General features: G+C 36.6%; 1 protein-coding gene across 1 annotated transcript; it reads right to left on the bottom strand.

The window, feature by feature from the left end:
* Positions 1-18,904: 18,904 nt before the first annotated feature.
* On the bottom strand, positions 18,905-40,472 carry LOC122808434 (trypsin-like). The gene is made up of 4 exons (XM_044079397.1): positions 40,433-40,472; positions 36,725-36,881; positions 35,535-35,788; positions 18,905-19,158 (listed from the first exon to the last, which is right to left on the bottom strand). Exons 1-4 carry the CDS (start codon positions 40,470-40,472, stop codon positions 18,905-18,907), a joined length of 705 nt encoding a protein of 234 aa, XP_043935332.1.
* Positions 40,473-72,089: the final 31,617 nt, after the last annotated feature.

The raw sequence follows: 72,089 nt of genomic DNA, 5'->3' as shown, positions 1-72,089 counted from the left end.
CAGATATTAATAAAACTTCCCCCACTCTAGACTCCTGCATTAATAATCTAACAGCACCTTCATTCTCCATCCAACCAATTCCAAACTCACAAATATGCAAACTTCTAAATAAACTCAAACCCTGCTCTCTCTCTGCTGACAACCCCCCCCCCCCCGAATATTTAAAGCTAGCATCAACCGCAATTGCATACCCAGTCAGTATTCTAATAAATCAATCTCTCTCTGAATGCTATGTTCCAAACTTATGGAAAAAACTATCATCACCCCACTTCACAAAGGTGGAACTTCCCATGACCTATCAAACTACCGCCCTATCTCAATACTGTCACCACTATCAAAAATATTAGAAAAATGTGTACACACAATTACTTAAACACCTCCTAGACAATGACCTTCTCTGTCCCACACAACATGGCTTCTGTCCAGGACATAGCATAATTACAGCCCTGCTCTATTTCATTGATACTGTTAACAAAGCCCTTGATATTGGTCTCCAATCTCAGTAATCCTACTAGATCTGTCAAAGGCTTTTGACACAGTATCACATAACAAACTACTACACCAAATATCAAAACTAGGATGTTCCCCAAATTCTGTCATATGGTTTACTGCCTACCTCAATAACAGAGAGCAATCAGTAAAATGGCAAAATGCACAATCTACCTATCAAAAAAACAACATAGGAGTCCCTCAGGGCTCCATTCTAGGACCACTACTATTCAATATATTTATCAAAGACCTTCACAAAGTCTCTCAAATAGGAAACTTGATCCAATACGCTGATGATTCAACAATTATATCTTCTGCCGACAATTTCTCTGACCTTCTTAAAATAACCCAAAAAGCTTTACTTCTATAGAAACCTGGCTAAATAATTCTCAACTGCTGCTAAACGCCAAAAAAATAAAACTACTCCTATTCACCTCAAAACCACCAAGCATAAACTTTAAGATTTTTTTCTAAAGATGGAATTGAAATAAAACTAGCTAAAATGGATAAACTTCTAGGTATGACAATAGACGACAAACTTACCTTTGAGACACATATTCATAACATAATAAAAACAGTACACTTTAAATTAGGCAAACTATATAGGTACAAATTATACCTCAACAAGCAATCCAAAGCTAAACTACCAAGTCCTCTACTTCTCCCTTCCCTCCTATATGGAAGTGCTGTCTTTACCAATCTACTCTCATCCCTCAGTAATAAACTGCAATCTTGCTATTATAAAATAGCTACATTTGCCTCAGGAAAACCAAACCGCACACACCACTGTGAAGCAATTGCAGAACTCAACTGGCTCGAATTCTCAAGCCATATTTCTTATACCCAACTAGCACTAGCACATAAACTAATTTTCAGACCCCACCTCTGCCCAGCACTTCACTCAGTCCTGCAAACTTACACTCCTACCCGGTCGCTTAGATCATCTCAGAAGCAACTAATAAAGGTTACAAAACCAAGCAAAAGAGGTGGGCAAAGTCTGTACTCCTGTAATATAGCCAAACTTTGGAACACATTACCCTCCCATATAACTCTAATGGAATCTTCCAAACTCTTTAAATCATCACTTAAGCAACATTACCAAAATAACTTATCCTGTCACTTCACAACCAATCAGACCCCCTTAGCCTCCCTACCCCATGCTAAACTATCTATTCTGACACTCATCATATTCTTCTTCCCTTTACTGCCTGACGCTAAACTATCCTAAGTGACACTCACTTATCACCAGATTACATACCTCTGCCCATTACTGCTTGATTCTATACTCTCTTTCTTTCTTTCAAACCTACTGAAAATTTTTTTTCTGAATAAGGAACTATAAATATGTTTCATTTTAAATGTTCAATGTTGAATGTGCTACCACAAAGCTACAGAATGTGCAAATGTTTATTTAAGTGTTCAATGTTGAATGCACTACCACAATGGTATATAATGTACAAATGTTTTTTTTTTTCTTTTTTTTGAATGTACTACCATGGAGCTTTTCTCCCCAGGCGTCCACTGAAAATGGGTCAATGGCCCAGTGGACTTTCCCAGTCAACAAATGTCAATAAATAAATACATAAATAAATAATGCTGTGACATGCATATTGCATTTCTTAGTGGGAAAAGCTCAGTTAAAACAGGCATCCTTTTATAGAAGTAATCGAGGATTACTCTCTGGTTAAACCACATTTAAATCACAAAGTAGGCAGATGGAGACTGAGGGAACCAAACCCTGCACTATAGGAAGCATAAGAAAACATAGGCAGAGAACATACAAGATAAAACACAAGTTCGTTCAGCCAAACGTATAGACAGGATAATTGAAAATTAAGAAGATACCAACATGTTCCATGAAAATTTTGATTTTTAAGGCACCTCCTAAAACTGAACATGACTGTGAACTCACAAAGCTGCAGTAGGAATAAATACCACAGGTATGGTGTTTGCACATCTCTAGTCTAAATCTGGGGAGAGCCAGCTGCCCTATAACCATTAACTAGAAGTTTCAAGAATACTGGAAAGGCATCAAGAGCTCCATTAAATAGCAGTGACCCAGGACATGTAGGGCTTTAAACACCATAATTAATAAGTTGACTGTACTTCTATGTTTGATTGCAAACCAGAGCAAAAAAATGATAATAGGTATAATGTGAATAAACCTGCATGGTCTGCCACTGTCAAACTGACTGTTAGAAAGTATCACATAAATAGCATTGCAGTAGTCTGATGAAGATGTGTCCAAGCTGATGTAAGCACTAATAAGTCCTCTGATGTTATAACTTGGCTAATATAGGAGATATTCCTCAAGCAGTGACAGTAAAACAGATTACTGGCAAATAGCAGATCATGAAATATAAGCCAGTTATTGTGGACCACAAAGAGAATAAGCATCTTACACACACACAAACTCTGGCAAATGACCCCTACAGATAAATATAAATAGCCAGAATAGGACCTCTGAAGGTCTTTGTTCAGTATTGAATCTCAGGCCAACAGCCTTGGATGGGTTCTTTTTGAGCTGATTAACATTTAATAAAGATAAAATGTTGTGCAAACAGATGTCAGTGGGGAAGCAGGTGGACCACATGGTCCTGCATAGGAGAAAGTTGTAAGAGAGTATCTTCTGCACAGTACGTTTACTGTAAGACTCTTCATTGACTCAAACTTTCAAATGGTAGCACATGAAGTGTGAACAATAGGTAACCCAGAATACAGCCCTGTGGCACCCAGCAGCTCATGGTGTAAGCAAAGAAGTAATCAGTCCTCACTGTTACCATATTAGCACTCCATGAGAACAAGGAGACCCAAACAAGTAATATGCAGGAAACCTCATAGTAGGTCCTCAAAGATGCCAGAAAGGACTGTTTCAAAAGCAAGAGAACATCAAAGAGATCATTTCAGAAAAAATCTATGATACCTTGCCATTAAATGATAATTCATGTGAGCGAATACATTCATAATTTCATTGAGGTTTTATCAACTGGACTTGTGCACTGAAATGATGAGTTAGGAATGCAATCAAGCTGATTACATACCACTTTCTCTTCATAGCTAAAAGAGAGACACGTTGCTGTTATCTGTGTTTACTTAAGTGAAAGTAAGAGAGGGAAAGTGCGAAACAGATACCTTTCTCTCTCTCATTTTTTTTCTGTGAGCTATTAAACTTAGCCAACAATGGAAAATATCATAGATCCAATGCTGCAGACCAAACAAATGTGAGGAAATGCGTGTTGAAATGTATTGGCTCTTCATGAGAACAGTAAGACTACGTTAGTCTCCAGCAACAGATGGCTGTAATAGTGACTGTACTAAAAGTGATTCAGAGTAATGAAATCAAAGCTTGTTGCCTTTCAAAGATATGCCACCCAGCTTTTAGGGGAAGACTAAGATATACCCATTAATTGGCTAAACCTAACAACCAACTCTCCAGTCAACAGCATAAATATAGACAGCTTCACACAGCTTATTACGACTCCTACCCATAGCCTATCCACTAGATCAGAATCCATCCTAGACTGGATATTAGTATCTCAACCACAAAATTATTCCAGCCCAGGTACCTTACCTAACATACTAAGTGACCAGATATAGAATATGGTGACTGTGTGGACTATCAAAAACTAAAATAAGAACTGCTAGCTATATCTGTTGTGTATTCAGAAACACAAGGAATGAAATTTCATAATTCAGCATTTAAATCAAATTAAAGGTAAGAGCACATGGCATAGTTCAAGCATATTTTAAACCTGTGATTTGAAATTGAAGTAAGCATTAAAATCAAAATGAAAGATGCTTTAGTAGTTGATAAATTGAAATGAGCACTCCCAAGTAAGATATGTAAATGGACTTTTCAGAATGATCCTAGGAGCACTGTTACATTGCTTTTAATAAACGTTTAACAAATGAAAAGTTAACATTCAATAAAACATTGCTGAAAACTGAGGAACCTCAGACTATATCAGAGAATCTGCATGCAAATGTAGCCTTGCTGTGTGGCACACAGCCATAAAGCCCTGACTAAAACTCAGATGACCTAAATTAGTGTTTTAGAAAGCTGGAAATGACAGGGACTGGTGGGAAAGAGATGCATGAATCACATTAGCTCCCTTGCCTAATTTGCATGGTTGTGGTGGTTCTTCAACTGTGGAAACCTGGTGCTGCAGTATAGTGGTGATGGACAATTAACCAGAGAACAGGCCGCGAGGAAGGAAGAATGTGAGTAGGTCTGTCTATGTCAGTGCAGTAGCCCTTGCACCAGCATATCAAGGAGTAGGCATGCTTCCATATTAGGACATAGGCAGTCCCTCTGCTGTGATGCAGACCCAAGTGGCTACAAGTGAATGGGGTTTGGCAGCATCAATAAATGCTGTAATGACTGCCAGAATGATGGATCTGTAATAATCTATCACTTCACAGGGAATACATTGGCTAATAATATCTTTTGCCTTGGGAGGAATAAATGGGACGGTTGATCAGTGGGAGCTTATGGCCAGCAGGAAGTGGGGAGCAAAAAAATGAAAAAGAAAAAAAATGTGGAGATGTCACTGAACAGACAATAGCTGTCATACTATAAAGCAGTACATTTTACATGTAGAAATGGTGGGCACATTGCTAAACATAGTTTAATGGGTCTATATTATACCCTCGAAGAGGCATTCCATCAAACGCTTCTTCATTGACCCTTAAAGCAGAAAACACCGAGCGTTCACATTGGTGATTTCTTTCACAAGGAAAGAAATTGCTTGCCCTCAAAACAAAAACACATCACTACAAACATAACAAACTGTGGGCCTGTGCCCTCCACACCCCCCAACTAAATATACCAACTCTGAGATCGCACTACAGTGGGGAAAATGGCAAACTAACAGGGATGGCCATGCAATTTCTTTCCCTGCGATTTCTTTCTCAGGGAAAGAAATCGCTGATGTAAACATTCCGTGTTTTCTGCTTTCGCTGTTTAAGGATCGATGAAGAGGCATTTGAAGGAACGCCTCTTCAAGGATATAATATAGACCCAGTTTGACTTATAATATAAATGTGGTATCTAATAAAGCTGTCATTTGTAACCAACATACTGGTAATGAAAATGCAAATTCTGTCTATCAAAAATGTGTTTTCTGTACAACATGCTAATAATTAAAAATTTATCAGTGTAATGCAATAAAGTGACTGTTAAAATAGTAGAATCAGCATAATGTCTCTCTGTCACTACCAAGCCAAATATATGATATTGCTGAACTGAAGAGAATTTAAGGGGCTTCCAGATTATGGGATTATGGTGACACTAATTAAGAAATCGTATGTCTGTAAGCCTAAAAAAAATTGGCATGACTGGAGAAAGGTGGAAGTAATGTATGCCCTTGAGACAAGAAGGAATATCACATAATATATGTTGAAATGTATATTCTGTCAAATAAAGTACTACACCGTGGAGCTTTGTTATCGAATTTAAAACATGATTTCATAACTGACCAAGAATTTGTTCAGCTTAAGGTACTGCAGCAATTAGGGGGGATGAGGAAGCACAGTCAGATACTCTGAGACCTGAATATATTCCTAGTAAACATGTAGGGGGGGATAACAAAATCCTGACATACTAATAAAATACACAATCTTATAAAAAAGGTATAGAAACTTCATGAGAAACTAGAATCTGTCTGTAGCTAGAAGGGGTATAAGAAACTGAATATTACCAGAAACCTGGTGAAAAAAAACATAGCTGTTGATAAAAGAATTTGGTTCAGAAGTGGAAAGGGAACCTTTAGTATATTATATGGAACTATGTCTGAAGATTCAAACTAGTATAGTAATGAGATATGTCTGTGTAGAGACAAAGGGAGAAGCCTGGATCAATTAACTCACTAAAGGAAAAAGGAGGGTCCACAGTCCTCAGTTTCTATCTGTAATGGGAAGCAGAAAGTTAACCCGGGGATCACTTCAGTGGCTCTGCTGGACAGAGGCACAGGGAACTAATCTAAGGGGGCAGCAAAAGCCAACACTTTCTGGCTAGGCTTATAAATGCCTTTGGGCAGATAGCCTAGTACCTACCTATGAACCTATGAACCTATAATGTCAGAGAGCTAGCCAGAAATAGAACTCTCAGAAGCAAGTATTTAAAGAGACAGAAATAACCACGATAAAAGTAAAGAAAATGCTAAAACCAAAAGCAGAACAATGTTATTGGCATGAAATGTATTTTGTAGAGCAAGGAGTAAGTGAAGACAGAAAGCTATATCTGCATTCATAGTTGAAAACGATATGTGCTGTACTTCATGCCAGTATTCTGACAAAAGTGTTCCTGATGTGGCAGATTTTCAAATAAGAAAATTTAACTTTTAGCAAAGCATAGTAGGAGTATAATAGATTAAGCAGGACCAGAAAAGGTACAGATAGTTTAAAAATAGATGAGCAGATTGGCCCATTTCCATACTCATGATCTGAGTGGAGGAATGACTTGCTTACAGGAAAAACAAAGAAAAAGTACTGTCACAACATTTAGTTCCAAAACATTTTAAAACAAAAATATATTTTGGGACAAAATCAAAGCTATAATTTTAGTTAGATTTTAGAGAAAGGCATTGAGAAATTATATACAATTTGCCCAGAATTTCAAAAGCAAGGAGCAGATCCTGGGTTTAGAAGTCTACTGAATTCTATGCTTTTTAGTATTAAAGTTCTTTTTAAATGGATAGTCATGGAACTTATAGGTCTGTTATTACAGCTTAATAACAGCTACTAGTACATTCTAGTGATTACTGGCTACGTCGTGAAGTTTCTTGAAGCCAGTACTATGTGAATATCCAGAGATCTAGTATTATTTTCCTCAGGAATAGGAATTCTCAAAGAAATACTAATAGATTCTTATTTCTCTGCAGAGCAATGTACCAGCTTTGTCAGGGATTTAAAGTAAAACATTTAAGAACATGATACACCAGCTTTAACAAAGGTAAAACAGTTAATAATTTCAATATACTACCCTCACAGAGATGAGTTAGTGGAACACTAATAAAAACATGATGCCTATGATAAAGAAGGCTATAGGGCAGGATTGAAAGCCCTGGGATCAATTACTCCCATACAACCTTATTTGCTATATAGGTTGTGCCAGAAGCCTCAACAAGATTCATCCCATTTGAGTTACTGTATGTTAAACATTCCTGAAGCTTATGGGAACAGAAAATACATTTAAACAGTATGATATTGTATTTAATGTCATAAGATAGGCTAATTGTTATTAAACCAGCAGTTACAGGAAATATTCAAAAGGTGAAAGTGATGCAGCAAAATCTACACAACAGAAGTAGCAGACTTAAAGAGCTTAAAACCATGGGAGATTTCTTTAGTAATACTGTATTCTAATGAAAATACGTTACTAGTAACATAGCAAGAACCATATGAGGTGATAGAAAAATTATTGTGTTAAATTATAAAACAATACAAACTGGAAGGACAAAACTGAAAAAGACATATTATATAACCTTTTTAAACCAATTGGGAGAAGCTGAAGCTTCTGTAGCGAGACTGGGAGTTGAAATAAATACCCAAAGTGGGTTTTTAGAGAATTGTATTCTTGCAGAACAAGTAGGTAAAATTGTGTCCAAAGCCCAGACATATGAGATTTTTTTTCCTACTAAGAAATAAGGAATTTGTTTTATTGAGAAATAAAGAACTTTTCTTTCTGAGACACCTGATAGGACTAATTGAATACAGTTTCACACAGAAACTGTGCATGAAAGAAGTTACCTAAAACTGTACTGGTTACAGGAGTTATAAAAAAAGCAATAAGTGAAAAAAAAAGCCTAAACGAGGTGTTATGGGACAGTCAAAAAGGATATTGGGCAGTCCAGTTGCACTGGTCCCTTAGCCAGAAGATTTCATAAGATTTTATAATAATTTCCCCAAAACTTCATGATATATTCAAATTTGGCACTTATCCAATTTCCATTATAAATGAGCGCATAGAATTGTTAGCCAAAGCAAGGTTTTATCCACAAAGATTTAACTAAGGGGTATTGTGACACTCTCCTTTCCCACAAAACCAAAGGGAAAGCAACATTTTCCATCACTTAAGGTCATTTTGACTATGCTGTCTTACCCTTTTGACTTCATATGACCCCTGTCACTAAAAATGATATCAAACACCATATATATAAAACCTAAAATATACACTGATGAAAATTTAAAAATGGAATTCTTATGCTTATTTTCTTATTTGTAATAGGATATATTTCTTCATATATTATGAATTTTAACTTCTCATTGTTCTTTCCCATATAAAAAGCATTAACAACATTGGTTTACATATTGATTGTAGAGTGCAAGCTGCCTGATGGTAAAAGCAGACTATCAGATAGATGAAAGGTGAAGATATAAAACAAGAAAGTGAAAAATCAACACAAGAATCCAGAATGCAAATGAATTTGCATAAATTATGTCTGGTGTTACTATGCAATGGAATTGGTATATGTATACTCTAGATGTAAATACCTTGGTTGCAGTGACCAGACCCTGCCTTATCTATTGTCATATAGGTTCATAGATTAGTATTAGGCTAATTGCCCTTGTGAGCCATTTTAAGTATAGCCAATTATCCCTTGTGAGACTCAAACCCTTTACCTTGTGTTTGTAAGGCAAACACCTTAACCATTAGGCCACTCTTCCAACCAAGTCCATTCCTCAGTAAGTGTTGAACAACTTCTCCAATAACCTGCTCACTTCACCTCTCCATGATGCAGGATGACAGGTTGATGTAGGTTGCCTTCTTATTAATGACCGCCATGAGCTTGGGGGTTGCCACCTCATCACAGAAAGGTGTATAGTAATGGGCAGTGGGCATTACTAGCTCATCTCTCGTACTGGTCATCCCCTTGCATTTTTCCATTCTGGATACATGCCATGTTATTAAAACCATTGTTCTACCTCTTTCTATGGAACTGAGTGCATTTTGTGACAAGACTAAACTTCTCTAAAAACAGGTTCATGGTACTACAAGCACTAACAAAATTCCTAGTTAAACTTTTCTCATACTCAGACTCTGTGGACAATGTTTTGCTTTATGATAACCCTTCTGATCAACATTTATCTGCTAGTGTGAAGGGGGAGTATGGTACATTTCCTCCATGGTTAGTTGCACAGGTGGGTGATAATTTCCTGGAACAACTTATCAGTTAGTGAATATTTGGTATGAGTGCATACAGGCAAGCTTCATCCTTGTCATCTTGTAAATGGAGTTTTTTGCCAGCAGTAAATTGTAACTTTGAGGATATTTAGTGGAAGCTGTTACCTACAGCAAGATAGATTACATAAGCTAGCTATAGATGAATAATATAATCATAACAGTGTGTGTGTGTGTGTGTGTGTGTGTGTGTGTGTGTGTGTGTGTGTGTGTGTGGGCGTGCACGTGTGTGTGTGCATGTGTATGTGTGTGTGTGTGTGTGTGTGTGTGTGTGTGTGTGTGTGTGTGTGTATACATAGCAAATAATTCATACAGATAATGCTTTGAGAAATCACACTTCCTTGTAAAAAAAGACCTTTTAAATGTGTTGTTCCTTTGTAACCAAAGCCAAATTTGCCTGTATTTCTGGATTATTAAAGACAATGTTCCAGTTGTTCTAGTAATCTTCTTAATAGTGTGGTGTATTATCTGTGCAATATATATGATTAAATGCAATTTTAGGTGGATTATTAGCAATCATCTCTCTGTCTAAAATATTTCTTCCTTGAGCCTAGACAAGTGACAGAGGAATAAAGTTCTGAGTACAGCCCAGTTGACAGGAGTTCTTCTAGTGGGCCAAACTCTTGTCACTGTCATAAAGGATGGGGATGTCCATCTTGGGAGAGAGGGACAGGGTTCTCACCCAGTTTGTGCCACACCTCCCATGATAGAGCCTCGCCGGAGATTGGAAGATCATCATGCAGTGCGGGGGGGGGAGGGGGTGTTGGGAAGATGTAGACAAGGTCACTCAGGTTAGTGATGGTACTCCTTGTTGGTGAATGTTGAGAAGCAAGGATGCTTGGACTGAAGAGGAGTAGGAGGCCCTCATGCTGATGCGATTGGTAATGTCACCACTGGGGTAGATTCAGAGTTACATTCATGAGTGAAAAATAAAGCATGCTCATGGCTGCCTAGATGATGGTCTCCTTAGAAGCTTGATGGTCAGCAGACATGGGGAAGAAAATCACTGCAATAAAAATATAGTCCTCCCTTCATGGATATGTGGTGCACACTTCATATCCTTATCATGTGCAACTTTAACTTCAAATGCATTGTGGGTACTTGCAGGTAAAGGTACACACCTTTAAATACTCTGACTTCAGTATTAAGAATGCATGTGCAAACTTTTATACATTATTTTGTTTTACAGACTTTCAGTATAGAGTGTCACTACCAAAATGCATTTTATTAAAGTGTTTGTATTTATTTTTTATGTATTCTTTGTTAAAAGGGTAAGAATGCTGATTCACATTCACCATTTTTTCAGGACGGCTCGAGAACTTTCTTTATGGACATAATGTAGATATTTAGAGTATGAGTCTGTAATATACATATTAATTGTATGTAAGACTTTTTGGGCCATATTCAATAAAGCCTACACTAAGTGTACACGATATGTAGTCAATAAAATTCTTATCAGATTTTTTGTGTTTTCTAGTCACTCAGAAAGATTACACTAAATGTACATGCAGTCTACACTTTGTGGTAACCGTTATGAATCCCTGTCAATATTTAAAGCTGCAAGAGTATCAGTAGGAAAACTAAAATTAGGAGGGAGAAGCTGTGAGCTATATCTGTGTTGTCTGTTCATTCAGAACAGTGTAGACTTAGTGTAGGCTTTATTGATTCTAGCCCTTAGTCTTTTTTGTATTAGAAAAACATTATTAGTTACTAACAACTTTCTTAAACCTTTTTGTCTTTATTTTATTAGATAAAATACTAAACATCTAGAATGCAGTGCCCCAATTATCTTGTTTACACTTCAAACACATACATAAGTAAAATATAATGTTCAGATTCATTTAGCACATCTATGCTTCCTTTACATAAACTGGATATATCACCAGTAAGACAACAGTAATAACCCATGCCTTTATAAAAAATCTATAAAAATATATATTCTTTTACCCTTAGGCCTCAAAATAATTTACATAATTGAATAAAAGCTACACCATATTAAAAATAATATAAATATAATATTATACAGAAATATATATTATTTTACATCTTAAGTCATAATAGCATTATATATTGACATTTTTTAATATAGTTACGCTACCTACTCTGAAGAAAACTGAAGCCTACACTTTTGTATACAACTATTTTGCAAATGCTTCAGTTTGCCAATTTCAAATGATCGTTCTGGTCTGAATTTCACCCTAACATCACATGACTTCATTTCTCATGACTGACTTGAAACAGTAATGAGATGTTCAGTATAAGCCAAGGTGATCATTAGCCTTGAATTGTGTTTTATATGACCTACTTGTCAGTTAGAAAAAAAAGCAGATAGAATCTCAAAATGTGTACATGCCTTCCAGAATACGTAAAACATGCATATTTTGCTAAAGCATATAAAAGAACAGAAAATATCACTGTTTATGAGAAAACACTTACTGTTATTATTATTATTATTATTATTATTATTATTATTATTATCATTATTAATTGTTCTCATTTCTTTAAAGCAAAGTAAGCATATCCCAATTACATACTGAGGTAGTTAGCTAGAAATGTGACTCACAACTTCACAGCCAACAGTGGCAAAAATTTTTATTAGTAGCCAGTTTTCCCTGCACAAACATGTTTTTTCCAGCTTGGAGCAATATGAACTACATACATTTCCTGTTATCCATGATGCAAAAGCCAGAATATCTTAATGGTGTCATATTACTGGTATAAAGCTATATAGGATCATATCTCTGAAGCCATTTGAAATATAAAAACATTTTTTCAGGTCCCCGTTGATAATTTGTAATAAAACCATCATGGAATTATAATATCATATTTAGAAACTAGGCTGACTTAAGACCACGATTCTGCTGTCATGGTTTTTATTGCATGTCAGCCCTGAGTTTCACAACAGCATATTGTTTTTCTTTTTTTTTAATAATATTTCTTTATTGTTTGTTTTCAATATACATCATTTCACAAGAGTAAACACAGGTGATATAAAACTGATACAACAACAATATTTTTAGAACATATTTACACTATTTACATGAATGCTTTCATATTTTGATAGTATGAAAAGAGATAAGCGTTGTTTTCTCCAGGGTTAAAACATCAGGTTAGTATAGTGCTATATAATGTTATGATTTTATTGTGTATGTTGTAAATGTTTTCCAAAATCAATTTTTATGCAAGTATTATATTGAAGATTTGTTCCCAACATTTCAAAATATTGTGGTTTTTGTTTTGTCTGTTTATTATGTATTTGTGGGCTAATATATGTTTTATCGCTAGGTTCCTGAAGTTATTCCATGAGATTTTAGATGGGGTCAGCCAGTTTGCAGCTATGTACAGTTTCATTAATAAGAAGATATTAATGAGGATGATTGTTTGAGTTTTAGATAGGTTAATTGGGGGAATATGTAGTATCGTGAATTCCCAAGTGAGCGTTAATAATTAGTATCACATCTTTTGTAGCTGTATTTTCAGGGAGTTCCAAAGTTTGTATACACATTTATAGCTCCAGAAGATATGTAAAAGGTCAGCAATCTCATCTTTACAATGTGGGAAAAATTGGGAGTTCCTAGGGTTAAATGTATGTAGTCTAAGGCGTGTATAATAATCATTATTATATATCATGAGTTGAGTAAATCCTAACTTTTGAAGAGGTATGGATTTTATTGTTAGGTTGATTGCTTGTAATATTTTATGGTTTTCTACCGATGGTATTTTTTCTTTCCAAAAATTTGATAAGAGTATGTGTTCTTGAAATTTGAGGTCCTTGATCATTTTATATGAACTTGTTATAAATTTACTGTGTTGTAGAATGGCTTGGCATAATGAGTTACATTTCATCAAGTCATCTTTATTGATGTTTAAATCCTGTAGGTAGCTTATACACAATTCTTTAATCTGTCTTAAGATCGACAAATATGTCTTGGGAAGACCCAGTTGGTTTCTTATTTCGTGAGTGGGACAGTTCAAATATGGGTAAAGATCTTGTAGTGTTATATTAAATACAAGTGGGAATTTTTTCAGGTCTAGTAACTGGTTATTAAATTTTAGGTTAGGATTTTTGTGAATAGGTTGTAGTATCATCATGGGTTGAAGGAGATTTACTGACTTAAAAAGATTTTGTGTTACTATTATACAATTTGTAAGGCATTCCAATAGGTGATATGCTTTGATGTTTTTAATACTTAAGAAAGGTATTGATTTGGGATTTATATTCAGGCTTTCAATATGTTTAAAACCTATTTTTACCCAATGTGGGGTCCAGCTGGTTCCTAGCTAATTGTAATTTGCAATTCTTAAAATTCTATTGGCATTTATGATTGAATAATAGTTTTCGAAATTTGGTAGGTCTAATCCACCTTTGTTTTTCGGAGTCATCAGTTTATCATATGAGATTCTGCTTTTTTTTGATTCCCATATAAATTTAGCAAATTCAGTGTGAATTTGCTTGAAAAAATTCTTAGGTATTGATAACTGGGAGGACATGAAGATATATAAAAATCTGGGCAAGATATTCATTTTTATAATTGCGACTTTGGCTAATGGTGGTAATTTCAGATTTTTCCATCTTTTTAGATCAAGTAGAATGTGATCCCACTTTTGTTTGATATTATTGAGATAGAAGTTTTTATTATCTGTAGAGAATGTAATTCCTAAATATTTAATCTTTTCTTCAGATTTTATTTGACCTATCAATGGGAGCAGTGAGAAAGGTTTCGGAGTTTTTAAAGGGAAAATGTTTGGTTTTTTTTTAGGTTTATTTTATAGTTTGAAATTAGTGTGAAGTCTTCGATAGCAGATAGTATTTTTTTGGTGTCTGTGGTTGGCGCTGTGCAATATATGTTAAGGTCATTGGCAAAGGCTGACAGAGAAATTTTTCTGTTGTATATTACTGGGGCATTATGAAATAATTTTGTTTGATGTTTAAAAATAGGGGTTCTAGATATAGGTTAAACAATAATGGAGATAAAGGACACCCTTGACGTGTGCCATTTCTAATTTGTATTCTATTAGACCACCTTTTATTTATATATAATGTTGTATAAGGGTTGTTGTATATTGTTTGTAGGGTTAAAATACATTCTTGGGGTATATTAAAGTAAGGTAGGATTTGGAATAGAAATTTTATGTTGACTCTATCAAAGGCCTTATGAGCATCTATAATTAGTGCATATATATTTTGGTTATTCTGGTTAGCATATGAAATCAGTGTGGGCAGTGTTAGTCTATTGTCACTGGTTTGTCTAGATGTTAAAAAAACAGATTGTTCACTTGAAATAATTATATCCGTTATTTTTTTCAGTCTATCAGCCAAAATAGATGTTAGAATTTTAGTATCAATAGTGAGTAATGATATGGGTCTGTAACTGTCTGGGTTTTGAGGATCTGCCTTTTCTTTGGGCATAAAGATCATTTTGGATGCATTAAAGTGTATATCATTAATTTTATTGTTTATTATATAGTTTAATACATGATACAATATTTGTGCACCGATGAGATAGAATGTTTTGTGAAACTCCGCAGTAAGGCCATCTGGGCCAGGAGATTTATGTGATTTCAATTTTTTGATTGTTGTTATTATTTCTTCCATGGTTATTGGCTCTATTAATTCTTTTCATTATTTCGCATCAATTTTCAGAAAGTTTAGTTTTTGTAGGAAGTCATTACTGTTTTGATTTGTAAGTAGGTGTTTTTGTTCTCCATAAATTTGTGAGTATAAAATTTCAAAAGTTTTGATAATGTCTTCAGTTTTTGTGTAGATCTTATTCTTATAAGATAATTCCAAAATTTGAGAGGGTGATTTAGACTGATTAATAATCCTTGCCAGTGCTTGTGACGGTGTTTGTATATGGTTAGCATATTTTGCAAGCATTTTACTTTTATGAAATGATAAATTATTGTTGTGAACCAAGAATAGGTCTTTCTGGCATTTCAATATTTCTGTTTCAGTTTGTGTGTTGTAGTTTTTAATCAGATCCTGTTCCAATGATTTAATTTTAACCTCTAGTTGTTGTTCTTCTTTGAGTTGTATTCTTTTATAGTGAGACACTTTCTGTAGAACGATACCTCTTATCTGGGCTTTAGTTGCCTCCCATTCAATATCAGGAGGGTGATTTTGTTTTATTAAATTGTCTAAGGACCTTTTAAGCATATCCTGTACTTCCTGAATTATTTCCTTTTTGTTTAAGAGATTGGGGTTTAAAGACCAGTTATATCCCCGATGCAGTAAGTTGGTTTTGGTGGTCTTGTTAATGTATAAGGTAATTTTAGAGTGGTCCAATAGGTAACGAGTATGTATGGATACTGCGGGGTCAAGATTAATTAGTGCTTCTGAAATTAGAAAAAAGTCAATTCTCGACCGCATTTTATGACAGCTGGAGTAAAATGTGAAATTATTTGAGTTATTTGTGTTGTTACCATATTTGAAGGGATCAAATAAGTTAAAGTCATATTTAAGTTCGCTTAATGTTAAAACTGCTTGCTTGTTGCATGATGTCTGTGGACTTGATTTATCATTTTTTGGGTTCTGATATGCATTCCAGTCCCCTCCTATGATCATGTAATGGTTATTGTATTGATTTAAGATAGGGTACAATGATGCGAAAAAGAAGTGCAGGTTGTTACAGGGTGCATATACATTGAGAAGTAATATGGGTTTATCATAAAGGGGAGTTGAAAGGATTATATAACACCATCTTCCTTCTTTATCTATTTTGGATTCTAAGATTTTATCTTTGAATGATTCTTAATGATTATAGCTACTCCTGCACTGTTTGTTTTGCCTTCAGATGCTAAAATTTCTCTTATCCACTTTTTTCTTTGATATCCAACCATTATTCATTAGTTAAGTGTGTTTCTTGAATTAGTAAAAAGATTGCCTTAGACTGCAGAGCTAGATGTAAAAACAGTTTCCTCTTATTAATGTTCTGGAGCCCTTTAATGTTCCATGAGTCCATTTCCCACATTTATAAAGCTTTTTGTTTTGTGAAAGATGTCTTGAATATTTGTGTAAGTATGTTGGGAAGTTTTTAACTCTTATCAAAAACATGTTATGAAAGCATTCTTTTATTTCCGTCTCTTCCCTGTGCCTACCCACTAATCTCCTGGACTAGGAATTTAACAGGACCTTACAAGATTTCGTTTTTGTATTTGTTTGTGTTATTGGTATATGAATACCTTGTGTATTAGTATACCATGGGTGAAAGAGTCTTAATGGTCCTGTGTGACCTAACACTATTTGTACAAAGCCTATCCCACTCATTCCCTCACAAACACTACTTCTGCAATCCACGTCTCTTCTTGTGAGATTTGAAATAAGGTATTAAAGTTGAAAGAAGATTATTTTAACCCATTTTGATCATGTCAAAAGGCAGGTAGCAATCATTATTTTATTTTTATTTTTATTTTACATTTGTTGACCGGGCTAGTCTGGCTGGATATATGTCCATTTTCAGCAGAGGCCCGAGGAGAAAAGCTCCACTAATATATACTAGTAACTGGCATAAAACAACAAATTATAAGAAGCTACAGAACTATTTACAAGTAGCATAGCAACAGTATGGAATCAATTTAACAGAAAAAAAATACCACGAGGATCCCTAACCCTACAATCTGAGTGATGCAGGAATTTGGATGCAGAAATAAAAAAATAAACAAACACTAGAGTCTATACAATATTTACAGTATTAACAAATATGGTGAGCATTTTGTGCATGAGCAAATAGTTATAAGACCCAGAAATACACAGTAAGAAGTAACAAACAAGGTTTAGATAGTAGATGAGATGACAGGTTGGAGTAATATATCAAGTATAGAGAGAAAGAGACAGATATAGGAATAGTAATGTCCAAGTAGATGCCAGGTGAGCTACAGATGAGAAGTAGTATTGAGAGAGACAAGTAGAAGAGATGGGTGTATCAGTCATTTAAGCAACTTACCCAGAATCATTACTCCCACCATTTTTATTACCCCTGCCCTGTGCTGTTTCAATCTTGGATGTCCTTATATTTAAAGAAGATCTTAACCATACTTTTATTTTGCAACAGATTCACTATATGTCTTCTGCCTTACTTTACCCATTCTTATTCTGATGAGTCCTGGAGAAAACAATATAACTATATAACTATCTACACATATGCATATACATGAATATAGACACACTTATGGAATCATTAGAGATCAATTCAAGTAGGTGCAAACCTTTTTATTATTATAGCATTGTGGAATATAGGATATGGACAAAAAGAAAGTAAGTACTCTATTACCCTTACTGCATTGTCCAGTAAATAATACAAGAGAACACCTAGTTCCAATCTAAACGTTGTAGTAGACTCAATACATTAACCTATGTATTCCTTTAACATCAACGTTAAGCAAGCTCATGTTATGTTAGTTTCAGCATCAGATGTAATGAGTACTATATGCATTCACATAAACTGTGTTTAGGTATATTGTGCCAACATAAAAATTCCTTGGTAGCATGTCTTATGTTGGGCACATCAGCCAGGATTGTTCCTTTATACTATTATTGGATAGTAGAATGTGCGGACTTCATTTACAGTTCTATGAGGTTAAATTTACCTAGGTCAATAATATACTTTCCAAGGTAGGATGCTTTAAGGCTGAGTTCTCAGGTATTATTAATATGTTTCTGTATGTGGTACAGTATTAACTTTACTTGTATTATAATTTGTATTAATTTACTTCATTTACTGTTTTTCGTGTAATGTTTAACCAGAAAATTTCAAGTCCTGGCATATTAATGTCAAAAAGGTGATTTTATATAGGACAGGTATTTCAGCTCCAATGTGTGTGTTAATGGTAGCACAAGGATTTTCATATTATGCAGATTATAACATGTTTGATTTTGTATAAGGTACCAAACCTGTCATATAGTCTTCTATTAAGTATAACTGAAGGTTTAAAGAGGGCATACTAATCTATGTTAAGTTTACCATAGTTGAAAATAAGCCCTGTGTTTAAAACCTCAGAAGTGTGTTCCTTTAAGAATGTGTAATTTATTGTATTACCATTTTGTGTTTTCATGTCTATTAGCAGTGTATTATACTTTGGTAACTCTATTAATATTATATGAAGCTAGAAACATTAGTTATAAATGGTGACCTTTAAAAATAACTTTTAGTATCTGTGTGTAGAAAGACTATGTGCTTAAACTGTAACATTTTCATTTTTAAAGATTTCTCATCAGTACATTACTTTATTTTTTTTTTATTTACAGTTCCATTGAGCTTCTTTCTGAGCTTCTGGACAGCTAAGCCAATTACTTAGCTTCTCGAAGGGGGACTGAGTATGCAGACGGAATCCCAGAAGTGTCACCTCTAAAAACGGCTTCTGTAGCAGTAAAAGGACTTTCAGTTCCTCCCATGGGAAAGCAAGCGTATTGCGGATGTTGTGCACTTCCTGTTGGGGCCCTCGTGGCTTGGAAAACGAGCAGTAGGGTCGTGCCAATCCAAAAAAGCAGCCTGGAGTAAAATAAGAGCAAACTAAAGGAAAAGTAAGTCCACAGCTGTTCTTTTGAGTTCTATCTGATCTCAGAGGCTCGGTAATCGCATCGGAAGGTGCAGTTAGATATCCAAGGCGGGAATTCTTTTAAAAACAGACATAAAGGTAGATTTTGCTTCTGTGATGTTGGTAACTGAGTACTTAACCCCATCCACAGAAAATAGCAAAGTATTAGGATACTTAATTTGAAATTTTATGTTTTTATCAATTAGAAATTTACAATAAGGAGACATAAGCTGCCTGACTTGCCTAATTTGAAGGGGCAAGTCCTGGGCTAGAGAGATTTTGTTGTTGTTCCATATTAGGGGACCCCCATTTTTCTTTGCAGATAATAGTACTTTATTAACATCTTGAAAGTTAAGTAATTTGACATAGACTGGTCTTGGAATTTTTGAAGTTTGGGATTCTCTCAAGGCTATGTGGGATCTCTCAATTATTATTTGCTGTGATTTTTTTGGTCTTTGAGTAGTGTTGCAAATATATGTATGATGGAAGGAATCAGGTCATTGTGCTGAATATTTTCTTGTATGACTCTAATGATTATATTATTCCTTCTGGATCTTGCCTCCAGGTCAATAATTTTAGCTCGCATGGTTTGTATATCTGCTTCATGTGAGTCAGCTTTTTTAGATAGCAGGGCTATTTTTTTCTCATTCTCCACTGTTTTGGCTTCATATTTGTCCATTCTTTCCAAGATTTGGTTGAAGGAAGTTGCAAATGATTGCAGTTGAGCACACATTTCTTTTATTGCCTCCTGGATAGGCAGTAAAGCAGTTTTTACATCATCCAAGTTTGCTAGTTGATCTGTTTTATTTTTATTCCCTGATTTAGCAGTGTCTTGTAGTTTTGTTACTTTCTGCCTTTTAGAGTTCAAATCTTTCTCCAGAGGTAATAATTCTGAGATTTTGGTTTTTGTTGTTATATTATCCATATTTTTATCTTCTTTTGACATTTTGTGGAAGTAAGGCGTCTTAATTTATAGGTAGAGGTGGACGTGTAAAGTACCCTGAGCACACGGCTTCTTTTCCCTGTTTCTTCTGTCAGCTCCAGATAATCTGATGTAATCTTGATAGATTTGTTAATTCTTAGGTTTATTTTCCCCTTTTTGGTTTTTCTGGATATAGATTAGAGTTGTTATTTCTGTATATTTTGCTTAAATAGGTCCTGGTATTTCCTCTGGGTTGATTTTATTCCAAGAGTATTGAAGAGCTGTAGATTAGCAGTGCTTACAGAATGGCAGCCATCTTTGAATCGGGGAGCATATTGTTTTTCTTAGTACACAGGATTTAGGCCTTACCTGGCATACAGCAAAAGCATATTACCTTGTCTGGGAAAAATGTATGATTTTTTTTTTTTTGCATATTATAAAATGACAAATTAGTACACATATATTCTGCCCATACAATTCTCCTTGTTTCAAGATCTAACGTTATATGCCCTCATATAGAAATTTATATGACACATAATGTCAGAACATTATAGACAACACCTATAAACCTCTGCATTTGATGCCTATAAATAAAACATCATTTGCCAATTCATCCTTGAATTTTCATAACACAATCAACAGAAAGTTACAACAGGATAGCTTGGCACAGAATGCGCCTAACAGTACAATCCTGCTTCTTGTATTTAAATGCATGTCAGAAATGAATCTGACCTCAATATATTAGTTGTTTCAGACAGTGAAGACTGGGCATATTATAACTGAACAAAGATAAGCTTTCTGTTGAAATATATATGACTTTTTTAATTCTGTTGTAATCAAAGTACCACAAATGTATTCTGGACATGAGTTGCATTCTGCTATTCTGAGCAGTTTTACACCTCACACCTTAGAAACCAAATGTCATACAGTTTGGTAACAATTGCTCAACAGATAGTACATTTAATTTTGATCCTGGAAGAACAGAAAATAGTAGGTTGTATTCTTGCACCATGTGTTTGGATGAATTTTCCAATACTGACAATGCAGTTCATTTTAAATGGGGGCACTGCACATCTCCTTCAGCTGAGAAATGAATGGTGGTCCCATCTGTCTGAGCTGGCGGTAGCTCTAGTAAAATTTAAAGACCCATGGCAGATACTGGAGAATAAGTAAGGGAACTTTAAATTCCAGCTCCCAACTGGTATTTGTTTCTTAGAAAACCATGGGCCAGGGGGGTTATCTAGAAGGTCTAAGTTTGCAGCTGACTATAAATTGTATACTGTTATTCCTTAATCCATCCATTTATCTAGAATTGTTTCAACATGGGTGTTAAAAACTGGTTTAAGGATAAAGGTATCAAACTTGAACTTAAAAAATGCAGTACATTGTATTTTGGGGAATAAAGCATTTCTATATCATTCCATACAGATGACAAACACCTGCAATCAGTCACTGCTGCTATGGAGCAGCATAGTCTTGTAAATAATTCTTTATCCTTCAGCAACCATCTCTCTGTAGTAGTTTACTACTCCATTCTTCTATCTGAAACTAATGTCCAAAGGTATTTTTTAGATCCGGTGAAGTTATGATTTCCTTTTACTTATCTCTTATGAGACACAGTAACGAGTATAACACTCCTTTAGGTATACATTTGTCAAAACATCACTCTAAGCTAACTTAGACATTCCTAGCTAGAAAGGGCAAAGGCTTCAGGACCCTCAGTTATCCAGACAGACTGCTTCGTAGTGATCAGAGCCTAATCTTTTCAGCTGTGCAAATCCATGCCCTCCCTTCAGAAAACAAGAGATTCCAGCTAAGGCACACATTTTTCATTAACTGATAAATAAAATATATTGGCATGATATATTCATATTCCAGTGTACCCCCAACTTCTAGAACAAATTTCCATTGCTTATTAAGCAAAGCAGTGTTTTTACCACCATCAAGGTAAACCTAGATAACTGGATGAGCATCCTCAAATTCTCCTCTGGGGTGTTCTGTGTTGCTCTCCTCAAATCCAGAAAGAACTTATGAATTTCTTTGTTTAGGCCTGAAATAGTCTGTAGACAGATTCTGTAGTACTCATCAGTGAACTTATGAATCTATGGCAGCTAGACACATTTCTCTAATGACCTAACAGGCATATCTGTGAAGACCCTATTGTTAAGAAGCAGTCTAACATTCAATAGTAATTTCTTTTAAAAACAGATTTGGACATTCATGTATAAACTGCTGTTACGTTGTGCTTTTCATTGTGAATGTAACAGAGCAGAAGACTGTATCAGAAAGTGTAATCAAATAGTCACAAAACTGGACAGTGACCAAGAAGGTGAATGGTTGACAGAGTGCAAGTACTACTCCCTTGTGGGGATGCTTGAGCCACTGTCTAGAAAAGAGTTGTAAATATCTGACCATTTTAATGTAATATATAGCCGAGCTAACCATGTTACACTTACTCACACACAGCTAGGCTTTCCATGTTACACTTACTCCCATCAATACAGTAACACATTATCTCAATTGGCTGCTGCTCACAGGTACAGCTTTTGCATCATCATCATCTTTTGGCTTTTCCCGTTAGGGGTTGCCACAGTGGATCATCTCTTTCCATTTCTTCCTATCCTCTGCATCTTGCTCTGTCACACCAACCACCTGCATGTCCTCTCTCACCACGTCCATAAACCTTATCTTAGGCCTTCCTCTTTTCCTCTTATCTGGGAGCTCCATCCTTAGCATCTCTTTCCCAATATACCCATCATCCCTCCTCAGCACATGTCCAAACCAACGCAATCTCATCTCTCTTGCTTTGTCTCCAAACTGTCCAACATGAGCTGACCCTCTAATATACTGATTCCTAATCCTATCCATCCTAGTCACACCGAGTGCAAATCTTAACATCTTTAACTCTGCCACATCCAGCTCTGACTCCTGCCTTTATGTCAATGCCAATGTCTCCAACCCATATAACATAGCTGGTCTCACTACCCTCTTGTAGACCTTCCCTTTCACTCTTACTGGTACCCGTCTGTCACAAATCACTACTGACACTCTTCTCCATCCATTCCACCCTGCCTGTACTCTCTTCTTCACCTCTCTTCCACATTTACCATTACTCTGAACTGTTGATCCCAAGTACTTAAACTCATCCACCTTTACCAACTCTACTCCCTGCATCCTCACCATTCCTCTACCCTCCCTCTCATTTACACACTTATATTCTGTCTTAGCCCTGCTGACTTTCATTCCTCTGCTCTCTAGAGCATATCTCCACCTCTCCAGTCTCTCCTCAACCTGATTTCTACTCTCACAACAGATCACAATGTCATCTGCAAACATCATAGCCCACGGGGCCTCCTGTCTGATCTCATCTGTCAACCTGTCCATCACCACTGCAAATAAAAAAGGACTCAGAGCTGATCCTTGATGTAATCCCACCTCCACCTTGAATGGATCTGTCACTCCCACTGCAGTCCTCACCACTGTCACACTACCCTCGTACATATCCTGTACCACTCTTACATACTTCTCTGCCACTCCCGACTTCCTCATACAATACCACAACTCTTCTCTAGGCACCCTGTCATATGCTTTCTCCAAGTCTACAAAGACACAATGCAGCTCCTTCTGACCTTCTCTGTATTTCTCCAATAACACTCTCAGAGCAAACATTGCATCTGTAGTGCTCTTTCCTGGCATGAAACCATACTGCTGATCACTAATCATCACCTCCCTTCTTAACCTAGCTTCTACTACTCTTTCCCATAACTTCAAGCTGTGACTGATCAATTTTATCCCTCTGTAGTTACCGCAGCTCTGCACATCACCCTTATTCTCAAAGATTGGTACCAAAACACTTTTTCCCCACTCCTCAGGCATCCTCTGACTTTCCAAAATTTCATTAAACAATTTAGTTAAAAATTCCACTGCCATTTCTCCTAAGCACCTCCATGCTTCTATTGGGATGTCATCTGGGCCAACAGCCTTTCCATTCTTCATCCTCTTCATAGCTGTCCTTACTTCCTCCTTGCTAATCTGTTTCACTTCCTGATTCACTATCCCCATATCATCCAACCTTCTCTCTCTCATTCTCTTCATTCATCAGCCTGTCAAAATACTCTTTCCATCTACTCAACACACTTTCCTCTCTTGTGCGTGCCTTTCCCTCACTATCCCTTATCTTTCTTACTTGCTGCACATCTTTCCCAGCTCTGTCCCTCTGTCTAGCCAATCGGTACAGGTCCTTTTCTCCCTCTTTAGTGTCCATTCTCTTATACAACTCTTCATATGCCTTATCCTTAGCTACGTTTAACAAGCAGAGTTGTTAATACAGATGTTGTGTGCAGAACTCCAGCTGTTTAACTGATGGAGGACACAGTTTGATACCATGGGCTCTGAAAGGAAAGAAAAGGGAGAAAATGAGTACTGAATTTTATAAGGAGGCAAAAAAGTTAAAATGTAGGAAGCTAACTTATTCCTAGAGATGGAGGAAGAAACACAGTGACACAAAGTTAGAGACTTCTTGCTGTTCTAAGAGTGTATGGAAGTTTGCAAATTGTCTGAATGTATGGAAAAATATGTACAGAAGGAGGTGTACTGATGTAGGCATGCAGTGAAGTTGTGGAGGGCTGTATATAGCTAATCATTAGATCAGAGCAGTATATGACTATGTAAGTTATGAAAACATCACTGAGAAAGCTTACATTAAATTGATTAGAATCTTCACAGAGAGTTGTAAATATCACGGCATCAGCACATGGAACTACATATGTGAATCACATAAGTGTTCAAGGGCACAGTCTCAACATACCTAATGCTTCTCCAACTACAATACAAAATACAGATTCAGCACACTAACAATGCAGTCTCACTGTTTCACACACTCATGCAATATAACATTTCAGTTATTGTTTTATAATACATACCTGTGCCACGAAGAAAGATGATGAGCACATGGATGGGGAGACCTAACTGAGGAGGAGATTTAGGGGGTTACATTCTAATTCAGTGGTCCAAGCTTAACCAGGGGACTGAGGTTTAAATTTGCCCTTACCGCAGCATGGACTTCAAGCCTTGGCTGCTTTGTAACCTAACCTGGAAGGCCCTTTACTTCAGAAAACAAACAATTTATAACTGTTGCTGCACTATTAGCATGGAAACAAAGCCAAACATACATTTTTTTTCAGTTACTGAAAGGAGAAAACAAGGAGCTAGGGGATGGACATAACTGCTTTAGACAGTGTAAGCTGATGGTTACAGGAATGGACAGTGACCAAGTAGGTTAGCAGGCCATAGAGTATAAGAGCTATTCCCTTGTTGAGATATCACAGCCACTGTCCAGTGCAGATTACTAAATATCTGACCACTTCACTTTAACATTTAGCTAGGCTCTTCATGTTAAGCATGTTTACATTACAAAATAACAAATAATCCCAGTAGGGTGCTGCTTTGCATAGTGTCACTCCTCAGTGGGTTGATGTGCAATCAATGTTTGAGTGACAGAGGGTACAATTTGATGTCCTCAGGCTATTGTCCAAAAGCAAATAATCCTAGCAGTTGTTGCTTACAGGTACAGCTTTGCAGATGGCCAGTTCTCAGTGGAGTGAAGAGAGCTCCTGCTGTTTGAGTGAGAGAGTGCACATTTTAGGATGACCAACATGAATCTGGCTCTAAGTCTATAATAATGGATCCCTCATGCATCTATGCTATAATGCATAAACAAAACCACCTACAAACAGGTGGGTATGACAGGCACATCCTAGTTAATAAAAATAGTCTAGTGATATTATATACCACATAAGTAATAGTACCCCTTACTAATATATAAAAGCATTGGTTGATTATTTTTGAATCATGTACAAGTTTGGAATTTAGTTGAAATAGTGCTTTAATTATATTATATTATATTGCTCTGAAGTTTTTGGCATTAATTAAAATCATTACCTTAATTTTATTCAAAATGTTACTATCCCCATTCGAATAATTGACTGTCCCTTTTCCTATTACAAACTTCACACCTGACCATGAAGGAAATGAAACATAGTGATAAGAAAACATGTTAATGTGGTGGGACACAACCATATGAGCAAGGTGATAAATAAAATATAACCTTTTTTGTGCTTTTCAACTGTTACCTGGAGAAAAAGATATGCAGAAAACCTTAATTTCTACATTTGTCAGTTTATAGATAATGCCATCTCTGACTTTTAACGCAAAGAAATGCATGGCACCTAAATATGAATATCACTTATTTTACATGCATAGTTTCACTGATAGAAGTTAAAAATAAGTCTGTAGTAACTAGAACAACAGTATTACACTTTTAAAAAACTATTTAATGCAGCTCAAGAAAAAAGGATGTATAGATAAGGTATACAAAACACTTCCACATAGCTGTTGCATGAAAAACGAATCATATTCTATAGATATATGCTCATACCACCATCATCATTTGAGTGACTACCACAGCAGCCTGCATTAAATGTATAAATTAAACATGCTTATTATCTTACTACATGCTATCAAACAAGGATGCATTCAAGATACTTATGCCGGCAATCACAGGCAAGAAGCAAGCATCTACAACATCTTATCCTATATAATCTTCAAAGTAAAAGAGTACTATCTAACAAAAACAATCTCGGAAGTTAAATATAAGTGCTGTTTCTGAAAGAAGGCTTGACATTTGATTAATATATTTACTGCCATATTTCCAAATTAGAGTGTTTAGGTCTGCTGTACAGTGCTGACGTTTGAGACAGAGAGGTGTAGGGGTTAAAATGGCATATGAGGTACAAGGGTTATCATTTCTGCCTCATACCCTTCTTCAGAAGCAAGAAGGAAGAAGCAGAAGGGTGCTGTTCACACCTTGACTAACTTTCTCTATCTCCCTCACATCTCTAGATTATCACCAACCCCTAAATTTCCATCTCTCCTACCTAATCCTGTAAATAATGTAAATAAATCCTGTCTACATTCATAGCTATAATAGTGCTTTTCATCATTCCTATGTAAATGAAAATTGTACATTGCTGTATATGTAAATGCAACCTGTTTATTATTGCATAACGTTACTATAGAAATAATTTTGTATTAACCTATGTCTTAATCGTATTACCCATTACATGATTCTAAAACTACTTTCTACTGTTAGGAAACTGAAATTCTTTTTTCCTTTGTAATTTCTTAATATTTTTTTGTAACTTTAATGGAACTTTTCTTCTTACGTGTGCGCGTGTGCGTGTATGCGCTTGTGGGCGTGCATGTGTTTGCGCGTGCGTGCATGCATGTGTGCGTATGTATGTGAGATCACATCTTTAGTTAGACTAATGTCCTATCCTGGATTGACTTGCTTCTTTAATTGTATTGCTTGCTTGCATAGACCCGCCTCCTCCTCCATTCATTTCAATTAAACTGTTTAATCTGAACAGTGAAAATGAATGAAGGGCAGTTTTATAAGTTCACTTGATCTAAAAACTTTCTTGAACTTAATTTCAGTCTAAATCGGTAAAGTTGTGGATCGTAATCTTTTTATAGCATCTTTCCTGTAGCCAATCAATTTGAAGCTACAGAAAAATGAGCACTCACAAATCTTATTAATATGACCTGCTGTGAAAAACGACCTTCAACAAGTAGAATAATATTTATAGAAATTATAATTAAAAATCAATCAGCTTCGTTTGAATATGGATGCTGTGTAAGAAAATTGCAACAAACAAATTTTAAAGAACACGATTCAGCAGCAAGAAATTCATGTTAAGGCCATTGGAATTGGTCTTGCTGATATTTATGGGAGGATAAAAGAGAAGAAATACAATGGCTTCCCATCAGTTGCTTGAAGAGAAAGGGGTGAGTGCCAGTAACACATTAAAAAAATATGAAAGGCATAATGCAGAATGCTGTTTCCATAGGGAATTGTTGCCTACGCAGTTCCTAATTGTGCACTGGCAATGATCCATTCATTTTGGGAGATCTTTCTCTTCGAGTTGATGTAATCATTGAGTTCTTATATGTAAGTTCAGAGAGTATGCATAAGGAGCTTCCCCCTACAAAAAAAAAATAAATAAAATTGATCTTTTCTCCCGGCTGTATTTCAGGCAATTATTTTGTCCTTTTTGGTGGTGCTGCGGTAGCGTTGTCGCTTCACAGTAAGACGCTGTCCGGTTCGATTCTCAGCTAGAGCATCTTCTGTGTGGAGACATGCGTAAATGGGCATTCCTTCATTGAAGGTTGTGCATCAGGGCTGGTAACTTGGCACGTAAAAATCAACTACCAATCATTAGCGGACCGGAGTTCCGCTGTGGCGACCCCTAACCAGGAAAAGCCGAAAGACGCACCATTTTGTCCTTTTTGCTTATTGACTTTAAGAAAGTTGGTGCTTTATAGTAGAACCAAGTACAACATGATATTCTTTAAAAGGAAAATATTAATTTTTAGGACACATTAGATAATTTAGGAAAAGGGAAAGGAAAAACACCACAAGAGTGTATGCTGCATCAAAAAAGGAAATCAATAACACAGTCAATTCTCCAACCATCTGGCTTGCAAAAATCCTGAATTTACAGAATAGACTTTCTTCTGTGATTAAAAGAGCACACAGACTACTTGTACAATCTACCAAACCAGCATCTCCTCTAATATCTTTAATTGTGAAATGTATTTCTTATGTTGGCAACAAGTTAATTTTTAAAACAGTTTGATCAGAAACTCCTATCAAATTTGAGCATTATATTTTCAATTTTGTCATTAACTTTTCATTTGAATATGCAAAAAAGAAAAGCATGTTGGTCCTCAGTAAATATACTTAAAAAAGCCAATATCCCTTTTCCTGCACATCTTAATTTTTTTTTAGTTTATCGAAACAAAGGTTTTCAGCACTCTGGAAGATATTGCTTTTTATGTTCAAAACAATAATATAATTACTAATGGTGGAAATACTCAGCCCGCTTTCTATGAGAGTAAAAGTCCTGAAGGTTTCTGATGCCAAACTGAAAAAAAATATGTAACTTCATACATTAATAACTGTTATAAAGTCTATGTGCTACAAATAAACCTCAAGAACATCAAAAAACAGAATGACATGTAAAGGCCAGCATTAAATAAATAAATACATTACTCTCATTTATGTGTGTTTGAGTATATAAGCAGTCATCAAGTATGCATTCAGTAGAAAGGCAAATACTTACAAAAAAAATCAAAAGTGTCACCTAACAAAAACAAAAATTAAAGTCATGCATCTCAGAACATATTAACTCAGACTGCGTAACTTTACAGAAAAGGAGAAACTTCCTTAACCTCACTGTCTGCTAATCTTAATCATCCTAAAAAATGAACACAACTTTTAATCTATTAATACAGATACATTGGATCTTGCTTCTTTACTGGTATATACTCCCAGATGTAGGTTGTTGTTTTTCACATCGTTACTAGTAAATTGGAAACCTGCTGTGGCTGTGTTCATTTTATTTTGAATTGAAATTTTCATCTCAGACATCTGCTAAAAAGGGTATTTTTGCTCAGTTGGATTTCCCCACAGAATAAATGAAACTAAATAAATGAATGAATCTTCTAAAACACACACTTTCTCTCTCTCTGTGTCTCACTCACACACACACACACACACATATATATATATATATATATATATATATATATATATATATATATATATATATATATATGTATATGTATATATATATATATATATATATATATATATCTATATATATATATATATATATGGGTCTACTTCATTTACCTTAACTTCTGATTGACTGACACCCATTTGCTCCAACCCATTTGACCGAAATTTCATTTGATCAACACTTCATTTGACCGACAAGTATTATTGGCAAGTAAATGAAATATGCCCCCTTCCTCACTGTATTGCGACCTGGAGTTAGAATATATAGTTAGGGGGGTGTGGGGGGCACAGCCCCCCCACAATGGGGGGGTGTGGGGGGTGAAGCCCCCCATTTACCTTTGTCTTACTAAGAAATATTAAAGCAAAACTAAACAATATAATATGAAATTAAGTGGGGGGTTTCACCCCCCACACCCACCATTGTGGGGGCTGTGCCCCCCACACTCCCCTAACTATATATTCTAACTCCAGGGTCGCACTACAATGAGGAAGGGGGCTATCCCTTTTTCTTGCCAATAGTACTTGTCGGTCAAATGGAATTTTGGTCATTTGGTCTCGGGCAAATGGGTGCCGGTCAATCAAAAGTTAGGGCAAATGAATTAGACCCATATATATATATATATATATATATATATATATATATATATATATATATATATATATGATTACTTCATCAAAAATCAAATGCTGATGTGAGCAAACAAGAGATGCTCTACAAAGACTGAATCACAAAGTAATGTAATATATCTATATCTATATAGAATCTATCTATATATACATATATATATATATATATATATATATATATATATATATATATATATATATATATATAGAGAGAGAGAGAGAGAGAGACACAGACACACACGCGCGCGCGCACACGCACACACACACACACACACACACACACACACACACACACACACACACACACAAACACACCATATTATACTGATGAATAGAGCATTGGATTAAAATGTCATTCTAGTATAATAGGTACTTGTGTCAGGAGCAAAATCGAGCAGTATCCAAAATTGATTGTGTTTTTATGTATATATTCACTTACTTATTTGAAATCACATTATTTACTGAATTGGTGGGTGGAATTACTTACATTTTTAGTGGCATGCATGGTAGTAAGATTTACAGAAAATTTAAAATATATCACATTATCGTGGTGAAATGTTTGTGCAGCAACACTGGTTGGGTAATAGATTTACTTACTGGATCTTACCCAGACTACTGGACTTTATGTCCAGTTAATTTCAGCCTGCCCTAAGCTAGACTCTCTTTCAGCACTGTATAAATGTGATTTTCCCTGTTATAGAAAGTATAGCTTGGTGTAGCTTATTCCCAAGGTTGTTCATTTGGACTTCAGATTTACTGGACTGCTCTTTCTAGTTTCTGTTCATCTCAGGAAGTTTAGGTACTGTGTGGTTGGATTCATCATGGATACTTCAAGGGTATGATGCCCATCATTACATGGCCTCTGTATCATGCCTTCATTGTCACTTTCAGTTGCTTGACTTCTCTCTAGCCTTGGGTTAGCTGACACTACCTGACTCTATGCTGGCATTAATTCACACTCAGAGTGTCCACTGTCTACTCTGCCTGACAGAGTGCCCTTCTATATTGTGCAGCTTATAAACAAAGGGACTGTGTCAAGCTCTAGGGATGTCACTGCCCCCCCCTTTACTCAGTTCTCATTAGGTCCATCATTGAGTATAATGCCCCTTTCAGCATATATCTGCCCAGACACATACAACAACCAGAACACCCACATAGATGCTTTACTAAAAGGACATAAGGCCTAAATAATACATCCTACGTGGACCAGTTCAAAGCCCTCTCACTATATTTCGTATCCTACAGACTGCTAAGAGTTGACCTGTGTCTAACATGCAAGGCATCCTCTGAACTAATACTGATGGATTTACTGCACATCAGTAAATTGAATGGCATCAGAAATATTCAGTCAAAGGATATAAGCCTCTCCTGCATCAACAGAATGGTTTGGAGGGACAGGTATTTCTCACAGAGGATACCACTGTTTGGAAAAGACTCCCCATCCATATAAAACAAAGCACATCCTTGTCCATATTCAAAAGCATCTTGGATCTATGGATGGGAAACAGAAAATTTACCCCAGGACTGTCTCCTGTACTACTAATGGACAGAGGCAGCTCATAAATGCCTTATAATGATCTATGGTATGATTCCAGTTATTCTCATTATGGGTAATATATAATTATTGATGCAAGGGATGGGTTAGGTCAATCTAATATCAAATGGGATAGGATAATCTGATCATCAAAAGGCAAATGGGCTAGGCTTAAAATGGCCTCCACGGGCAGCTAGCCTAGTACTTACTTATGAACCTATAGGTATTATATCTCCGCAGGGATATAACAGACAGCCACTCTTCCAAAGACTTTGCCTCCTCCACATATGCACTCAGACTGCCCTCAAATCGAACTTCTATATGGAGAAGACAGCAGCCAGGGCTCTAAAACCCTTCAGTACCTTTTACAGCCCATGACAGTACTCCTCCTGAGGAGCAACAGTTGGCTCCTGTCTTTCAGTGCTGAGACTTTTAAGTTCCCTTTTTGGACTTCCTTCTAAATATTTTATTTTTTGTGAGAAATAAATGCCCGGTCTCTTTAAGAATGCTGTCATCATTATGTTTGCTATTTTGACAGGATTAGCATTGTCTGGTAGCTTATTTTTTGCAGGGACTGTTTAACTAATTGGGACACTATTTTGTGGTGATTATGAACTAATTTGTATTGTTTACTATGTCTCCTGTGCTTTAAAGACATTGTAAATGTTTTACAGGGTGCTTGGTACACTTTTGTGATGACTGACTTACTCCTTCCAGCACTGCTTGCCAGGGATTAGGCTTCATTTTCAGCAGGGACATGGAACAATTTACCAGTATCTCACCCCCCCAGAAGAAGAAAACTACCAATGAGCCCTTGCATACACAGTGAGCTCAGACAGTGTCTCAGTCACTAGTGGGTGACTCTGTTGGGGCCAATGGCCATTCCTCAGACCACTCATCTTTTTCTCCAGAGCTCTCTGGTGTAGCCACTTCAGGAACCACAGACTAGGTGTTAGCCACATCTTCTACAGGTGATTAGATATCCCTTGCAGGTATGAGAGAGCCACTTTCTTTTGACATGGGAGTTTCAGCAGGGAGTGCGTTCTTGTCTAGATAGGAGAAGGGACCCTTATCCTGGGAGGAGGTACCATTCTTGAGTTGGCCTCCCTCTAGGGATATCTCTAAAAAAGAAACATACAGTAAAACATTTATCTTCCTTTATTAGTCTGGCTTAAGTTTTACTGCAGGCTTTATAACCTCTAGAGAATGAATGGGATTTTTGTGGAAAAAAGAAATCAGTTTCCTGAGTTTCTGAGGATTTCTTGTCAGATGAACGAAAGGGATATGATAGTGCTTTTTTTGGTATTTTTCCCAGATCCCACATTGTGATTCACAGGAAAATGTTTCCTATAGAGGGATTTTCTTTTTCTGTAACTGTGTTCAGAATGAATAATTTATTTTAATGGCTACAAGTTGAAGTTCTTACATCCTTCAGGAAAGAGTATGACATGTTACAAGTGGATGCACCACTGCCAACTCCATTTCCTCCTTTCTTGGAGGATGTTTTCAACATTGCCAACGATATACCTGACAGTCAAACTTAAACCCCTAAAAAAGGCAGACAGACTTTATAAGGTTCCTCAGCCTTACAGATATTTGTCTTTGAATCTCAGGTCAGACCCGACAGCTATTTATATTTCTAGTTCAGCTGCTAATAAAAATCTGTTGAATGATAATCCTTTACCTTCAGACAAGGATGAAAAAACTTTACCAGTTTACAAAGTCATTTTATTCCTATACAACTTCAGCCTTCAGAATAATTGTATCTGATGTTTACTTTAATTAATGTATTGCCTCCAGTTTAATTATACATTTCATTCTACCCTGTTGTGAACAACATATCAATCTATCGTTCAAATATTTAAGTACTATACAGCTTTTCTCCCAGGCCTTCACTGAAAATGAGTAACTCACCCAGCTAGGCCATCCTGATAAACAAATGCCAATAAATAAATACATTCTGAATTTCAGGTTCTTATACTGAAATATTTGTCGGAGTGTTTTGAAAACTTGAGGAATATTTCTGATATCCTGTCATCTTCAAAGGGTGGGTATTGTCTGAATTCTGTTCTTGCTTCTCTTTTACAGGTTGTTAAACATTCTTTGAGAAGTTTATATGATTATGATGACTATTTGCAGGCAACAGATTATTATCTCAGGATATTAGGAGCTGTGATTTCTATGGTTCTTATGATTCTTGTTTCCAGGTAGCAAATGAGAAAAAGTCAATGTTTTTAAAGGCAGTTTGCACCCATTGGACTTTCAGGATCCCACTGTTGGGCTTTTTAAGAGAGAACTGTTTTGGTGAAGAGAACAGATTTCTTTGAATCCAGGTCTCCCATTCTCTCTCAGTCAGTCTGTAACAATAGATACATATGATTTTACATGATGTGCTGTTTCAATGATGGTAAAAGTGAAGATGCTTTGGAACAACTGACAGCTCAAAGCATGAAGGTGAAGGGGATGTTAGCTGTAAAATCTCTTTGCCACCTGTGAGCTTCAGGGCCTTCGCAGGTGGTTGCAGACAATATCCCATTGATGTGGTACATGAACAAATTAGGGGGCAAGGTATTATCCCATGTGTAGGCTGGCCATTGTAGGTTGGGAGTTCACTCTACAACATTCTTTAAACTTCCAAGCATCCTATATTTTTTCTCATCAAAATGTAGTGGTGGAGATTTAGGAGGAGTAGAATACTTAATGGCCTGATGTTAATTTGGGTTAGATTGGGAAGATATTGTGGTTTAGCCAGAGGATTTATATCATAAGGTCCTGGGTTTAGGTGGATATCTCCAGCATTTAGGAGTTGTTGTTGATTGTTTTGCAATAGTTTAACTGTTTTTTGTAGTATTGTTAGGTATTTATGGGCTGCTGTTGATTTGGGGTAGGTGGTCATGGGCTTGAGATGGGTATATCTTATGGTAGTAGTGTTGAATGGGGTGGGGATTATTGTTAGGGAGTAATTGGCTGGGATGGGAGTAATAATGGCAGTGGAACTATGGGTAAGGGGGAAGTTATTTTGTGCAGGGTAGTTGTATGAAGTGATGTGGTAGGTACATGCTAAGAAGAGTAGTAGAGTCATGTGCAGGAAGAAAGTCTTCATAGTTAAGGAGTATTGTTAATTGTATGGAGTTTGTAGGAGTGAGTTTATAAGATGTATCAGGGTTGGAAGGGATGGAAATCAAAAGTTGATAAAAAATTCTGATGGATTTCTAATAGTATGCTATGTATCAGAGAAGGGTTTGTGAGCAGCCAAAGAGAAAAGGTTGACTTTCTATCTCTCACTGTTTCCATCAATGGTTAATCTTTGTTCTAAGTGCCACATACTTTCTTGAAAGCAAAACATTCTCACTTATTCTCCTCTGTCAGTTTTCTATTTATTGCTTTATAAACATTATTTAGTAGCATAACTCAGTGGTATTTTACAAGAAGAGACCATGAAGAGAAATTCAGAAATGTCACTGAAGACGGCCTCTAGCCGCTTAAAACTAAAGGTAGGTTGAATTCTAATTTATTTCCAGTTAAACAACTCATAATCCAAAAATGATCAACATAACACTAACAATAGCAGCTGAATTAAATGCATGTGCAAGTTATTTTCACTTACATCCAGTGCCAGAGGTATTCCCCCATCCAGAAATGAGACAGCTTGTCCCAGCAGAAGCACAGGAACTGGGAAGGGGAACAACATTTGCGTTGCTGTTGAGGTTTGCAGGACTGCTGAGCTTGATCAACATAATGTCGTTATCCAAGGTGTACGAGCTGTAGCTCTCATGTCTGATAACCCTAGATGAACTGATGAACTGTTCAGTGCCCTCATTCACTTCAATATTATGTTCTCCAAGTCTGACCTGAATGGATCTGTAATGCAAGTTTATGAAAAGAGTCAGAATCTGTTTCCATACAGATAGGCAATGCCCTGGTAAATTCTTCACTTTAATGACACTCTCATTATGTTCATGCTTGGTATTTCTAACAGATAAGCTACCCTCTCCATTATACTCAACACAAAGCTGGCTGCTAAATACATTCAGAATTTATTTAAAACTATTACTTGTTTCCATCTGATGTTTTTAACTGTAATGTTACTATTCTGCATTCCAGTATGGTTTTATCTAAACAGCTAACAAGCTACACATCAGAATATAATCTGCCAATATGACAACTCTTTAATGACGCTTTATTATGTTATATACAATATATATTGAGTTAATAATGTGATTTTTCTTTGCCAATTTTAAATCAAGACAGAATAGTACTTAGTTTTATTTAAGCACTTAATATACTTTTATTTCCTTTCACTTAGTTCTTGCAATTTGTAAATGTTCAGTAGAAGACAGTATGTTCAGGAAGGAAAGGAGCTTAAAATATGAACATCAAGGTATTAAATCTCCAGGTTTACAGCACTTCAGAAACTTTTGTTATCGATATATTATCATGACGATGCTTGATGTACAGTGGGTCAGTCAACTGAAATGCAATACGTCTAAATGGATGTACATGAAGGCAAGTTCAAATAAATAAAATATAAGTTGAAAACATTTTAAACATGCACTGTGAAACAACTGAAATAATACACCACCTTAAAAATACCGTTAACGTTATTGTGCCTCATTGGCACAATATTTGAGTTTCAAATAAAAGTATACTTCTATATACAATTTCCACATACTTTTTATGTGAAGTCCTACACATAATTTCTGCTTATTCTGCAATTTTTTCATATATAATAACCAGGGGAATACAGTCCTTAGTCAGTACACTAGCAATAATAAGTTTTAGAAAAAATATTCTTACGATTTATAACAGTGAGCAGCAGACACGACCCATTGACTGGCGATCAAAGACCCTCCACAGAAGTGGTATCCAGCATTTAATGAGACTTGCCAGGGAACTGAGTGCTTTGGGCATTCATAGCCACCAACAATTTTGTCTTCCTCAATCGGAAAAGCAACTAAAATAAAAAAAAATGTTATTGTCTTTACAGTATAAAATTGCCATTTCTTTTTATGGGCAGTCAACAATTCTTAAAAATTGTACTATTTCAGTTGCATAGCTGTTGTGACAGTAGTCATACCTCTCAACTGTCCAGATTTTTGCATAATGTCCTGATTTTTACTGTATATTTTGGTCTGTCCCTCATACAGTTTGTGGTTTTCTGATAATTCAGTGAGGATTGAATTCACTATATAATGACAGACATTTGAGTTTCAGACTTCATATGTTCCTGTTTTTGGGCCTCTGCCCCCCCCCCTGTTATTTTTTGCATTTGTACAGATTCCTTATGCTATGAGGTTGAGAAGTATGAAGTAGTACAAGGCGTGATCATGCTAAAGTAAAACCTGATGACACGTTTTGAACTACAAGAGGTGTATCATACTAGAAATCAAACATAAAATGGCATCCTGAGCTCTCTCTAAGCTATCTGAACCCAGATCCACAGTCATTCCAAGCAAGACAGATACTTAGATTCAAGGACTCCTGCAATTATGAGCAATTGTTTTGTTACCACATGAAAGTTTTGGATAGAATTCAACCATTGGCAATTAGTTGTTATAAAAAAAATGTATATCTCATCAGCTAGAGAGTTAACCCTGGTCTGAATGTTCATTGCATAGGCTCTGAAAAGTTTACTGCTATCAAGCATAGTTCTTAGCAATTGTGACTCACACATTTTGTTTACCTGAGTAAACAATAGTACATTTTTCTCAAATTAAATATGAAAAAAAATTAGTAGTTAATTTTGGTAAACAAAATATTTTCAAATACTATATAGGTGATACCCACCAAAATCAGTCACTGTTGAAATGGATCCAGGCACTGCTTTTAATTATTTATTGTTTGGCCATAAAGTCCCCACTATCCACTATCTCACTTACCTAATTTCCAAAGATAAGTCCTCCAGATACAAAATGTCTTAATTTCCCTTTATTAATTTCTTATTAGACCCATTATTTAATGCAATTCACCTTTTGTAATGTATTAGTCTAAACATAGCACTCAGCCTGAGAGACCTCTGATATTCATGACTACAAAGATCAGTCGCCTCAAAAATCTTAGTTATCCAGACAGATTAGCACCCTCTCAGTCCTCAGTCTCTTATAGACTCCTCCATGGAGATCTGTGCCTAGCCTTTCAAGCTGTGAAAGATGCAATCCGTTATGACCTCCTTATTCTTTTGCTAAACAAATAAATCTCAAATAAATTATTAAAAGGACTAAACCATCATGAACAGATAAATAAGACATGCTGGTATTCTAGATTCATATCACCCCATATTCCCTATCTCTGGATCAGACTTGCACTACATGTCAAGAAGTGTAGCATCCTTGAAAGCTTGAAGGTAAGCCTGGATACTTTGATAGGCAGCCTCATATTTCCCCTGTGGTCCATTTTGTCTTGCCCTCCTTGAGGCTGGAGGTAACTTTTGATTATGGACTTTTGTCTAGTATTATAATGGTTGCCTCGTACCTATGTATGAATCTATGAACATAATATCAAACAGAACTGCTGTGACTGCTAGATATTGTTATCTATTATTTAACCTCTGTTAAGTAATTCAAATAGCAGTAAATCAAACTGAGGTAAGAACAACGTGATATGACACCTGTCAATTATTTTCAAATTTGGGAAAATAAGTGAGTTCATAGACTAATTGACTAAGAATAAATCAGTTATGGCATATTCTGTATTCAGGCTGAACAACAGAGTCAAAAATTCTATACGGTCTTCTACTGCATTATGGAATCCAGAATGCTACATAAAATATCAAGATCTGCAGGCAGAAATGAGAGTGATGTGGAAGAAAGATACACAGACAGTTCCAATAGTAATAATATCAACAGGTCTTGTAAAAAAGAATTTACAGTCGTATTTAGATATGTTACCAATACATGTATCTTATAAACTGCAGAAGGAGTCATTACTGGGCACATTGCGGGTGCTGCGAAGAGCATTTTTGGCTGACATCAAACATTGAAACAATACTAATTTCATGAAGTTTAATAGTACTTTGACTTTGGAATGGGGTCCATTCCCGTCATGGTATTAGAAACCCAAAATACTTGGAGAAATTAAAAAACTACAAACTGAATTATAGAATCAGAATGACACACAGTATGGTGAAAGTTACATTATAAAAGGAAATGTGATCACCAGTACATTAGAGAGGTATTAATGGCTAGAATAAACTGCAGTCTCCATCATAAAACCAAGAATGGTATATAGTATGGTGCTAATGTTTACATAGGATGAGGTCATTGTTGAGATATAATACATGCTGCATTAGGGGACCAGGAGGGCTATAATGTATGCAACTGTCTTTGTCCTCTAACAAAAGGTAGCATAACATATGTGGCCAGTTAGGTAAGATCTCATTACAGAAGTATGCACTGAAAACAATATAATGTATGATGACTCAGCATGAAATTAAAGCTGTGGGAGGTTGTCAGTTGCAACTGCAAGAGATGCCATAAACCAACCCAGAGCTGACAGCGGTCATGAAATAATACATCCAAGCCTCACTTCTACATTATACCTGAACTGTATTGGACTGCAAGAAGTAATAAATCACACAGTTAACCAAGGTTATGTTTAGGCAATTCAGTTTATATGAGAAAATGGTGCATAAAACTCCTGGGATTTTGATGTAAGATGGGTTAATGGAAAGCCAAACTCATCCTGCTTTTTAAAAACCGTGTTGTTACTAGATGTGACTAGATATATAAATAAAGTAGTTTAAATGTTCTGAACAGTGGGAACACTGCCTACAATTGCATCGTCATCCTGGATAGATAATTGAAAAATCAGACTTTCATTGCTGCACAGCTGGTAAAATGGCAGTGATAATATGATAAAAATATATTTTTTTCTTAATCCTTTTTTCCCCTCTGCTTGAAAACTATCAGGCCTTCCCAATGGTATGTGACCTGAGTCATTCCCTAGCAGTGAGGATCATCATCTGATCCCCAGGGGGGCCATCATCCTGACATCAGGAAAGTCTGTGCTCTTTCAGCATCCTGATAACACCAGCAGTTTGTAATTAAGCTCCTAACACCTCCCCCGTTGGTTGCATAAACACTTGTATTACCACAGGGACCACCCAACCCCCACCTCTTCCATGCATGTGTACTCATTCACATGCAGGATCAGATCTACCATCATGGCCTCAGAAATCACAGTGTGCATGCCGCCCTTCACTGGATCCTTCCTTCCATGACCTAAGACTTCTGTTACTTATCAGCAGTATGGTAGGCATGACTGGTTGGGAGGCAACCTTCCCTACCAGGAGAGACACCATCCATCCTCTCTTCCAACACTGTCAATCACTCATGCTGCTAATCCAGGTCAACCAGGTAGATGTCAAGGCTTTATCCATCTACATATGGTTTGGTTAGTCGCACATTTCCCTTTACTTGTTACTTGTCAAATGAAAATGCCTTACACTGTCATGTTCTAGGGCTGATTAAGACCTGCAAATGAAATTAAAGAAAAGAAAATCTTTACCTGCTGCCCCCAACAAAGCAAAAAGTATAATGCTCTTCATTTTGAGTTTCTTCCCAGTGCCAGTAAGCAGAGTCCTGAATATTATATAGTCCTACAATGGCCTTATCTTCCACTGCTCAAGGACTTTCATGACAATGTTGAAAGTAAATACTTTTAATCATGAATTTATACATAGGTCACTGATAAACTTATTAAACATTAACTGCATTTGATGGTGATCATGAAACAACTGTAGTTCAAAAATGATCTGCAACTGAAAATCCAGTGTTATAATTTATGAGCAAATACTAGAACTAGAAACCCTTTAATCTTCATTGCTAGTAAAATGTAAAATGATTAAATCCCCTCTGATTTTTTAAATGGCATTACTTGTCTGCCATTAAAGCAACACATGCAGTGTGCTATTGCCTCGCAAAAATGGTAGCAGTGAATATTTCCAATCTGCAGAATACAAACAGTATTTTTTTATCTTGCTTCCTGTGCCGTTACAGGTATATAATTAAGTACATTCCAAGGAGGGCAGCTGACAGCCCTATAAAGATTTTGTGCAGTTCATTCAATGTGTATACATTCCCTGTCTAAATTCTTCTGACGATTTTTTTTTCCTTCTGTTCCTTGCCCCATATGTACCATGTATAGTTTCTCAATAAATGTTTGTGTATCTGAATACCAACTATCTGATGACCCGCATCCTGACACGAATTAGCAGATGTCTGAAGCAAAAACAGAAAATGGACACAGCTGAATCAATACTTTGTCCAAGTTTCTGTAGTAGGGGTGATAAGGCTATACCCTGCACTCATACTCCTACCTATGAACATGAGAGCGTTTTCATTATACACTCATTAGGATGCAGTATGCAATATTATCATCAAAATATTTTCACAGCCATTCAACATGCATACAAACATACATACATACATACATGCATATATACACACATACATACATAGATTTCTGCAGTATCTGCTGTATGTAATTAAATTAATGAAACATAGGCTGTGCTTACTTTTCCTTGCTTGATTAAAGCAGAATCCTCTCCTGGGTTTTCAATTCTACTTCCCTAATGATATTTCTTTAAATGTTTTGATTAAGGAATTTTGTTTTGCTGCCTATCAAATAGTCACTTAGCCTCCTATTTTGGGCTGACTCTTGCCTGATTGTATATTGACTTGGGTAAAAGAAAGACAGTGGTGTACTACATGGAGGCTAGTCCCAAGGTTTGATACCCCCTCGTAGTCAATCATCAGTTGTAAACTTCAGTGATACCACTCAGCTGCTAGCGACTTCCACTATGGAGATGATATAACGTAGCCCAGACCAAGGTGCTGATGATAAATGCATATACCCTCAACTTTTGGCTTTATGTAATCCTTCAGTTTGCTGGAGTTTACACAGTTTATAAGCATGTATGCACTGAATTACTTATTTAGATTATTTCTATGAATCTAAAGCTGTTCACTATCAGGGATTAACAGACATACAAAAAAGTAATTGGACAAAATGAAAATAATACATGGCAATGTGTTTATATAATGGTGACCATAAGGTTTCCTTCATTAATAAACTAAACAGATAAACAACATGGAAGGGATTCCTAGCAGTCATAAGCTATAGCATCAGTGAAGTATCATTGGTGGCCTGGCCTGGATATTAAGTAATTTCATGTATGTTGTGATTCTGAGTGAATAAGAACACATAGAAAAGAACGGCACGTCCTTTTTATAAAAGCACAATGGTTAGTAATAAGGAAGTAGTAATAGCTAAGAAGCACTTATTCTGTGAGGGAGGATAAGAAGTGGTGAAAACAAGCACTTCTGTGATTTTAGTGCTTTCATTTGATGCAAAAATAAAAAGACTGCTATTAACTTATAGAGGAATAAACTTAAATGATAGTCTGCAACATGCATAATGGAAAAAAAATCAGGTTTTACACTTTTTAAGTGAATAATGGACTAATGCAATTACTAAATATTTGTATGTTACAACACCTATACTTGTGTGCTACAGCAGATATCGACTGAAACTAACATCATTCATTCTTACATTGAACAACTTGTACCCCCAGTATTAAAACTATAAATGAAAAATGTTGGCAACAGTATGGTGATTAAATGTTATGCACATTCGGTATTACAGTCGAAGATGTTCTGGACTTCATTTAGCCTACCTCCGATAACATTTAATTGCCTTTTCTCTCAGTAATGACCCATAACATTTACAATCCAGACATGTATGCATGACGAATGATGTATTTTAATATATTACCAACAATACAGAACTGTATCATTTATATAAAGTAAAACATCAGTAGATGGTGGTGAGAGTCTGATGTTAGGTACACTGAGTGGTTATGGCGCAATGAACGATATAGTATATAAATGCATATGCCTACTCAAATGATAATGGGAACTGCATTATAGACAGCAAGAATTGAGGCAGAGAACTGGATGGGTTAGGATTACAAACAACAAAACTGGGCTTCATAGGTTTGACAGATTAAGTTACTGCAATACCAAAATGAATACAAGATATGGGCATAATTGTTGCAAAAGTCATGCCTGTAAGTCTGTATTAATTGTCCATCAGTGGGTTGTTCAACTCTGTTTCAAATGGACATTTTTCTTTTGTTAAGCCACTTTCTTAGAACTCATTCAGAATACAATATAATTGACCATTAGTAGCAAAGTACATCAAAGATAATGTACTTGTCAACCTAAATTGAATTAATTTTAGAAGAGCAACAAACAAATGCATCTTTACCTTTTAAAAGGTGAAATAAATGAAAGAAAAATGAGGGGATAAACATAAAGATACCATTATTAAAATTTCACTATTACAATTTTGACTAAAGTTATTACACTTACTATTTCACACTTGCATACATGTCAGAATAAGACACAGATAATTTGAAAGCCTGACTATACAGCTAACTGAATATAACATATAAATTAATTCTTTAAAAATGTATATAGTACTCATGGACGTTAAAAGCAAATCATGACTCAGTCTCTGTAGGCAAAGTGGAGTTCTAGCAATACAGAAATGTATTACAACAATCATTAAAATGTTTGCTTTATTTCAACACTTTATATCTTCCCAAGTTTATGCTAAATGACAGCACCTTGCAATGTCTTGGGTAATGTTCACTAACAACACCTTGCACTGTCTTGGGTAAAGTTTCTTAACAGTACCTTGCACTGCCTTGAGTAAAGTTCGTTAATAACACCTTGCACTGTCTTGGGTAATGTTCATTAACAACACCTACCACTGCCTTAGGTAACATCTGTTAACACCTTCCATTGCCTTGGGTAATGTTCATTAACAACACCTTGTACTGCCTTGGGTAATTTTCGTTAAGAACACCTTGTACTGCCTTGGATAATGTTTGTTAACAACACCTTGTACTGCCTTGGGTAATGTTTGTTAACAAGACCTTGCGCTGCCTTGGGTAATGTTTGTTAACAAGACCTTGCACTGCCTTGGGTAATGTTCACTAACAACACCTTGCATTGCCTTGGGTAATATCCTTTAAGACTAAGTATAATCAGCAGTGTCCAATAATAGCTTGCGAAGGCCATTTAACAACTAAGCCAGGGTACTTGTGGCTTCTGTTGTATTGGAAAAAGCCTGAAGTCCTTATTTGTCAATGAAGGAAGTCTACGTCAACAGCCCAGGAAACTAATGAAATACCTTATCCGAGATGCACTTAACAATGAGGATTTCTCATATAGTGCATGAGCAATCTACCCCCCAAACTGAAACCTGCAACCAGTTTCTACTCCATACATTAAACAATGAATTATTCAAATGCACAGTTAAAGAAATCCCTCTAACAAAATGTATTACCTGGATGATTAATCTGCCCTTTTTGTCCACTATGTAAATATATCAATGTACCTTGGGGCAAGTGGTATGCTGGTTTTGGAGTATGTGGTTTTATTGGTTTTACCTCTCACCAAAATTTTCATTTTGATGTTCAAATAATTTTTGTTACAAAAACATGTGCTACATACATTTAGCATTGCATCAGCTATATGAGAATTATATTTCATTTACCTAATAAAGTCAAACATGTATGCAATATATATATATATATATATATATATATATATATATATATATATATATATATATATATATATGTATGTATTTGGATGTACACACACACACACACACACACACATACACACATACATATATATTTTTAACTTCCACTTCAAAACAGCTGAGCTGATACTGTAGAGTAAAACAAATTGTTAATTAATGAGCACCATGTTGTATAACCTGTGTCCCTCCATGTAGTTAGCACTTAGCGATTTAACTGTTTATATTATTCTACTAATCACTCCCTCTGTTGGCCTACCATAAGTCCAACAAGGGTATCTAACACAATTGATTTATTATTTATTAAAAGGGATTTACTGTTTACTTACAGGGAATCTCTAATTTAAAGACTTGCATATCTTACAATCCCTGGAAACATCAGATCATGCTAATATGTCTTTCCTGATGGACACTAATGAGACAAAAATGGTAATTCAGCATGTTATTGTGTCCTATCTACCAATTATAATACAAGTTCAAGAACTCCTAATACTTTATGTAGGCCTAATATACAGATTACCAAATGCACTTCTGATTATGTAGACCTAATATAGGGATTAACAAATGTACTTGCAGAACCTAGAATGGATCTAACAAGATCCCTTCATTATCATTTCTGCCATGAATGAACCACCAAATGAAAACCAGCAATACTCATTGCAACACAATTCCCACCTAGAAGTTATAAAATAACCATGAAATAACTTCAATGTTTTGGTAAAATTATTTACACAGTATTTAGATCTTCAGTGATTAAAGTATTGCAGTAGTTCTGGGCATAGCCGGCCTTAGGCATAGGCCAACTAGGCGGCCGCCTAGGGCGCCGCTCTAGCAGGGGCGCTTTTCCAGTATTTATTGGGTGTAAGTAGACCATGATGGGGCACCGAGTGGTGTGGGTGGGGGCGCTGTGGAACCCTTTCGCCTAGGGCACCAGTTAACCTAAGGCCACAACTTCGGGGGAGCAGCCCACTTTTATTAATAGCCTTTTCTAGGTAAACAAAATGGTTCTTCTTCCTAAGGCAGTCACAAGGGAACTCTTTATCTGTCTGCACCATCCTTAACAGAAGAGATGCCTATAAAACTGCCAGAAAGCTCAACTGATGCCTTTCTCAATGTCAACCAAAAGATAATAAGTCACTGACAGACAATACAAAAGTTCACTTTGACAGTCTGCTCTTCCATTTTTGGTCTACAAAATGTCCAGACTTTCCCATGGTCAAACAATCCCATTCTTCAATAGTTCTATCACTTTTTGGATGGTATCTAACTCTATATTGCTTGGTTACCATGAAATGAAACAGTCTCTTAAAACTTGGAAATGATACCACTATAACAAAGGATAAGCCTACGTCTGTATTTGGTTAGTTGCATTTCAACACACCACCCCAGCTTGTCCTTAATATCCCCATTGCAAATTTTGCAGGACTGCAGTACTACTAACTAATGGGCTGTACCCCTACTTAAGCCTCCCATTCCACCAGGGGAAGCAAGTACTCATAGAACACTGCCATCAACACATGCATTAACCGCAGCACTGACTGACCCATGGGGACAGAACATGCATGCCTTATCTAGCTCAGGGATGTGCAGAGGTTTTATACAGAGTGAAGTCATGTTTGAGAAAGTCCTGGATATAATGCATGCACTAGAGCATAAACTGTCTCAATGGTGCAGATTTAAGGAGCCCTTACCATAACCTAAAAGACAAAGGATTGAGTAGCAGGCCTAGACATGCAAAAGTCAGATTGGATGGGGGAGTAGTGGTATTTAGGCTAAGGAGTGTTTTAAATAACGCCTGACCTTGATATAGAGATTGAGAAAGGGATCTGGGCATTTCATATGGTCAGTCAGTCATTGGTAGGTGTTAATCAAAAAGATAATTTTAAAAATACATTAAACCAGAAATTTCAAGGCCATTAGCTTAGTGCATAGTCTCACATGAGAATGGATTTCTAGACCCTTCTTGACTTAAACTGAGATACCCTTCTTCACTGAGGCTGCATCTATGTGCTAAACCTCTGCAGCTGCAAACTTTCAATGCTTTTAAATACCTCTACCAGCTTTGGGTTTGATTCTTAGAGTCGCATCTCTTGTCTGGTCAAGTAAATAAATCATCAGAGAAAGCTTGCTATCAGTCATCAGCTTCAAGGCAGTATATACAATAAATCTCATAAGCAGCTATACAAAATATTAAAGGATAAAGCCCTGTACTTCTTGAGTACAGAAACCACTTAGGCAAGTCACATACCAAAGTCCCAGGATAGAAGTGAGGATCTACCCCACTGTATGAACAGTGAATTCAGAGGTCTTATTTCCAGGTTATTTATATATTTGCCTCTTTAATCTATGAAAATGCATGTCCCCTCCCCCTTCCGTTAAAAAAAAAAAAAGCATTCACATGAAAACAATGCCAATGGACAGGTCATCTGCAACAAAATAACTCTGATCTGGAGAGTCACAGGAAAACATGTTCAGACTCTTCATATAGACATCTGTGACATTTCTTATACTGGGAAGATCTTAATGGCAGAGCATGATATGAAGGTGCAGGCATGGGCTCACTACCATAAAATAAGCAATTCAAGTTAGATCCATTTTATCATCATAAATGATGACTGTCCCTTGGGTTACGGGGGAAGCATGCCTTTTCTTTTCCTCTACTCTTTGCTAGTGATACAGGTATCAGTTCAGAATGGGTCTATATTATAATATCGAATTCTACAAAGATCAAATGTTATAATATCGACCCCGTAATGTCGAACACTGAAAACAGCGAAGGTGCAGGACACCAAATTCTTTCCCAGGGAAAGAATTCGGTGGGCCGTTGCTGTGGCTTTGCTGTTTCCAGCATTCAATATGTTGAAACATTACGGGTTGGGTTCAGGTAAGTGTGCGATTGTGTGTAGGTTAGTGTTATGGGGCGGGTTAGCTGAGTTAGGGTTAGGGAGCGGGCCAGGTAAGTGTGTGGTTGTGTGGACGTTAGGGCGCGGGTCAGGTAAGTGTGTGATTGTGTGTAGGTTAGGGTTGGGGTGGGTTAGGTGAGTTAGGGTTAGGTCGCGGGTCAGGTAAGTGTGCGTTTGTGTGCAGGTTAGGGTTAGGCGGCGGGTTAGGTGAGTTAGGGTTTGGGCACGGGTGATGTGAATGTACGATAGTGAAGGACCTTACGGTTAGGGTTGGGTTAAGGTAAGTGGATAGCTAGTAGTGTATGTAAAGTTTAGTTTAGGTTTAGGTTTAGGATTTTAAGAGTATGTGTGTGGATTGCTGTTTTTTGTGTGTGTTTGTGTTGTGCGTATGTTTCCCGGAATAGCAAATTTTTTCCCTGGGAAAAAATTTGCTATTCTAACTGTTCGATGTTTTCGGGGTGTTTAGGGTTCGATATTATAACATTCGATCTTTGTAGAATTCAATGTTATAATATAAACCCGTTCAGAAAAACCCTGCCATTTGATGGACCAGGACCACCTTCTTCAGGATAACCTTCTTTCTTCATATTCAATAGAAATGTGGTTGCTTAGGAAGGAGATGGAAAGAGCTGCAGCTGTCCTTCTCAGGTCGAAGGAAGAAAAGTGAAAAGTTTAAAGAGGCTGAAGAAGCTCTGAGACCGGACATGATAATTTCAAGGCCAAACTTCTTCTCTCTGATGCATATTGTAGCTGAATAATGAGTAACCCCTTTGAGCTGTTGCTCACCTGAACAAACAGAAAGCCTGAATTCAGTCTGCCCTACCTCAAGATTATTTACTTACTGAGAAAGTTTAGCCAACTTACATTTATGACAGGGAAGATTAGATTGCCATGGATTTTGTGCTGCACCATTCCCATGTGAGTGCTTTTCAACCCATAAACACCACAAAAACGTAGACATTCACCTATGCCTTGTTAATTTATAAGATCAACATAGGTTTCTTTACAATCTGTTCCTAACTAGTATGTTCCCCAGATCATGACATTTACTAGCAAAGAGTCGTTATGGGACACAGTGTCATAAATCTGATCTGAATATTACATTTTCCCTTTATTTTGCCTCATTTTAGCCACATTTCCACAGAGATCTTAAACAATGATTCCATCTGGATTTAATGGCAAATTAATATTTTCATATTTGTAGTATTTGACAGGAGAGCTTGAAATATTTAAGATATTTTAACCAACAACTCCTTCACATTTGAAATATTAGTGGCCTGTGGTAATGCCAGTACTTGTACCTACAGACACTCCAAGCAAAAGTCATCCAAACATAATATAACACAAACTGAAAGACTAGTTATTACAGGTAAAACTGTTTTGTAAACTATGCCAAACTAAGTAATTTGCAAATTAACTTATGTATGAAAACAACTTATTAGGATATACACTAATCCCAGAGAACCAAATAAATGAATGTCACATCACTTTGCTGGCCTACTAGTCCATCCATCTTAAATTACTTACACATTTCTGCATGGGTCAGTCTAGTACCCTGAGAGCTGTGCAGAGTACACAAGACTAGTGTAGCTACCAGTTTTGCTATTTTGTAATTCTATTATTCTAATTTAGAGGAACAGATTACATTGTTAAGGAGTAGGTACCATATATTACCTTACGGAGGAGTATAGCAGTAGCAGATATGACCCAATGTTACTTATTTTGTTAAATGATGTTTTACTAGTGTTACATTAAGACTTATTTATGCATAAACCCATTCAAGCGTCTCTCAGTATCTTACATTATTGACTACTTCTATAGTGTCTTATTTCTTAATGCTTAAAAGCTGAGTAATTTCAGGGTTATTTGCTCAAGGAACTAAAACAAATCATTTAATGTTGCAAGATATCGAATGGAGTCTGATCTTTATATTGTGCAGGTGCCAACAAAACTGATTTGCAGAATATTCAGTCATCCACCATACTGGCAGACGGTGTCTCCTTTGCTGATAATTCTCATTATATTATATTATATTATATTATATTATATTATATTATATTATATTATAGTTAATTATTTTACATTTGTTTACTGGGAAAGTCCAACTGGACAAAATGTCCTTTTTCAGTGGAGGCCCTTGGAGAAAAGCTCCACATTTCTAAATAACCATAAGACACATATGCAATATACAGATACAAATATTTATATGTGTGTGTGTGTGTGTGTGTGTGTGTGTGTGTGTGTGTGTGTGTGTGTGTGTGTGTGTGTATATATATATATATATATATATATATATATATATATATATGTATATAAATAGATATATGATTAAAAGATATAGATGTTGATTAAACATGTCTGAGTAGAACAGGGACCATCCCACGTGAGATGCAACATGTAACATTTTGGAGTAAGATATGACTTTTTGTTAATTATCACTTTGCAATCTATTTTGATTTTAGATGAAAATGTGCCTATATTTTTGGTGATGTTGGAGATCATTTAGCTTATGTAGGAGGTGCAGTGGTTGACAGTTCTTAACACTTTTGTGAAATCAAAAAATAAAGTGGAACCAGCCTGTCCTTGTTGACAAACATTTGAATAAAGATATTTAACGTTTACTCTGTGAATAGGTCAGAAGTAGTGCTGACACTTACCTGAAAGACTGTAAAAAACACATGTAAATACTGTGACAAAGAAGGAAAATGGCTTCTATAAGAAATGTTATGAATGTCCATAGATTGACAGTGAGTTGGCGGGTTGCTAAAGATTTTGATGTACTACATTTGTGTAGTGAATGGAATGCGTTTTTTTCTTTATAATGTGTATAAACCTGTCTTGAATGTCCTGGGTGACAGCAGTTTCTTCTGCTAATATGCATTATCCAAATTCAGGTGAACCTTGCTAAGCGCTAGGTGAGAAATTCAGTTTTACTTTTTGAAGTTACTTGCAGGCTTGTGATATTTTGAGAGGTTTGATTTTGAAAGTGTGGTGATGCTGTTTCTAGTAAAAGACGTTTTAAGTAAAGAACTTATCTTGTTCTTTAGCTTTTGTATAAAAATTGCTAAAGTTTTTTTTTTGACAAGTTGTTAAAAGCGTTCTTGTTTTTTATTTTCCTTTTTTAATTAGCAATTCACACATTTGCAGCAGATCAAAACAACAAGACTTGTTGGGAGTTTATTTAGTTATGATAGTCCATTAAATTTCCTTAGCACATCTCCATTATAGACTTCCTAATAACTGTGTTTGCCCTTCAGTATCAGTTATATCTTGCTTCATGATTATCTTAATGGGGCAGTGGGCTTGATTATACTTAGATATAAAAACACAAAATAGGTTATGTTGCCATTTAAATGGTGGGATGGATTCAAGGGATGACTTGTTAGTAACAAATATTATTTGGCTGTAGATTTCAAGTATCAGCATTTTGTAATAGCAAGTGTAGCAGATAGGGACTAGTAGCCATCATTTCTAATTTCCAAAGTGTATATTTTTTGCAAATGGTTGGCAAATGAATCAGTGAAGGTGCCTATAGTTGTTTGACAGTTTGTGGAGCATCTTAAAGCATATAATCAAGAGTTAACTTTTCAGCTTAGGGTTTTTGCATTCTTTTTGAAAAGTTAATAAACTGATTTGGGCTAAGGTTCAGAATTCAAATGGCCATAAGGTCTGTGTAAGGTCTAACACATTCAGCCAAGGACCACATTCTGTAATGCAAAATAGTTTTAGTCAGTTCAACTACAACTGTCACGTAGTACCATCCCTAATCAAAATTATGCTGGTTTTGAGGGCTGCTTGAGGCCTGAGTGTTATGGGTTTAATAGCCCTGATCTGGGCTGGTCAGATTTGCTTTGGAATATGACTAGAAGTCTTTGCTCAATTTGAATTTAATGTTAGTGTCTCCTAAGAAGAATATTTATGTAGGTGAAATGTCTCTTCGGCTACCTCTGGACTGTGATACAGGAAGCACCTTAAGGTGTCTTTTGTAAAACAGCACTACACACCTGACCTATGCTTTTCCTGTGTGTGATGTCCCTCGTCTGGGCCAGAAATCAAGGAGCCCCAATCCTTACCACTGACACTGGTGTGGAACATTCAGTTAGAACAAAAATGGATAGACAGAGTATTTTCAGATGCAGCTCTCTGCACCAAGCACAATTTCCCTTAAGAGCACACAGGGAGCACACTCAAATCTAGGGACTGGGTTTTCCTATCCAGGCCCCAAATAAGACTCAACCTTTTTCTCTGCAGAAATCAGTGTTCTGTGACCCTGTTCCAAGTAGCTGACACACACACACACACACACACACACACACACACACACACACACACACACACACACACACACACACACACACACTTTGTGAGGTTTGATTTTCACATACACACACACACACACACACACACACACACACACACACACACACACACACACACACACACACACACACACACACACACACACACACACACACACACACCTGGGAAAGGCTGGCACACATTTACCTGCTGTCACTCATCCCTCTCTATCATAGATGAAAAGCAGGTGGGGTATTTTGTTTAGATGCTTTAATACATAAAAACACATCAGGATGGATAGCAACATCATAAAATATAGACAAACTGCTTAAAAGACAGACCTTATATACATGCATGCTTACATCTCACCAGCTAACTACAAAATGGCAGTCAGTCTTGCATGTGCTCAGTATTTATACACTTGTGCAAGCCCTTGGATAGCTTTTTAAAGGCACATACACATACTGATGCACATTCTCCCTCTTAAAAAGATTGCCTTTTGTAAAAACTATGTTAGAGTTAGACAGGCATTGCTACAGACATTAGAAACAAAACACAATATTTATGTCCAAGTTGCCTTGTATCTATTAAATGGTTCAGCGATATGACCAAATCTTGTAACATAACAATTTGGACTAAATTTAGCAACACAGATAGTCTGCAGTGAACAACTCATATCAGCAACTTCTGGTCATCACGGGAACTTCCTCTGGAACTGGATCACCGGACAACTCACTCTGAGATAAAGATTTGTTTTTCTCACAGGCTTTGTGATGTGGTATGGGCTCAGAAACAGGTATCAAATGTTTTCAATTCCAGCTAAAGTCTGCTACTTGTGATTCCACAATGTATGATCTCGGCTCTGCGCAAATACTTTTCAAGACACCAATCCGATCATAACCTCTGGACGTTTGCATCCTTTCTACTTCTCCTTCTCGTAATAGATTGAGCAGTTTGCTGGTGTTATCATAGTAGGACGTCTGGGTTAAATGTTTCTTCAACAGATTGGCTTTCACTGACCTGTTGTTCTTGTCACATGGAACCAACAATTGACTACTAATAGGTAATGTGATTCTGGTTTGTCTTGACAGAAGTCTCTGAGCTGGTGAACCAAGATGTTTATCATGAGGAACATTTCTCAGAGAAAAGAGATTCAGGAAAACATCACTATTATCTCTTTTTGACTTCTCTAGTAACTGTTTTTCACTTTGAACTGAATGTTCTGCCAAATCATTTGACTGCAGGTACTCAGGGCTACTCTTGACATAAGTAAAGTTCCATTCTTTGAAAAATCTTTTGAACTATTGGCTTGCAAACTGTGTGCCATTGTCAGAAACAACTTTGTGTGGACTTCCATGTACTGCAAAATTATGCTTCGTCTTTGTAATGACAGTACTGGATGCTAGGTTGGGAAGTAGGTCATTCTCAAACCAATTAGAGTAAGAGTCTATTAACACCATGTGATGTTGACCATTCCACTAGAAGATGTCTGTGGCGACTGTCGACCAAGGTAGTCTGGTTTAGCTGAAGTGGCTCCTTCTGCTGATGCGACTTTGTACTATTACACACAGAACAAGATGCAATGGTTCCCTCAATGTCTTGTGACATAGAAGGCCAAAATTCTAGTCCTTTCATCCTTCTTTTGGTAGAGTCTGTTCCTGGATGACCACGATGCAAGATAGTAATATACTCTTGTTGCAAGGATTTTGTAACAATTATTTTCGGACCTTTCATAATGATACTTTTGTCAGACACAATCTCATCTCTGTATGGAAAATAAGGTAGCACTTCTTGAGGTAAACTAAATTGCTTTGAAGGCCATCCTTGACTGATAAAGTAGTTTAGCCTTTGTAAAACTGGACCTGTGGCTGTGTGATCTCTCAACTAATCTTGATGTGTGGAAGAAAAATGTCTTACTTCCATGATGTTAAAATCAAGGTTCTCATTCTTGTGCTGTTCTTTGGTGTTTCTGGGCAATCTGGATAATGTATCAGCAAGATAAAAAAGTTTACCTTTGTTGTAGACAAGAGTGAAATTATACTTTTGTAATCTCAGCATCATACATTGCTGTCTGGCTGGAGCTGAATACATAGGCTTTCTTATGATAGTGAGTAGATGTTGGCAGTCTGTTTCGATCTGGATAGGTCTATGATAAACATAATTATGGAACTTCGAACATGCAAACACAATTGCCAAAAGCTCTTTCTCGATCTGCGCATACTACATTTTGGTTTGGGTAAGAGTTCTCGATGCATAGGCAACAGGTTGATCCTCTTGTAGTATGACTGCATTAAGACCAAATTTCAAAGCATCACATGAAAGAGTAACTAGCTTATGTACATCATAGTATCTGAGAGGTGGTGAACTAGCTATTCTCTGTTTCAGGACATCAAATGGTCTTTGGTATTGCTCTAACCAAGACCATGATACATCTTTATGTATCAGCTCTCTGAGTGGTGCTGAAAGCTGGCTCAAGTCTGGAATAAAGTTGCCTAGATAGTTGACCATGCCATGAAAACGTTGCAGGGCTTGAACATTGTCTGGAGCTGGCATCTCAAAAATGTCTGTTTGCTTAGGAGGGTCTGGTCATAAGCCTAAACTGGTAAATAAATGACCAACATAAGTAACCTCTTGTAGCCTGAATTTGCATTTCTGTGGATTGAGCTTAAGATTTACATGATGTGCCCTTTCCAGACCTTTTCTCAGGTTTCTGTCATGCTCAGCTTAACCATGACCTCCTAGTATGTTGTCAACTATAACAGCACAAGGATAACCAGAAAAAGGTTGCTCTATTACAGAATTTATCCCAAATGGCATTCTCAAAAAATCTGTACCTGACAAACTGAGTACTCAAAGTAATGAAAAATGAGGATTCTTTTGTCAAGCTGAATTTGGCAAAATGAACTTTTTGCATCTAAGACAGAAAAAGCAGTGGGATCTGGCATCAAGGCGGTGACTTCTTCAACTGTGTGCATTGGATGTTGAGGTCTTTTTAGCACTTTGTTCAAATCTTGTGGGTCAGTACATATTCTGATGTTATCTGAGCTTTTCTTATGAGCTACCACCATGGAAAATACCCACTCATTTGGAGTTGCAACTAGGCAAATAACAACTTTTATGAAGGCTCAGTGTCTTTCCAGTAAGTGTTTTACAACTGTAAATGCCTATGTATGTTGAATTGTATTAGACAGTTTACAACTGTATATGTTTATAATGAATTGTGTTAGACATCTAATATGTTTTATGCTTTATTTTTGATGTTACTATGGCATGCACCAAGTTGTTACTAGTATAATAGTATGTATGGTCTGTTTGCATAGCTGCACCTTGTTCACTAATGTTATTCATGTAATTGTGTTGTGTGTAGACAGCTCATACTAGTGTCTAAATTATTTCTATAAGTTTGTGCTGTTACTGGTGGATAGAATCACATTAGAGAACCACGACAGATTGCTGCTCGCTATATTTTTATCTGTTGCTGCATAACTGTCTGGTTTTTGTTTTCTAATGTTCTTCCAATTGGCTCAGTATCTGCATATACTAAGTAGTGGTTCAGGACATTGCATGTGGTAGCTATTTGCTCAGTGTGTTTTTTATAATCTATCTAATATATATTTACCATCTCAAAAGTGCTTACTCCTCTCTGTACTCTTCTTTTCTAGACCTAACACCACACTTAAGTATTCAATTCCGGTACCACCTTTAACATTCCTATAAGAAAAGTGCAGTCCGGGTCTGAACTGTCTGCAAACAGCTACAGTTAACTTTGAGTATGTGTCTAACTGTTTGAGCCAATCTTCATTTTCCCCTGGAGAGCACTGTGCTTTGGCTGTAAGCAGCACCCCCCACACCACCACCACCACCACTACACACACACACACATCTTCCACTTTCTCTTATTCCCTTCTGTTAGCAAATAGTATCAATAACTGATCAATACTGTGTGTTTGTTTATTTAAACTATACCACAGTAGCCTACTGATACAAGGTTATCCTGGTTTTCCACCTGAGAAATTAAGACAAGACTTACAGTTTCAGAGCCGTCCTTGGTCAATTGTGATTGTTCTTAACACATACTTGTCTTGCTTTGGCTCATGAGCAGCAGTACAAAGAACTGCCTGCTCACACCCTTGTTCTCCCCTCCCCTTCCCTGTTTATTACCTTAAGACAATCCCAGAGTTAATAAATATTACCTGTGGCAAGCACCATGTGTAAAACTACAATCCACTCTGCTACAGGCCCCATGAAGGCTCAGTGTCTCTCCAGTAAGTGTTTTACAACTGTAAATGCCTATGTATGTTGAATTGTATTAGACATTTTACAACTGTATATGTTTATGTTGAATTTCAAGCCTGTACTCCAATCTGCTTACTTACACTATCAGACTATTTACCCCACTCATAGGACCAAAAACTGGGACTGGGTTAGCCCTGCTCCGCTTCGCCCTCACTACGCTCGGGCTCGCTTCGCTCCCCTCCCTGCCCCCTTATCCCACCCGCCCCCACTGTGTCTACATTTATAGCCACTAGGCCACACCCCTACTTCCTCTCCAACCTACACAACTTCCTCTCCAATTTCCTCCCCCCCACCACTTTACTGTTTAACCACTACTATTCCTCTGAAGCACATTGACCCCAACCATTGATGACATATAACATGTCTATAAATAATTATAAACTCCTTTCTCTTATCTTACCACTCTTAATTCTGCCATACTTTCTTACTAGCTATGAAAATCTCACATTCGTAGGGTTCTCTTATCCAAAATGCCAAACCAAGACCCCCCTACCTCCACTGACTGCGGAACTTGCCCACTACTACACTACCCCAAAAATTATAAATTCCAACCACTTGCTTCTAAAAAAACCACTCCAATCAACACCAAAATCCAAATATGAACTAAAACTACTATTCAAAGTTATTAGACTACTAGCGTATCTAAGAAAAAACATAACCAAAGATGGGGACATCCATCCTAATCCAGGCCCAACCTTAACTCAAAATCCTACCAGCCCACCACTCTCCCAACTGGTCAACTCCCTCCTAATATGCCACTTAAACATTAGAAGCCTAAACAATAAGATACAAAGCCAGCATGCTGTACTAGCCACATACCTCCCCAACATAATGTGTCTATCTGAAACATGGCTCCGGCCATCAACCAAAGACAATGAGATCCTGCCTCCTGGTTACAATATACTTAGGGCAGATAGAGTAAAGAAAAGAGGAGGTGGAATAGCCGTCTTATATAATAGCACACTTAACATCATAACTAACCCTATACAACCACCCCAGGTCTCTAACGCTGAAATACTAGCTCTAAAAATTCTACTAAATAATCATAAGGGCATTAACCTAATTGTCACCTATATTCCCCCTGGGAACAATGTAGAAACACTAGAGGTCATTCAACATTGGCTAGCCAACAACTACCCTCAAGAAACCATTGTCCTGGGCGATGTTAATATTGACTGGAACCAATGCACAGCACAGTCCAACCCCATCCCTGTTAACCTACATGGATTCTCTCAGATAATATCATCTACCACACGTACAGGTAACAATAACCAAAAAGAGAGTATACTAGACTGGATACTCACCAACAGTCATCCCCAGAACTATATGTCTGGAACTCTCCCTAATGATCTTAGTGATCACCTGCTCACATACATCATGAAAGACAAAATTAATTGTACAAGCTTACCTATTTTTAGGTCTATCAGATCCAAGAAAAACTTTGACCCAACTAAATTTCAACTTGAACTCAAATCATGTAACTGGACAAAATTAAAGTTCCTTCCCCTTGATGAGGCAGTGTCATCATTTAACAATTAATTCCTTACTATACTTGACTCGCATGCCCCTAAACGCTCAATAAGAATTAAAACTCAACTAGTACCCTGGCTAACAACAGACATTAAAACCAAAATAACAACTAGAGACAAAGCGTGGGATAAATGGCGCACTACCAAACTACCCCTAGATCATATCAAATTCCAACAACTTAGAAATGAGACTAAAAAAGCCATCATACTAGATAAGAAAAATTACTTCTACAATCTGCAACATAAACATCATAATAACCCTCAAAAGTACTGGGCATGCATAAATAAACTTCTCCAACCAGGAAAATCCACTACTCCGACCCCAGGAACATTATCTGACAAGAGCCAAGAAGATATAGCCAATTCATTCAATACTTTCTTCACAGAAACCATCCAGTCATTAGCTAACCAACTTTCTCCTCCCCACACTTCTATAAACACTATACCCGACTCACCACTCTCTTTTAACTTCCAGCCAGTGTCCACATCTTTTATCAGATCCCTTTTGAAAAAACTGAAGCCAACCACCCTTTCAGCCGATCTTCTGCCAGCTGAATACCTGCAAATTGCTGCAGATGTCGTAGCCTACCCTATCTCAATCCTAATTAACAGAACCATAACCGAGGCCTCAATCCCCTCAATTTGGAAAATATCCTATGTTATTCCACTCCACAAAGGAGGTTCATCCACAGAACTATCCAACTATAGACCTATAGCCATACTATCACCACTTGCCAAAATTATGGAAAAGTGCATGCACAACCAACTAATGCTCTATCTAACCCAAAATAAACTACTCACAGACTCTCAACATGGATTCAGACCCCATCATAGTACAACCACTGCCCTCCTCTCTTTTACTGAAAACATTAATCTTAACCGGAATAATAAAAAAATATCCTCTGCTCTCTTCCTGGACCTATCCAAAGCCTTCGATATGGTAAACCATCAGTTACTTCTATATACTTTAAAAATCCTGTATCTAGATACTCCAGCCCTTGACTGGTTTCAAGCTTACCTCACTGGGAGACAACAAGCAGTAATGTGGCAAAACAAGCTCTCCTGCCTACTACCAAATACCATAGGAGTTCCTCAAGGTTCCATATTAGGACCTCTCCTCTTTTCAGTCTTCATAAACGACATCCAAACAGTCATCGCTAAAGCCACCTGCATTCAATATGCAGATGACTCGACTATAATATGTTCCAATGCCTCTCTTGCAAATCTACTAACTACCACCCAACATAGCTTCACCAAAGTCAAAAACTGGCTTGCCAACCATCTCCTGATCTTAAATCCAAACAAAACCAAGTTACTTCTCTTCTACCCATCCAATAGATCTCCGACTGAAAACTTCACTATAAAATCCAATAATGGGACCATCATCTCCCCAGGCACCTATACAAAGCTATTAGGAGTAAACACTGACAATAAACTCAGATTTGATATACATATCAACCAAGCCATTAAGTCAGTCAACAAGAAACTTGGGACCCTATATAGAATTAAAGCCTTCCTTACGAATGCCAGGGCAGCCACAGCCCGTTCACACCTTCTCTCTACCCTACTATATGCCTCTCCTGTCCTCACTCACCTTAACAAATCTGATCTGGCCAAGCTCTCATCCTGCTATAATCACATTGCCAGGTTCGTTACAGGCCTACCCTACAGAACACACCACTGTACTAACCTGAAAAAGCTTGGATGGATAGAATTCCCACACCTTCTTCACCAGTCCCAACTCATAGAGGCCTTCAAAATCCTTAAACAACCTGAGAATACCCCAGCACTAAAAACTTAATGACTCCCTACTCCAATCTAAGCTGCCTTCGCTCAGCAAACAGACTCCTTGTCCAAACAACTAAATCTCTCAACCTAGGTGGTGACGTGCTATTTGCCAACACCACTGGTAAAATATGGAACTCTCTCCCAAATAACATCACGCTTGCAACTTCTCTAAGTCAATTCAAAAATAGTATAAAACTCCACTTCAAGTCACACTGGCTATGTCCTTGCTCAAACCCAGACTAGCTCTGTGCCATTAACTAAAACATAAACAACTAGCTAAGATGATAAGTACTTTGTATACTGTGATAAAGAAATATGTATCCTGTCTAACTCTATGTCATTATACTGCCTACCATCCTTGCTAATATGTTATTAATGTTACATTTGTAGTAATCTCAGAAATAGTAATGGCAGTCTTGTACTTGTATGTAAACAGCCTATGTGTTTGTTAAGTTCTTTCAGCTCATTTACTGTACCTAATTATCAATGTAACTCTGTTGAAGCTTTTCTCCCCGGGCCTCCGCTGAAAAAGGACATGTATCCAGTCGGACCATCCCGGTTAACAAATGTAAAATAAATAAATAAATAAATAAATAAACTTGTCGCACCATTTTATCTAACTTGGCTTTGACTCTGTCCTACATGGCTATTACAACTTTTCGTGCTGGTCTGATAACTGGACTGACATCCGGATTTAACTTCATGGAGTACATAACTGGAAGCTTCCTTAATTTGTCTTTGAAAAGATCAGCATAGGTAGAAAAAATGTGCTAGGCTAAATCAGAGTAGCTGTCTTTTACGCTAACTTGGTGGACTTCCTTATTAAATGAAGGCAATCCCATTTTCAAACTGTCTCTGAGCCCTAATAATGACTGGATGTACCTCTTGATGACATAAAATAACAAGTCATAATGTTTTCTGGCACAGTAGCATGAAAGCACTACTGAGCCTTTGGCCTGAATTTCTTCACCACCACAAGCAACAAGCTTCACACACTTTGTCAAATCAAGCCTTTCACCATGACACACTCTAGCAAATGTTGCTGCTGACATACCATTGCACTTGGAACCTTTGTCATCTTTCAGCTCTATGAGTTTTCCATTTATCCAAACAGTACACAATACTTCATACTTTGTCCTTAAATCTACTGCATTGGCTGCTTCATGAAGCACTGACACACCATCAACATAACGAGTAGGGTTGCAGCTTTCTGCTTGATCAACTAATTTCTTAAAATGTTCCCTTTTAATAAAAGAATGCAGGCATTTTGATTTACAAAACCTTTTGAAATTATTGCATTTATTGGATTTGTGGCATTGCTGACCAAAAGCTAAATATTTTTCCTTTTCAGATTCATGACTTCCACCACAATTATGACAGTTGGCAATGAAATTAGGTTAGGGCCCATGCTTTGAGTTTGCTGACTCACTGATGCTTCACTGAGATTGTGCGAACTCTAGAATTTGCTGGAAAGCTCTTGAGATTACCAGTGAGTGCTGCAGAGACTAAAGTTGTTGCCATGTGCTTGGGCCTATTTCTTTTAACCATTTGCTGCATAATATCAACATGAGCTTTATCACTGTGCCTTCTAGCGCTATTCTCACTGTGCTTTTCTGTGAGCTCATATATGTGATAAATCTCAATGCCCTTATTCAAAATTAAATGACTGTCAAGAAGCAAAATCTTTCTCACAGCATCATCCTTAATACCACACACAAGTATTTGCTTTATCAACTCATCCCTTAAGCCACCAAATCTGCACGTTTTAGCCTTGTTTCTCAAGTCAGTTGTATATGCTACAAAAGTTTCACCATGCTTTTGATCCCTTGTATAAAATAAGTGCCTTTCCATTGTAACATTTGTCTGGGGGTTACACATTTCTCACAATTTTTGTTTTAAGCACTCAGGGTCCTCCCTTGATTAGGCCAGTACAACAATATGGTGGTTTCCCCTCTCCTGTAAAGATAGCAGGTGCAGACACAAATGAACATTCCCTTTTTATGGCTTCTGACCCAGCTAAATTAAGCAGAATAAATGCCTTTGTATGGTCATATTTATCAGAAAATACAGCCTGTATGAAAAAGTTGTACTCTTGCTCAAACACTCCTCAGTTCTCAGCAATTTTATGATCAAACACAAGTGCACTGGGTTTTCAAAATCCATCTGCCATGCCCAGAAAGTATGCACAACACACTGAAAATATGGCCCTTTTAACTGTGTACAAATAAACTGTTCGGTGAGCTTGAAACAACATTCAAATGCACAATAAACTCTGAAATACTGTACTTTGTAAAATATGCTCTGAAATGGCTGTATTCTATGAAATAACTTCACTGTAATACTGCACAAACATGCAAACACTTTATACACTTTTGATAACTCGAATATAATTGATAAATATGAAAAAAATATGTACTTAGTGAAAATACAAACTCTTATTTTATGTGTTTTATGCAATTTTTACCTTATGTCAAACATTTTCCATAGTAATTTGAATATTTTTATCAATATCGAACATATCAGTTTATGGGAATATCGTTTAGTGTGTTCTACATGCTTTATTTCATATTTTGCAAATAAAATGGTGCTGAGCAAGTTTTAACATCTGAAATTTGTTTCTGACCTGTTTTGAGAAGTATTCACATTGTAGGGTTGATTCATTCCTCTATATTCCTCCAGTTTCATCTGGATGCCCCTCGAACTCAGACTGAAGAATTTGGATTCCATCCTGGCCTTAAGTTCTTTTAGACATGCCGCTTCTGACACCATGCCCTTTAGACATCCCACTTCTGACAACATGCTGCTTGCCCCTCTCTATCATAGATGACAAGCAGGTGGGTTATTTCACTTAGATCCTTTAATACATAGAAACACATCAGGATGGATAGCAGCATCATAAAATATAAATAAACTGATTAACAGACAGACCTTATATACATACATGCTTACATCTCAACAACTAACTACAAAATGGCAGTCAGACTTGCATGTGCTCAGTATTTATACACTTGTGCAAGCCATTAGATAGCTTCTTAAAGGTAAATACACACATTGATCTACACCTGCTATACCACCTTCACCCAGACTATAAGTTAGACTCACTTCCACCATCCAGCTACTTTAAGGCTCTTACCAGGCTACTCAATTACTCTTAGTAAAATTAATACTTACGCAAATGGTAGTATTAACCAAGCAGTGAGACTTTCAGGAGCATGAAATTTAAACTGCCACCAAATAAATGCAATTCTGTCAAACGTTAAACTATTTTTCTAAAAGACCAGCCACAACAAAAGGAATATATATATTTAATAATAAAATAGGAAGCATGAACATACTGAATATCTATTTACAATAAACACCAGAATTTCAATTCACAGGAAATATAAAAATAACATAGACAGAAAGAATCAGACAGATACAGAAAAACAGTATTTAAATAGTCCACAATTTTCCTAACTGACTGAAGAATTGTGGTTCCATATTTATTTGCTAGAGCAAGGCAAGATGAAGTGGATGAGTATCTTTGTTGTCAGTTCCAGTAACAGAGTGCTGAGTGCACTATCTCACCTCTCATTAATATCTAAATACAATTTAATTGCTGGCTATAGAATGACATCACATTTGGACACCTTATGATGTGGTTCCCACATTACCCCCCCTGACTAGAAGCTGAACCAAGATCTAGCACAGATGTGTCACAATATACATTTAGAGCTTTGCTAAGGCGTCTGGAACTGTAAAACAATTCCAATACTTTTGTCCTTCCTGTAGAAACTAACCAGCCATTTTCTGACAGCCTAGGGTAGCAATTAGCTCACCACTAAGGACAATAAGAGCACAGGCTTGCCCAGACATTGCATCTCTGGCTTTATTCAGGTCTGTGGGATAAAATCTTTATGGCCTAAACCAAGTCATTTTCTGGCTATTTTTCTTATGGTAAGCTAAGCTGAGCTTAATTCCTTCCCTTCCAACATCTTCTGTTGACATACATATATATATATATATATATATATATATATATATATATATATATATATATATATATATATATATATATATATATATATATATATATATATATATATATTTCCTCAGAAAAGTGCAGTCTGATATAAATTTATATTTCTTTTCTGTTCAGCAGTACCTACTGTTGATACATCTGTAAAACAAACAACTTTACAAATACATTTTTAACACAAGCATCTGTACAAATTAGATTGATATACAAATGACATAAAATTCTTTACAAAACTCAGGCTAGCTATGCTGGCATATGTAGTACATACACTGGCCTACTCTCTCTGCATAGTTGAAACTGCCTCACATCATCACACTGTCATCAAAAATGACATTTTGTCAGTGTGAGAAAATTTCCCTATTTGAAATGTGAGGTTTAGCCATGTTTCTTTTACCACTAAGCTCTACTGCAGGTATATTTAGAGTAAGGCATACAATTTCACTTTATCCTAATGGATGTGATAAAACATGCATCTTGTAGACTATGTTAATATTTTGTTTCTGCACTCATGTATCATCAGAAGTTTATGAGCATTTTGCCATATTGTCTCATGGATCATTGAAGCTAATGAAATGTTATTATATCTATTATATTTACAATCCTGACTAAAGAAAATATAAAAGTCACATACTGCATATACAAAACACCTTAAGATACCCAAAACAACCCCATAATGTGTAATACATACTTATTTTAGTAATAATATACTAAAAAGTATAACTTGAAACATTCTTTCTCATTCAGTTTAAAGTAAAAAAAAAGTAAGTTTGCACACAATGCGCACAAAATTTATACAAAAAAAACCTGGCCCTAAATCAACACCCTAGGAAAGAAATGTTAGCCAATCAAAAAAAAAATATTACCTGTAAAATGGGCACATTTCTAGCTATCCAAATAAAAATAAACTGTAGAATGTAACTCAGCTACAAGATTAACACATCATAACATAATCCTTGCCAAAATACATAACTAGATTAATAAAATTAATAAAAAATTCAAAATGTTAAGATACCTCAGAACTGCAGGAGGAAACCACCCATATAGCACTCTGCTGAGAACCTATGCAAAATATTTAAAGTCATACTCAATAGATTGCATAGGACTGCATATGCCACATAATCATGTACAAAGCATGTTGCAGTTCATAAAAGTATTAAAAAAGTGTTAAAAGAAATTGCAACAAGCAAAAGCACAAAAAAACTGTTATCATGCTTCATTGTGGTATGCAAGTACCCTAACAACCAATTCCCTATGGGAATTAAACCACCCTGATTCCATTCCATTCAAGAAGCTAGCACCATTGTAATACCATCTGTCCCCGGTAGAGTATTGGACAGCACCAGTGGACTGTACAATGGTGTTCCTTCTCTCCTGCTAGGCTGTTTTTTGCATACAGCAATGAATAACTTACCAGTACAAAAAAAAGCATCCAGTAAATGATTTGCTTGGTAAGAAAACCATACCAGTAATGGAGATCCCTGTCATGCATGCAAACATGTCACTATACACTACCTTGTTATCCCCGCACACTAAGATGCTGGAGAGCTGTCACAACACCATAGCCTCTCATTATGATAACATGGCAATGAACCCTGATTCAGTGCCAAGACAGGTATCTATGATTATTTTTTAATCACAGGTCAGTCATGATGGTGTACCATAGAGGTATCCCAGCTAGATATACTTCAGTATGTTTGTAGAGTTCTTTGGTTAAATCGCTTTTTCTGTCTGTCTGTTATTTTTGAGCACAAGAGTGCCTGGTATTCTAATGCATAGGTCCTCCTGTGCTCCACTGAAGAAAATGACACTATCAGTCCTCGGAGGCATAATGAACATAGTGTGTACAAATGTACACATTTACCTGCTATGCACTTTAAAACTATGGTTAGGCGATTGAACTAGCTCACAGATATTGACAGGACAAACTACTCCAACCTAAAATGAAAAGAAAAAAGGAAGTTTGAGATGTGGGTGGAGTACAACTAGCAGGATACATGAAGTTTCTGGTACTAGAGAGCATTGTTTGTGGCTCATAGGTTTGCCACCCTTCACAAAACTCATTTTCGAGACTTACAGAAGAAACTATTTCATGCATCAAACACCAGATCTCTATTTATTCCTTTTTTTCACACCTGGGTGGGGCAGGTGTTGCATGCCTGATATTAAGTGCTGGTGACGCACCTGGATTTATTTGGTTGTTATGTATTTATGGATTTGTTTGGCTGCTATGTCTGTTAAGTTGGAAAATAAAAACTCAGTATAAAACATTTTATCTAATAATTGTTTAAACATTGCTGTGTGTGTGTGTGTGTGTGTGTGTGTGTGTGTGTGTGTGTGTGTGTGTGTGTGTGTGTGTGTGTGTGTGTGTGTGTGTGTGTGTGTAAGATATGCTTGACATAATTGTTTTATATTGCTGATGGGTTAGTAGTTTGCTTTTGATGAAGTGATTTTAATTTTGTATTGTGGGTTTCACAATGAAGTTTCTGGAAGGTATATGCAATATATGCAATTCCTGTTGTTTCACTATGAATTTTTTGGGGGAGTTATAGTTCTTGTATATTACAATGTGTACATTAAAGAATGTTAGTATAATGAAGAAATGTAGCATATGTACTTTTATCTTAACAGTGTAAACTGATACAGGTGACAATCGCTGCCAAATGATGTCTTCCAATTCCCTTCCATGCCTTCCCTTGAATCCGTACCCTCCTGCAGTTCTAACAGGTATGTAATCATAGCATTTCATCTTCATGGAATTGTGAAGTCCAGCTGATAAAGATATATGCCCAGTATTGGACTTTGTATGGCATTTTAAAGGATTACAGTGTTCTTTACCAGCTCTCCCTTTACCAACCAGACTAAGTAATTAATTTATCACTTTTATCAGTTAAAGTTTTTACTTCTACAGACTGCTCAATTATCCCAATAGTTGGATGCCTGTAAATACTGAAAAAAAAAGGAATGGATAAAGACACAGCTCCATCACAAACCATATGGTCATAGTTTATCATTCACCTGTTCAACAAATTTATAATTTCAGAAAAGGCAAACTTATTATAGCTTCTAGAGGGTGTATTTTAGGAAACCAAGGAAAAGAAGTTAGAATAATAAACAATAAAAATGAGGATTATATGGTTAAAGCTATATCAGGGCAAGTGGAGGGGTGCAGACGGAGGCAGGAGGAATAGGAATAGGAAGGACTTGTCTATTTATTTTACTTTATATCATTATTATTGCTAGCTACATAATAATAATAGGCCATTTTCCTATCCGTAAGAAGTAATTTAAGTGCCTATGACTTGCATGTTGCATTGTGCTTATTTTGTTTGTAGTTCAAAATTTTAATAGGCTCCTAATATTTGCAGTCTTTTTTTGGTATTCATATAACTGTTATTGCAATGGTAACTTACGCAATGTCTGTCTTTTCCTGATAAGAGACAGCTTATGAAAAAGACACTTTCTTTATAGATCGGGGTTTGGCTTTAGTGAGGGGTGTAAAGTCTTGAGAATTGTGGTATATGCAAAGGATAAAGCTACATATTTTCATAAGAGAGGATAAAATAAGACAGCCTGAAATGTCAGTGGTAGCAGTAACATAGCAAAGAGGAAAACAGATCTTATCTAAGATGATACAGAAAACCACAGTTTCAGATCAGCTAATTTGCAGTCTAAGAATTTTTCACAAGCCAATGGGTGTTGTAGCCCCCAGATATCATTAGGCTTGCAACATAATATAGTTAGTATTAAACACAGATGAGAGACAAAGAGATAACTAAAGACAAGTGAATACTGTATCGCTAAATATCGTTATCTACCTGGCAACTAATATCTAAATACCTCTACAGTTTGAAATTCATTTTATGGATACCATAGTTTCACTCATTTCATTTCATTGTCACTTGGTTTAATGATCACAAATTCTAGATAAAATTCATCCAGCTGGCCAAAACTGGCTGCTTGTTCTAAGTTTGAAAATTGCCTAAAGCCATGTAGTTAGATGCAGCAATGCTGAATAACCATGTTCACTTCTGAAATGATGACACTTGAAATGAGTGCAGACAAGGCAGAAAAAAAGACCAAAAACACAGGAGAGTGAATTTGGCAAATCGCTCTTCTCCTTCAAACTTCTTTTTGCAGGGGGAGCCCCGGGTGTGGGCTGGTGGGGCCAACCTCCCTATATATATACCAACCAACTCCAGATTACCATAGATAATGAGAGAAATTCAATAGAAAAAGACTGCACTTGGTATATGCAAGTCTGATCTTTCAGCATTTCAGTCTCCATATTTTGGGACACACGGTAGCATATCCTGACATTTCAAATAGTTACTGATTAATCCACTTAAGAGTTTAGAAAAAACAACAATAATGCAAACAGTAAAAACCCAAAAGACTTATCCAATGACCAGAAAGGCTTATTCCAAACAAATAACTGGTGCCAGAGTCATAGACTAAAGCTAAATGCCAAAAATACAAAAAGTTCATTACTGTATCCTTTGGGAAACTGACCACCCCAGGAATCCACCATATTGACAATACAACCTAATGACTCTATGTGAGGGGATAGGAGTATTAAAGGCATGGCAATTAGGGTTTCATTTTCTTTGGTGTGGGTGTGTTGTTGCAGAATAATATGCCAATACAATAGTGACTACTTGCCAGACCAGGTACCAGATTGCTAGGTAAGCCATTTGGCTACAGTTGTGAGTTTGAGCTTGTTTTCTTTTCTTGTTGACGTGGAACTTTTTGTCAGGGTGACAGGCTTATGGCTCATGTTGTCTTGCATTGGCCTAGTTGGGAGGTGCTGTTTATTTAACTGGATGGAGGGATGAGGGCTATGGTACAGGCATGATTAAATAAATACATTAATTAATTAAAATAAATTAATTAAAAAAGAAGGAAGGGAAAGTAACTGAAGTGGAATGGGAGTAGGTACAGCATTAGTCCAGGTGAAAAAGGGAGTTGGGGCTTGTATGATGCTAGCCTCTTTTTGTGTGTGTGTAAGGGATTCTGGTTGTCTCTTCCTCACACGTATCAGATGGCACAGGAGATGTTTAAAGAACTCATTGGGAGAATAGTGATAAAGGATCATAGTTTGTCAGCAGTGAATGCTATACCTCTTTGTGTGGTCCTTGTTAGATGAGAGTGATTTACTCACCAGTTTCCTTTCTCTGTGGCAGTTTCTTTGAGGTATTGTGGTATAATTTCACATGGGTCAGATGGCATTGCATGGCAATACAGATGCAATGTTAGCTGATGAAGCCACAGCCCATTCAGGATACATGCCTGGGGAGATGGACTATTGAGATATCTTTGTGGGGTGGAGGGGGTGGAAGCTGGCAAGTGTTCCATTGGGAAATACAGATGATATTAACAAAGGAAGTTGTTGTAATTTCAACAAAGGCATGCCCATTTACGCACGCATGTCTTTCAAACACTAACCAACCATGGGGAGGACATGCAGACTCCACACAGAAGCCATTAATATGTAGACAGAGAATATTGAGGGAGAACCTCTTGCTGTGAGGTAACAATGCTGCCGTCGTACCACCGTGGCATATATATCAACAAAGGATGAGGTGAGGGTCAGTGGTAGGCTGGGAAGCACAGGGCAAAGAAAAGAAGTGGTGAAGACAAATGGGTAAAACAACAGCAGGAAGCACAGGGCAAAGAAGAGAAGTGGTGAAGACAAATGGGTAAAACAACAGCAGGAAGCACAGGGCAAAGAAGAGATGTGGTGAAATGTAGACAAAGAAAATATTAAGGACATTGTGGGGGGGGGGTCACTGGTGGAATGAGATACACCAGGATGAGATGAGGATCAGTGGTGGACTGGGATGCACCGGGATGAGGTGAGGGTCAGTGGTGGACTGAGATGCACAAGGATGAGGTAGAACTTAACAGTCAGAGAAGGAGGAGTTTAGCTTGGTGTGACTGTAAGGGTTGAGGCTTTGTAGAGTATAAAGTAAAAAACAGCTAAATCATATAGGAATTACCTTTGAGCTCCCTTCACCTGTTAGCACAAGAAATCCGGGGCAAAAACATTGAACTGTGTGCAAAGAAAATGGCTACAACAGCAGGTGGCATTGATGTGCATTTCCTAAATATATTAAGTATCCAACCCAGTGTCTGTCATTATTGAGTGACCTCAGTCCTCAGTGCTTTGCAAGTATATTAAAGTTTGTGAGGAATAGACAAAAATGGAGGCTAAGAGTCGCTAGCCTGCAAAATTGAGACAGTCAAGGGGTAGGCTTATTGCACATTGTGACCTCTTAGCACAAGACTTCTAGACAAAGACAAATACAATTGGGTCAGAGTTACAATAAAGGATAAGTTTTAACCTGCTGATAAATATTTAACTGTCTTAATAGCATATTCCCATTAGCTGGCATTTCTGAAAGTCATGGAGTCCAAATATAAATCAATAAATAAATTAAATTAAAGATAGTAACTCTAACGCTATCAAAGCTACTAGTATGTATGTAAGACATATGAAAGGATAGTTTATAAAAGACAACATTGCCTTTTTGAACAAAAATTCTGAAACTTTGATAACTAGCAAAGTAATCCTTAATGATGAGGCAACACACACACACACACACACACACACACACACACACACAAAGATGCACACATGCTTGCACACTCACACTGTCATGCATCCACATCTCTACCTCTTTGTATCATTAGAACAAACCAACAGGATAGATTAAAACAACATGGTGGCATCATTAGTAAAAATAGCACTCACCTAGCGGCACCAGAAAAATACCTCTCCCTCCCTTGATATGGCAAATCCTCAATATTGCAGAAAAGCCAATTACCCATATGGCATGAGAGGCTGCCAGTTACTAGATTGCTCTATTTCTCCTGAGCTTCTGAATTACAATCAGAATCAGAAATACATTATTGATCCTGCAGGAAATTGCTTATGTTACAACTGCACAGATAAACATAGACACAACGTAGACCAAACACATATGTTACATAATTACGAACCAAGGAAAATAAAAGCAAACCAAAAGTAGACTTTTAAAACGAACTCCTTGCCGAAAGCAACCACAGCCAAATTCCTTCTTTAACGTGTTTATTAAAACCTTGACGTTTTCACCACGGCAGCCCGTAGCTTCATCAGAAAACGTATTTAACACTGAAACACAGCATTTAAAACACAAAATAGAGGAAGTGACATCATCACATTTCCTCAAACAGCGTCAGTAATACAATATTAAAATCTTTCAATTTAAAAATGACAACAGTATCATATATAACAAAAACAAGTATCATCATGTCATAAATGTATGTTAATACATATCATATAACACGATGTAACATAAAACTTCAAGCAACCATAAGCTCATAAATACAAAGTGCATTAATTATGTATATTTGTATAATGCAAAAGTTACAAAAATATGTATAATATATAATATAGTAACTAATGTGATACACCATTTATAAAAGTGACAAAAGTCATATTAATTTCTATTGAGTCCCTGATCGGGGTTATCTCCTCCCTATAATGTCATTCCCAACTGCTAGTGCTATAAATTACTATGACAAATACTAAACTATTTAACCAGGAATGTTTTACCTAAAATAACTTTTTAATTTTAAAACAGGGGCTATGTTGCAATTACTATTTAGACCTGGATCCCTAAATGAATCCAGGCGTAATTGCCATTCAAGCTCCCTGTTTTCAAGAATCAATGAAAATGGCCCTCCTCTAGTAGTAATAGGGACATGGTCGATAGCCATGAATAAGAAACTATGACCAGGGTTAAGGCAAATGTGTTTTGCTAAGGCGTTCTCGCTCTTATTGTTCCTTATTGCGTACAAATGTTCGTATATACGGTCCTTCAAACGCCGATCCGTTTTGCCTATATAAAACGCGTCACAGCAATTACACAAAGCAGTGTAGATGATAGATTTGCTGTCACAGTTTAAGGCAAAACGTATCCGAAATTTTCTTTCCCTGATCGTAAAAGTTTCACCTATTCTCACCTCTTGACAATATCTACAAAAACCACATTTTGACATCCCATGTCTTTTATAGAACGGTTTTTGAGTTACCTCCCTTTGAAGTAAATCTTTCAAATTATTTGGTCTCTTAAAAATAAATCTTGGCTTATTGCCAAGTCTCTCAACCAAATATGAATTTGTGGATATCAAATGCCAGTTCTTCTTTATAATTGCCAAAATCCCCCTAGAATTCAAACTAAATGTGGTAATGAAACTTAGGGAGTAGTCTATTCCATCACCTCTCTGTAAACTTCTCCCCCCTCCATCCTGTTCAGGTTCACTTCCAGTTGTTATATCATCAATTAGTGAGATATTAATTGTGGGCCCACCCTGTGATAATAGGGGTTTATAAAAACCACTAGTCCTTTTTCTTGACACTTCACCTATAAGGTCACATAACATTTGGTAAGGGTAACCACGATTACAAAACATGGTTTTCAACAGTTCACATTCCTTGTTGAAATCACCCATAGTACTACACATCCTACCAGCTCTCACCAATTGTCCCTTGACAATAGATCTTTTCTGTTTGTACGGGTGAAAGCTGGTAAAGTGTAGAAATGCGTTACAATATGTATGTTTTCTGAAAACAGAAGATGTAATGCATTGCCCTACCTTATCCTTTTCTAGTTTCACATCAAGGTAATCAATTACCTCAGATGAAAATTTTGATGTGAACTTTAAAAAATCCGTAG

This window comes from Protopterus annectens, chromosome 8.part0, assembly GCF_019279795.1.
Source record: "Protopterus annectens isolate FY-2018-M chromosome 8.part0, PAN1.0, whole genome shotgun sequence".
NCBI lineage: Eukaryota > Metazoa > Chordata > Ceratodontiformes > Protopteridae > Protopterus > Protopterus annectens.
The sequence above is the reverse complement of the archived record's forward strand: the minus strand, read 5'-3'. Positions and strand labels throughout refer to the sequence as shown.

Bases quoted from the DNA above. Each gene is read 5' to 3' on its own strand.
- LOC122808434 (XM_044079397.1), bottom strand. From the start codon at position 40,472: ATGAAGAGCATTATACTTTTTGCTTTGTTGGGGGCAGCAG. The intron at 36,882-40,432 runs GTAAAGATTTTC...TTTTTATTTTAG, and splicing joins TGCTTTGTTGGGGGCAGCAG to TTGCTTTTCCGATTGAGGAA. The intron at 19,159-35,534 runs GTAAGTGAAAAT...ATTTTACTCCAG, and splicing joins GAATACCTCTGGCACTGGAT to GCTGCTTTTTTGGATTGGCA.